This window comes from Bombus terrestris, chromosome 7 (genome assembly GCF_910591885.1).
Source record: "Bombus terrestris chromosome 7, iyBomTerr1.2, whole genome shotgun sequence".
NCBI classification, from domain to species: domain Eukaryota; kingdom Metazoa; phylum Arthropoda; class Insecta; order Hymenoptera; family Apidae; genus Bombus; species Bombus terrestris.
Window position 1 is genome coordinate 7,581,386 of NC_063275.1, and position 72,089 is coordinate 7,653,474.

Below are 72,089 nucleotides of genomic sequence, written 5' to 3' on the forward strand. Positions count from 1 at the left end.
CACTAGAAAACAAGGAATACTGCACAGCCCTCTTTATAGACATAGAGAAAGCATTCGATAAAATTAACCATGAAAGTCTACTACAAATAATTAGGAAACAATTCCCGGAGCAAATACACCACTTAATAAAATCCTACCTAAGCTGCAGAACCTTCGTAATAATAATCAAGGACACACATTCTCAAGTTAAAGACATCAAGGCCGGGGTACCACAAGGAAGCGTCCTAGGCCCAATACTATACACATTATACACGGCGAACATTCCAACAACTACCAACAGCACAGTATTGACATTCGCGGACGACACAGCTATACTAGTCAGGCATACTAACCCAGAAACGGCAGTCAAAATACTACAAGAACATATCGTAAAAATAGAAAATTGGCTACAAGAAAAACAAATAAAAGCAAACCCCAATAAATGCAACCATATTACATTCACGCTACGGAAAAAGATACCACCAAACATCCTATTGAACGGCACGCATATAACGCAAACAAAGCATGTCAAATACCTAGGACTCCACTTAGATCAAAAACTCACCTGGAAACTACACATCAAATCAATAGTAGAAAAAATACAGAAAACAAGAAGACAAATGCATTGGCTAACAAGCCGAAAATCCAAACTAAGCACAGAAAACAAGTTAAAAATATATAAAACGATCATAAAACCAATCTGAACGTATGGAATACCACTATGGGGGACGGCAGCAATGAGCCATATAAACAAAATAGAGGTAATACAGGCTAAAATCCTCAGGACAATAGTAAACGGACCTTGGTACGTCAGAAACGAAGATATACGAAGGGACCTGGGAATGCCAACGGTCAAGGAAGAAATCAACAGATACTCCGAGAAATACAAATTAAGAATAGCAACACACATAAACCGACTAGCTGCGGAAACATACAAAATCACAAATATGGACAGAAGACTAAAAAGGAAGCACCCAGCAGACCTTATAAAGGACATAACCTAAGAAACACGAGGATGGTACCCCGCTGGGGGTAGCCACCAACATGCTAATTTAACCGTTAAAAAATTCCACCAAATGTCCAAATTGGACAAATTTTGAATTTTAATAAATAAATAAATAAATAAATAAAAAAAAAAGCTTAAGCATCGGAGTGGACACGAATGCTCAAATCGAACGACCCATGGGCAGCAATTTACCTTGCACAAGTCGTAAAGAAGAAGATTATGACATTTGAAGACGAAAACCTTCCTGTGTTTTGTAAGAAAAATCGAACATTAAGCATTATACCAGCCTACTTATTAAAATTCATAACAGTAGATCGAAAATCGTCTCAACGAATTTTCGAGTAGGGAGGATTAATGTTTTCTCTAATCCTTTCCTACATAAATAATTAATAAATAAAGGCACCTATTAACAATCTTTATACAAAATTCACGCATCGCGATCTATCATAGAAAAATTATAACAAAAATAGCAATCGTTTTATATTATAATAAATGCTCAATACTGTTTTTTGCAAATAGAGTAGATAATAAGTACGATACATATAATATGCATTGGACATACTGCACACAGTACACATCTAAATCACTAGCGTTGAAACCAAATAAAAAAGATTAAAAAGATAATAAAGAATACAAAAATAAAGGAAACAAAAAGGTTCAAAGAACTAAAAATGGAGAGGCGAAAAAAAAATGTACAACAGAATAAATTACACCTATGCAAAATCTAGAATTAACTCTAATTTTCAATTTGGAGTAACGAAAGAAGATTAGCGCAAAAGCATTTAACAAATGTAATACATAAATTGGGTCACCATATAAAATAACACAATGTCCTTTACCATTTATTGAGATACATTAATACTTTTATAACATAAATAAAAATTTCCTTCGAAACTATATTGATTAACTGTAATCCTTCTGTCATTTGATATCTTGGAATATATTTCACGACCAAGTGTACTAGGAATTAAAAAAACGATACCGATAATTGGCAGGAATTTGGGACCCAAGTTTTGCAATTATGGAGAGGTAGAAGCGATTTTATTCTTCGAAAGTGAGATCTTAGACATGGCAAAAGTAGAAAAGGACAACACGAGTGAAAGAGAAGAAAGGACTGAGAGTCGAGACGTTTGGTAAATATTAAAGGTTCGCGAGGTACTTTTCTGCATAACTCGAAGTGAACTCGGCGCGAAGGGGGCTCGTGATGTCGTGCTTATGATCGGTTTCAGGGCCCCTTCCGCCATGAACACAGTACGGCGCTACGAATCCGGCATTAACCAGCGCCCTCTCGCCGGAGGGCACGGGACGAGTATGAAGGTTTCCTCAACGAAAAGAAAAGTACTTTTTTGGTACTTTTACAAAGTACCATTAAGGTACTATGAGGTATTATTTTATATAAACAATTAGGACGACTTGTTATTATTGCATGCAAGGTACTACAATATTAAAGACAATTTATGAAAATCAAATTGAAAATTCTAACTTTTTTTTACGTGGAGGAAATCCGCACGGTCACCAGGCCACTTCTGGGAGGGGGGGGGGGGTTAGTGGTGTGGTAGTGCCGGACTCCAACCGACTAAAATCTCCACGATGACTGACACGGCTGCGATCGAAAGAGGCCCGGGAACCGGTGCAAACGACACACCGGGCCCCTCCCGCGCATAAAAATGCATCATCTCTGGAGCCGCCGTACAAAGCAGTCTGGTTCCCCTACCGAACTGCCTGGCGATTCTAAGGCGATGATTTATCAGCACATAACTTTGACCCCCACCGGGGGGAGCGGCGGCCCTGAAGCGCCTTGTCCAAGCGTGCCCGCGGCGTTTGACGCGCCCCCACCGGTCGATCCTCTCGGGGTGGGAGCTCCGCACTCTTTCCGCTGCCTCCTTCCGAAGCATAACCTGCTCACAGAAGGAGGTCACGGCCCTCCTCCCTCTCTCGCTCCCCAACAGTGCCGCGAGAATCGCCTGTGGCGAGAGATCCCACCCGATTTCCACGACGAGATCGCGGCGCAGCCGCGCCCACGCCGGACAGAACTCTAACGTGTGCTGCGCCGAATCCACGCTCGCATCGCAGTGGTGGCAACGGGCGGTCGCTTCCTTCCTGATTCGGTGCAAGTATTTGCCAAAGCATCTGTGCCCGGTGAGCACCTGCGTCACCCTGTAAGTCAGAGGGGCCCGGGCCCATCCAACCAAACATCCCAGTTTGGAAGGACGGCCGTGAGAACCCTTAGCCGTGGCGCGCCCGCCCATGTGTCGAGGTTGACACGCCATCTGTCGAGCAGGGCCCGTCGAGTCCGACCCTCAACGTCGTCGCCCACAGTCCCGTCCCCGTCCGACAGACCCCGCGTGTGGAGGTAAATTTCGAGACACCTCAGTGCCCAGTTCGAGCGGGGGGAACCCTGCGAGCACCGCCGCTGCTGCAGCCGAAATGGTGTGGAAGCCCCTCACTACCCTGACGGCCACCGTCCTGTGCAACCTCCTGACCTTTAGGAGATTGCGGCGGCTGGCCATCAAGTCCTCTGCCCAGATCGGAGTGCCATAGAGGAGCCTCGATCGCACCACGCCGGCGTACAGCCGGCGCACTCCGATGCCGGGCCTACCCAGCCGAGGCAGCAAACGTACTAAGGCGTTCATCGTCGCATCTACACTTTTTCCGGGGACCGGCAGCCATGCGGATTCCGAATCCCCTGCGGATGTGTCCCCCCGCCGCGTACGGCGTCCCGTATCACCGTTGCGACCGTTGGCGGCGAAGGCGGTAAAGGCGGGACCCTCTGCGGTCTCTGTGGTCCTCCGGTAAGGCCGCATGCCGAGCGCCCCCGCAACGACCGGAGAGGGAGAACACAACGGAGTTTCGTCGTCTGCGGATCCAACCCCCCGCCGCCGCCGCGCCGCAGCCGCGACCCAAGCCCGTAAGGCTCCCTTGTCTTCCTCGCCAGACGCAAGAACGCGACCGGGGGTCTGGCGGCCCACCCCCGGACGGCCACAGTTGCTCGATGACGACGCAGCGCTGCCCGCTTTACAAACCGCGGCTGCGCCGGTACTGGGGTATTCATCCCCTCCACCGTAAAAGATTTTTTATTTTGTCCTGTTATTCATATTCATATTTTTTTCCCCTTCCATAACGCCGAAGTCGTCATCTAGAGTCCCCGTCCTGGTGCCACTTACTCTTTCGCACCCTACTCCGGTCAAGGCCGGAGCAGGGTGACGGGGAACCTCACAAGAAAGTGAGGTGAGTGGTCTTGGCAGGTACAGGCCCACCAACTTCTCCGAAGTTCTCCTCACCGAATCGGCCATTAGCGGGTGCCCAAGGCGCTGATCCGCCACCGCCCGGCTATAGGAGAACATCAGATTCATGAGGGTTTCCCAGGGCGTGGTCCTACGCCATGAGAGCCCGCACCCGCCTCGTGCTCCCCATGTATCAATTCTACCTACAAATAGGTAGGTTCAGAAAAATTATGAGTAATATAACAAATAATAGTTTGTTCCTAATACTTCATGACAGCAAAATTTCGAGATTTGACACTCAGAATTTTTCATTTTTGTCCACTGACCAACACAGTATGCATTGGTGAGATTTTTTGAATTAAAATGACATCAAATATAATACTTTTATAAAATTGTATAATGTGACTCTTCGAAATCATATTTAAAAATTTACTATTGGAAATAGTATTGATATATATACTTTTATATAAAATTTACTATAAAATTTCATAAAAATTTGTGTTTGGTATCATTTTAATCAGGAAAATGTCATTGATATGTTAATGAAATTTATATTAACTACGCATTTAAAATAAATTGTGACACTTGTGTTGGATTACCGATGCGAAGGCCAAAATAACCATATTTCGAGTGTCCAGAATCTAAACAATGTTTAAGGCCTGTCATGTTTGCCCTGAGGGAAGATAGAGGGGGCCCTGGAGTTCCACCGGGTGCCTCTCTACTTCCAGGGCGTAGTTCGGATATATCTCCGGGACAGGAGTAATATCTACACTAACCGGGGCGGAGAAGTGGTTAGCAAGGTCCCGCAGGCGTCTGTATTAGGCCCACTTCTCTGGGACCTCGCGTATGACGGGGTGCTACAGACACTGATGCCTCCGGACTCGGCACTGACGTGCTACCCAGAAGTGGCATGCGTGGCTTCCATCAGAGGATTGGGGCTGGAGCTCTCTCTTGAGAAAATCAATTACGGGGCTTCTCCAACAGAATACCGCCTGATTCTAGGCTGGGGTTTTTAACTGAAAAGAAACAATGGATATTTATAATCTGGTTAATCCAGATGTAAGACGGCATATTGTACCGGTAATGAAAGTATTATTTACTTAACAGGATTACCTTATCTAGTTAATACTGCCTGTCAATTTTCCAGATAAGATTATCAAAAATAATTTCTCCTTTGTATATGTCGCGCAGAACAATCCAAATATCCACTGAAATCTTTTCCACTTTTCAGTAACTTACGACTTAAGTATAACTTTACTAATTTCTAAGACTTCTATTATTTCATTTAAATCGATACGTATAAATATCTCTGAGATTATTCATGAGACTGAAAAATGTTTCAAAAAAAAGCTAAATTAGCTATTATGGGTAGAAACATAGAGGACATATGAAGGACACCTTTATTGTTTTGAATGAAATTATTTTTTAATACATTAATCGTTCCGTCTTGACATTACCTATGAAAAGTTATCAATTTATCTATGTCGGAAAATTAATAATTTAGCAGATATGTTATCTTCTATTTTACAAAATTTAGTCTACGAAGGATAAAGGAACGCAAGTGTAGAAATAGTGCCTTAGATTTTTCATTGTCTTTCTCTTCTGAAGACAAGAAGAATTAGTTCACTTTTCGTGATTTACTTCTATCTATAATAGTATTAACTTCATGAATATAAACTAGATGATTTATTACTATTTTACGCAAAATGGCTCTAATTTACTTTATGCTCTATCGTATTCTTACATTGTGTGAATACATATATTCTATTATATCTATAGGGAATGTATCATAATATATGAGACCGACTTCAGGAGTGAAGAAAAGGCATAATGAAAAAGGTTCATATGAGCATGGCTCTATCTGACCTTGTTTTAAAATTATAGTCACTATGAACAAAAAATATATGAAACTTACGTACAAAAGTGCGTTTCTAGAGCAGCTATTTTAAAAAATGTACCAAAAAAGTGATAATTACTGATATACTGAATTTCCACGAATTTAGCATGCACTTTTCAGGCGGCGCAACACGAAATATTTATTTTCTAGAATATTTGACAGCGATTTACCCAAGAAAGTTCCGTTAAATCAGGTCAAATTCATCCCAATAGCTCGAGTGAGTAGACTATATTATTTATGGCCACTGTATATTGTTGCACTAGAAAGTCTTTCAATTTCTTCTGTAGGATGTTGGACTTGCTGCACCATTTTCTCATAAGATGTAGTAGGATGGAATTTGGTCCATGTCGCCGATGCTATATTTTTAAAAACATATCTGCAAATGTCTCCGTAATCAGAGACAGTTGCAGTTCTCCTTTTTATTCTTTTTAAGTTAACGATGAAATTAAAAAGCTGTTGCTCTAATAAGATTAGTTATTGGGAGTTTAAACACCTTTGCTTGTACTTCCGTTATTACTTTCTGACACTTGTTTGTAAACACGTTTTATCTGTCCGAGGGTTCGACGAAGAGTCCTACAATTCCCATATTCTATTAAAGATACATTATACACATATCTTTTGTTATAGGTATTTCTTAATTATAACAAATTTAATCAATTTCACTTGCAGAACGAAAAAGATGTATATACTAAGGGATTACCCGTCAAAGGTAAGTATCACTTTCACCCTTCGCTTTATCCATTTCTCCCGCAAATTATAATTATAAATTATTAAAAAATATCAAATTTTTTATTCTCGTTTTTATAATTCTCTTTTTTTAATTTATTTCTAAGTTAAGTTATTCTCATTTAAATATCTTGCTGTAATTATTATCATACAGGTTAGGGCGGAAATCGTAGCACAACGGGGCAAGGGGTGATTCTACGTAAAAAACTAAGAAAAAATTTCGGCATAACGCTTTTTCATCCGAGGCTCCGTTTTTAAGAAAATCGAGTTTGAAAATTTGACAAGTATATCTAAATTTGGAATAATTCCCGAATTAAAGAAGAATAAATAGTCGATAGGAGTTTAAACTGCATGTGAAAATAAGTAAAAAATGTAGAATAAAATTTTCTCATTTGATGCTTTGTTTCTTCAAGAAAGATAAATTTGAAAATATGTCATGCGTGTGTGTCAGATCAGTGCGCAATTAAACAAATTCAAAGTTTATTTTCTTGAAAATGAGATTTTAAGCGGAAAAATATTCTTTAATATTTTAAACTGATTTTTACATGTATGATAATCTCGTATTAATTAGTTCAGTTGAAGTATTCTTGACAAATTTTCAAACTCAATTGTCTCTGGAAGCGTCATATGAAAAATTTGTATTCTATATGTTTAACTTACTTTTTCATACAGATCCATCCCGTGCCCGGTTATTTTTATGATTTCCGATCCACTCTGTATAAGAGATCGTTACATTAGCAATTATACCATAACCATTGTTGCGAGATATCTCGGGAATCACGGGAAAAGACGTAGTACACGGACAAGTTGAAGAGTTAAAAAGTTGGAACCAGTTAGGGTTAACAAGGCTGATGAAGTCAGAAGGTTAAAATTATACATGTATATTGTCTTATTTCGAGTGAAAATATAAAGTTATAATAGTCACTCAATATTTTATTTATTTCTAAGTCTCTTTATCATATATCTATATCTATACAGTTACAATATTATTTGTAATATTATAAAATATTAAGTTATTAAACACTAACTGGTGTTTCAAGTAAACGACATAATACCTATATACACACATGATTGCACCAATGCATGAAACATTTACTATATAAATTATGCATCTTAATTAATATGTATCATATTTCTAAACAGCTTCATGCGATTAAAATTACTATTTATTTTTCATGTTATAATGATACTCTTTTTCTTTGTTAATATTATTGTAAATAGATTAAATTGTACGAATTAAATAAGTAAATCCAGAACGACATTATGATTTCACTCTTTATTATACATTTTTTAACATAGTATAAAAATATATTTGGACCAAACATCATTCCCTACAATCATTATTACACATTAAATTATAAAAATATTCCAAATCTTCACGGATTGTATATTATACCTCTCTATCGAATCATTGATTCCATGATCGTGTTAATGCATTCTATACATATGATCATTCTCGATTTGTTCTAATACTTGGTTGTATTTTTATGCGCCTCGGTTGCTCGGTGAACCAATTAAATACATTCTAACTACAGTTCAATTGAATAGGTTTTTAGTAGAATCTAAAATAAATATTGAGAATACAATGAGAAGCGTTTCAAACGTCAGCGAACTGGAGGAGTTGAAATAGTCCCTGTGAGTGTACAACCAGTTCTCAATGGTTTCTTGATGGACGTTAAGCCATGCCAAATTTCCGATTGCCTTCAATAAGGTCGTCTGAACAATATGTGGTTCAAATCTCTCCTTCGCCAAAAACATAAATAACTGTCAAGAAAAAAATTATTGCATACTATTAATTATTAATAACTGGAGAAACTTACTCAAAATGATGATAGATATATTTACTAGTATGAAGTTTAAGTTACTACTATATAATGGAGAACCACAAGGAAGGAATATAATCAGCAATTATTAATCTCAATAACCAGTTATTGAATATATAAAAAATGTAGAATACTATAATTTTGAATATATCCTTGATTAGAATCATTTATAATATTTCATAAATCTATTACCTATTTTGAGGACCTTTATATCTTTTGATATATAAACTCGTCATATCTTTTGCATGTGCTTTTACATTATAATTATGAAACTTTCTAATACTACGACAATTGTGAATAGCACGTCTAAACATTTGTTCGTATAAGTTTTCTTCGGATTCATTCTGTATCTCTTTTCACTGTTGGCTATTGTACTAACGATTCTTTGTAAGAACATAACAACCAAAGTATACGTCAAATATATTGATTAGCCATGATGTCCTTTTCAATTCTACTCTTGTCATATAAAAATCATTGAAAACATTTATAAGTTAAATCAGACCAAGTGTAAAACCGGCCAATCGCGGGGAGACGCAATCGCGAGGAAGCACGTCAACGGGAGTCGTAAATTCCCGTTACGATTATAATGATCGACGCCGCGAGTAGATCGATCCCCTGATTTCTGTTAAGACAATAGGGGTGGTTGAATTAATATAACTCCGTGATTTGCAGTGTTATGATTATATTTTTCTCCAACAACTTCGTTTAATCACACACAATAGTAACGTCGCTGAGTATGAAGATTGCCTGGATCTTGCTCAGATTCTGACTGCCAATCTGATAGAGGAAGGCTCTCGTGTCGTGGTAGATGTGACGATTGATCAGATCCGACTTTGACTGAATCGAATCAACAGAATCAACCGAATGACCGAATGAGGAGATGTCGACTGTTTGACTCCGACTGTGTGACTTGAGTGACTTGAATTGACTCGTACTGACTCGAACTACTGACTCGTACTGAATCGAACGACTGACTCGTACTGACTCGAAAGACTGACTCGTACTGACTTCCTTGTGTGTCTACCTGTGGGACTTACGGTGGACGTCTCGGGATGAGAGAGGTTTTGAACGATGTAAGCTGATTCGTTGTTCGTACTTTCCGTTATGAACAGGAGGACACAGATCCCTGTTACCATTGGCTAAGACGTTAACGGTTGAAGTTGGGATATGGAATCATCCTACCGGCATGACTCGTGGGAAAACCCAGACATTTCTAGTCTCTAAATGCCTGGTTTTCCCTATCATATAATTAACAGTTTTCCCGTCATAACTACCAGCTTACTCCGTAATTTTTAAGAACGTTCAATAAACCTAAGGATCTTTTTAAGTACCAGCTATAAACCGAAAATACTTGGAGGATTCAAGGTTTCTGCAAGCTAATGAGAATCGGTTTATGGTGGGCCTTAGTTTTATTGAGGGTTCTCTAACGACGTTTGAGTTTTGACGGTCAGACATTAAAGTACGTCGCGCGGACTTTTTCACGCGACGTAACACCAAGGAAATGCATGAGTGCATGAAGAACGACAATAAGAGCATATTTTCATAAGGAAAAAGAAAAATTACATTAGAGACTTTGTTAAAATTCACTCTGTGATAAATATCAACCAATGCATTTTATTAAAGTAAAAAGAATTAAAGTAAAGTTTTAAAGTTAATATATTTTAAGTAAACGTTATCGTACCTGCGTAAATTGATCCTTATTTGTAATAGCGCTTGCAATTATGTCAGCACTAGATTTGATGATGTCTTCGGCTTTGCTCCTGAAATCAAGAAGTTCTATAGATTATACCGAATCAATCACACCTCTATATTATTTGATCGGATTCTCGACGATGAAAACAATTCCAATTGTTAATTACAATTTTTTTATCTCCTCAACTTCGCTGGTGAGCACTTCCAGAGCAATGCTGACACCCTTTGCGTTCTGAGACACTACATCTAGAACTGCATTATCAAATGTCACAATTGCGTTTTCCTGAATGGACATGTGCAAGTATTCCTTCAGAAGATCTACTGACTGGGAACAAGCCAAGAGAGAAAATAAACTCTTTTTTTCGACTTCGTCCTTCGTTTTCAGGAATTCGGTCAGAGTGTAGTTCCACGCTTCTTTATTTGCAGATCTTATTCCGTCGCAGAGAATATTGTCTTTCAAGTCAATGTCGAATCTGTAAATAAAGTAATTACTTTTTTGTTAAAAAAATTCATCTTGCACTATACATATTGACTATCTCAATATCGGCAATATCATTTAATTCTGCTTCGATCCACCATGTTTTGTGACTCATCGTCTTGCTTTCGTTTCAATCGAAAAAATGGGTTTCTAGTGATTTAAAGAAACTTTTAGCATGCAATTGAAAACAGGAATAACGCATACTAATTAACGATTATTTCTCTCAATCATAAGAAATATTCTAGTGATGGGAAATGATATAGAAAACGGATACAGTCAGGAATTTATATTATATACATATTATATATGTAGTATCGTGGACAAAAGGCCTAAGATATCGGCCGAACCGTAAACAAAGTCGTGAGAGCCGCGGCATCGCCGGGTACATCAATGTGTCGTCGGTCCTTTCAAGTGGATAGTTTCGTGGAAAGGGCCTGCGTGACCCTGGCCACGGGTGTTTCGGCACACCTGTTCGTTAGGACGGGAAAAGACAAAGAGACGCTAAAGGCAGTGTTAGCTGAGAAGCCGTAGAGAACGGATGCAAAAGGCGTGCAGTGTGAGTTGAGAAGCGAGAACGAGCGAGTGTAGAAGCAGGAGAGTGTGAATCGGGAAATCGAAAGCCGAGTATGAGAATAAGACGTACGACAGTGTAACGTAAATCACGTCAGAGACCAGGACACACACACACCGCGGACAGGATGGTATCACGGTCGGCATACTTCGATGGACTGACAATGGAGATAAAGATGTTGCGGCTTTGGCGACAATGTATATCGCCGAAGTGCCTAATGAGTCATCGATATTCCAACTGCCCTTCCATCGAATGCTCTAGAAGCGTGGCAACGGTCCCGTACGCCTACAGGCTAGTGGGGATATTGAGGGTCGATAAACAAAGAAGAAGCAGATCCCCCGAAAGTCAAATTGTAAGAGTTTCAGTCTTGAACAGTCACTCCTCGAGCTCAGAAGTGTATTATTAAGTGTATAAACGACAAAAAAATAAAGTTTCTTTTTTTTTAATTTCTTTTTTTTATTTTACGCGACATTTTGGCGATCCGTGTCAGGATCCATCAACTTCAAGAAAACGAAATTACGTATTTCGGGCTACGGTCAACCTTGATGATTGAGGATCAGTGGACCACTGCAACAGAGCAGACACTTTTGACGTTTCGACAAAGGAACACCGCAACGGAACCTTCCCTACGGGGTAAACGATCAAGGTGAGCAAGCCCTGGATTCTTTCGCCAAATACAGAACGAGAAGAACAGCACAATTAGTATAATAATGGTAACGCCACGAGAAAATAAAACTGAAACTGTTAGCGCCTCTTCAACTAATAGCGGAATATACCCAACACTTAAGGCTTTGTTTGATGCAATGCAGAAGCAGAATGAGAGTCTGACTCAACAAATGAGTATGCTTACACTACGTATGGATGAAGTTCTAACAAAAACACAAACGGGAAATGTATCAGAGGCCAGTTCCCTAATAACCGTAGACGAAGTAACGGTTATTAAAGGTTATAAAACGCTAAAGATCAATCGGTCCTTCGAGAACCTCGCCCATTATATCAAACACCACCTCAACCATCCTGGGAAAGGACTTTTCCTGAACAATTTACGCAACCAGAGCTAAAAGCTGAGAGTGCATTCAAATGCATTCCGATATTAAACGGAGAGGATGATATAAGTGTGGAGGATTTTATTCATGAAATACAAGAAGTAAGAATAATGTGTAGCGAACAAACGCTATTACTAAAAATGATTAAAATAGAGAAAATTGTAGGAAAAGCCGCAATGGCAATCCGCAATATTCGTATTACCGAATTCGAATCTCTGTACGAAGCGTTGAGACGTAATGTAGCTACGCAAGTATCAATGAGAGAACAGCAGAACGAATTAGGAGGAATGAGGCGAGGATTAACCGAAAGCGTGCAAAACTATAACATCAGATTTCGAAGCGTTTTTAACAAACTCCAACACAGCATTACCAACGAGTATAGAGACGAACTAACTCGACGGGTGATGAACGAGCAACTATACATGGACTCTGTGACCGACTATGTAAGAGGCCTTCGTCCAGAAATAGGGCAGGCGCTAATGACTAATCTTCCCCCAAACCTCATCGAAGCAGAAAGGAAAGCAATGAATATGGAAAGATACTTTCGCGAGCACAGCTCTCGCAGACAGATGACACGACAAACAACCGCCCCACCATTTTATCGTAACCAGGCGTCTCATCCAGTAGACAATCGCCTCGCTATTACAGGTAATACGAATAATAAAACTCCACGCACACAAAACATTCGACCAAGAATGAACAATTTTACGAAGTTTGAGAACATATCATTAAGCGAAAGGACGCAAACGAAATGTCGCAAATGCGATCAATTGGGACACCTTCCCAATCAATGCCAAAATTTTCGTATACCGTCTCAAAGAAAAGCCCCTCCAGGAATAAACCACATTCAAGAACAATCAGAATTAACAATGCTACCTCAGGAAGATTACCCACAATACGACTACAATTACCAGGACCAGGATTGTGATTTCTCGTTGACTCCGGAGCAGGAATCAACTTGCTTAAACAAAGATGCTACCCAGAAAGGACAACAATACCAGACACAAAGAAATTCTCCATGGGACATTCCGAATACGAATCTAATTCCAAAATCAAATTGTATTTGTTCGACAAAAAGATAGACTTCTCTTTAATAGATGATGATTTCCCAATTATAGAAGATTGCGTATTAGGCTTACCCGGTTTGAATCAATATCGATTCGAACTCTCCAATGAAACACTGAAATTAGATAACAATACCCTTCTGTTGCAGCAGGAACCAACCCTTGAAACCGTTTAAAAAATTGTATACCTCGAAGGGAAATCAACGCCAGTGTGCTTTATCAATGGTGGTAAGTCCTCAGTTCAAGTCTCTAACATTATCGAAAATACAAATACTATAGATCAAATCCAAAAATTCAAATCTTCGATTCGACTATCGCACATAGAAAAACCTCTCAGAGAACCTATGGAAAAGATTCTTCTCTATTACATGGATGTATTTAATTTAGACAGCGAAACATTACCGTGTACATCTCTTGCTAAACATTCCATTACGTTGAAAGAAGATAAGATCATCAACGTAAAATCTTACCGTCCTGAACACCATAAAATCGAAATAAATAAACAAATGACAGATTAGACAAAAGAAATTATAGAACCCTCCGACTCTCCCTATAATTCTCCCGTCTGGATCGTTCCAAAGAAAATCGACGCGTCGGGGAAACAAAAGTGGCGAATAGTGATTGACTTTAGGAAGTTAAACGAATTAACGGACCAAGACGCATATCCATTACCTGACATTGACGATATACTATCACAACTAGGGAACGCAAAATATTTCTCCGCTTTAGACTTATCCTCGGGATTCCATCAAATACACTGCATTTAACACACCACAAGGACACTTCCACTATAACAGAATGCCATTCGGGCTCAAGAACGCACCCGCTACCTTTCAAAGAATGATGGATACCGCGTTAAGAGGCTTAATTAACAATCATTGTTTCGTCTATCTCGATGATATCATTATGTAGTATCGTGAGGAAAAAACCTGGTTAGAAACTAAGCAAAACAAGGTTGCCTGTCCTTCGGTTATTAGTTTACATAGAAAAAACCGGTGTGACCAAAGTCACCTAGTTCTTGCGAAGCGTTAACAGGATGAAATTAGAGAAACGGAAAAATAGCGCTAATGGAGGGGAATGATTCGAATCCAAGGAGCGGTTAATCGAAAAGTGAGAGTGGGTCGAGAGGTCAGAATTAATCGAGGAGTCGAAGAGTAGAGTTGTTAGAGTTAGCGTTGTCGAGTTGCGTTGTTGAGAGTAGAGTTGTTAGCGTTGCGGAGTTGCGTGAGTAGCCAAATTAGAATAAGATCGTTACTATTAGTTCCATATTAAACAACCATCGTTGTCTGTCTCATTAATATCTGTATAACTAATTTAAAATAAAATAAATAGTATCAAAGAAATTGTATACCTAATATTTCCGCGATACTACAATTATATTCGGGCAATCGATAGAGGAATATAATAAAAACTTAGCCATTGTACTCCAAAAACTCAGGGAAGTAGGTCTAAAAATACAACCGGATAAATGTGAATTCTTAAAACCCGAATTGGAATATTTAGGACACGTAGTGACAGCAGATGGAGTAAAATCTAACCCTAAAAAGATAGAAGCAGTAAAGAACTTCAAACTATCCAAAAATCCTACGGATGTAAAATCGTTCCTTGGGCTAGCCGGATACTATAGGAAATTTATTAGGAATATCTAAAAAATTGCCAAACCGTTAACGGAACTAACTAAGAAAGACATACAATTGCACTGGACTGACAAAACACAACTTAGCTCCGATACATTAAAAGAGAGACTATGCCAAGCGCCAGTACTAAAATATCCCGACTTTGCGAAAACATTTACGTTAACAACGGACGCCAGTAATGAAGGTTTAGGAGCCATCCTTTCACAAGACGGACACCCTTGTTGCTTTATTTCAAGGATATTAAACCCCCCTGAACGAAATTATACCACGATGGAAAAGGAATTATTAGCCATCGTTTGGGCAGTTAAAAGATTTAGGCAATATTTATTAGGCCGCAAATTCAAAATTCAAACAGACCACCAAGCCCTTAAATGGCTACACAACTGCAAGGACCCCTCTAGCCGATTGATTCGATGGAGATTGAGATTAGAGGAATACGAATACGATATAGAGTACGTAAAGGGAAAGAAAAATGTAGCCGCTGACACCCTACCCAGAGTACATGCGATAACACAAACTGACGTTTTATTAAGACAATTCAGAGACTGGGAAAAATCAGAAGAAATACCAAAATTATTGACACTAACATCTAACAAAAATAACTTTTTCCAATTAACAAAAACATATCTGGGCCCATATGACGAAACCGTATGGTTACAGAAAATATCAAACATACTTAAAACAAATAGAAAGATAGGAATAGGAGACAACAACTTAAACGCACAAAACAAAGCAGCATAAAAAGATTTCTTCTATTTTTCAATGACCAACGCGACGACATAGAATTTGCTTACGAACCAATACAGAGTTTAAGTGAAGAAGAAATAGAACAAGTACTAAAAGAAAGTCATGACTTGGTAGGACATACCGGAATACAAAAGACGTACGACAGAATCAGAGACAAATATAATATCCCACACCTAATGGACAGAATAAAAAGCAGAATAGGAACTTGCGCGACATGTCAGACATCAAAGATTACTCGGATAAGAGGAAAGGAGGAACCACAGATAACCGACACCCCGTTAGAACCTAACGACAAAATTGCTATGGATGTGATAGGTCCGTTGAAAAAGACCAAGATAGGAAACCAATACATTCTCTGTATAAACGATGAACTAACCAAATATTTAATACTTGTGCCCCTAAAAACACAACAGACCCAGTCAATTTGGAATGCTTTACTGAATCATTACATTTATATATTCTCCGCGCCTAAACGTATATTAACTGACAGAGGACAAAGTTTCATTAGTGAGCTAATGCAACGATGCGAAGAAGCATTTAGAATCAAACACATAAAAACCACCTCATTCCATCCACAATCCAACGGAAGCCTAGAACGAACACATGCTGTAATATCCGACATGTTAAAAGCTATACAAAACGACAATGAAACAGAATGGGATCAAAACCTAAATTTTGTGTGTCTAGCATATAACACTATGGTTCATGATGCCACTGGATATACCCCTTTCGAACTAACATTTGGACATAAAGCCAATCTCCCCTCTACCATATCCCAAAATCCCCAAAGAACATACGCTGATGAGGTTAGCTTCAGGAAACGAGAATGGGATGCCAAGCTACTTACAGCCGGAGAAACTCTAATGAAGAGTAAACAAAGATACCAAAGAGATCAAAGAAAAAAAATTATTAAACATCGATCCATTTTTAGAGAAGGAGATTTAGTATTAGTTCATAATGATCATAAAGAACATAAGTTAGATACTGAATGGCTAGGGCCATACACCATTGAAAAAGTAAAAACCCCTTATTACGAAATAATGGTGAATGACTCGATTAGGAAAATACATGGTAATCGTATTAAACCTTACTTTCCAGGACGGTCTTCACCTTCTTCATAAGTAGCTGTTATGCTTTTTTTTTTTGTTTTTGTTTTGTTGATTAAGACAAAGAAGAAAACACACTTTTAACCAATTAGCGTCCATAAAACAATCCTGAAGAAACACTAAGATTTTGGAGGACCAAAATCAATCTAAGGAGGGGGGTATGTAACGTAAATCACGTCAGAGACCAGGACACACACACACACCGCAGGCAGGATGGTGTCACGATCGGCATACTTCGAATCCGATGGACCGACAATGGAGATAAAGATGTGGCGGCTTTAGCGACAATGTATATCGCCGAAGTGCCTAATGAGTCATCAATATCTCAACGGTCCTTCCATCGAATGCTCTAGAAGCGTAGCAACGGTCCCGTACGCCTACAGGATAGTGGGGATATTGAGGGGCGATAAAGAAGAGGGAAATCCCCCCGAAAGTCAAATTGTAAGAGTTTCAGTCTTGAACAGTCACGCTTAGAGCTCAGAAGTGTATTATTAAGTGTATAAAAGACAAAAAAAATAAAGTTTCTTTTTTTTTAATTTCTTTTTTTTTATTTTACGCGACAACAGCATTGTAATCATTTCGTTGTTTTGAATATTATTTATAAAATCAAAATATCATTACTTGTCCTTTTCTCTAAGACCCATTTAGATACTACATATATTATATATTTATATGTCGGAGATGGAAGAGCACCGGAGCCTTCCCCTCGGAACTTTGGGAAGACACCTAGTACTGTAATTTTGATTCCACCATAGCCGTATTAAGAAAACCGTTGTCATTCGATCCGACTGTACTTATTCGAGATTTATGATAGTGAGCTCGGGCTCGAGACGACAACCAGTCGCCGAACGTAGTCGCGGTCAAGGGGATGAACGTTTTGTTTAACCAAGGCATGAAGTAACTCTATAGCTCTCCTTAAAAGAAATACTTGGGACAGGGCACGATGGTAAACGTTTCAATGGTTTCTGCCCCGTGGCTCACCACACGCAGACTATGCTTCGAGTAAGACGATTACCAGATGTTGATGCATCTCCACAGTACATGTTCGGCTAGCCCGAGGACCCGCTATAAATCTTAAGATTTATTTAACGAAAGTCCTTCGAACCGACAAACAGCCTTTGTTCCAACTACGGGAAAATTGGAGAAGTCTATTTTTCTCACGAACGACGCGGCCCGATGGCGACTTTCTCTTAAGGGCGGCTAGTACCCTTCCCCAACCACCAACATGGAAATTGACCAATTAACAGTAACTTCAATTTCCCTCACTTTCCGAATGAAGACTTCTCCCCACGAATCCGATGATCTCGTGCCCTTAGACACACCCATCATAGTTTTCCTCGACAGCGTCACTGTGATGGAGAGACACTCTTCCGTACGATTTTAACGACGATACAAGTAATTCTCTGGTACGTAGTGCTTGTTCTGTGGCAACCCGAATATAACTTAGACTTTCACGAAGTATACACGTTCGACATCCCGTTGACCGCCGATTCGTTACCGGACCCGAGGCCATTGCCATAGCGCCGCGAGTATCTAACATTGTGATTGATTACCAACGCTGTAATACCACTCACTTGTGCCAATAAACTCTACCATTGTTACACCGCATCGATGGCCAATATCAACGAAGATTCATCGAACACCTCCACCCCCAATCCTAACGTGAAGCCGACATATATATTTTATATATATGTGTGCAGTATCGTGAACAAAAAGGCCTAAGATATCGATCGAACCATAAACAATGTCGCGAGAGCCGAGGCGTCGTCGGGTCCATCAATGTGTCGTCGGTCCTTGAATAGAATAATTTCATAGAAAAGGCCTACGTGACCCTGGCCACCGGTGTTTGCGGAACACGTGCGTGGTGGGGTGAAAAAAAGGCAAAGGGATGCGAGAAGTCAGAGTGTCAGTTGAGAAGTCAGAGAGAGTGAGTGCAGAAGCCGGAGAGTGTGAATCGGGAAGTTAAGAGCCGAGTATGATAATAAGACGTACGACGATATTGTAATCAGTTCGTTGTATTGAGTATTACTTGTTAAACTAAACTTAACTCCAAATAAAGCATCATTACTTATCCTTCCTCTCAGGCCCATTAAAATACTACATATATTCTCTAATTAACTTTTACTATCGCGTGATACATAAGTTTTCGTATAATTGTAGCAATCGTCATGATTCAATAAAATGCATTTACGTTTAACAATTGGAAAGCAATATAATCGCAAGATTTGAAAATGATATACACCATCGATAAATCTTCATTTATTGTGAATAAGACAACGATCAAAGGTAGGGAAGATTAAAAAAGAAACAAGTGAGAGCAAAAATAGCAACTTACGATCTACTGGAATTACTTAACCATGCGTTGAACTCTCTGTTGGTATAACTTTTGCATTCGTGAACACCAGATCTGCAGGCCCATCCCATTGCGTCTACCCTAAGAAGATTCACGATATCGAGCTCTTCGCCTTTCTGATACGGCTCATACCTCACTTGACTCGTCACGGATTTCATTATTTTCCGAATATAACTCTGCAACGATTTTGAACTTTTATTTAAACAGAAATAGAAAAATTGGTTGCATTAGAGTAAAAAGATCTTCCGGAAGGAATACAATATGTGCATCCTTCTTATTACGTAAATTCGATTTTTTCTGCCTACTACCTTTTGTGTGAAATTGTCTATTGTCTGTTTTAAAATAGAAAATGTGCAAGACAGTAAATATTATGAATGAACATGATATGTAAAAATCTATAAAATATCCAAAGTACAGTTTAGTATTTAATAGGTAAATTAAATTTCTGTCTGGGTCTTAATCCTTTAGTTGTGTTCATAAAAATATGAATTTGCATAAATATTCGGAGGCTGCTTATCATAGAATGATTGGATAAAAATTACATTAGAAAAGATCGCTTATAGCCATTTTTCATCGTGTGTATAATGATATATGACTACTATATTGTTTAGTCAATTAAAAACTTAATTCTTAAAATATACTAAGTTAAAAATTCTATAAATTAGAAATAATTAAAAACAATTTCTCTATCACCAATAGAATAGCCGTTATTAATATAACTATTATAGGAAAATAGTTCATACGTGCTCGACTTATATTACCAATTCGACTATATAATTATCAAAATGAATAAAATATATCAAAAATTATGAATTAAAATATTTAGCTTCTTTAAGTCATATCATGTTATAAATATATGTATACCATGAAATTATTATATTGCTCGGAAGTACGTAACATGTTGTGCAAGAATTGCATATTGTTGAAAGTCGTACGCCAAGGCACGTAATCTGTTTCTCTCTCAAGGTAAAGTGTGAGTGTCAATGCAACCGTATAGTTCAATCGGTTAGTACGAGCCATGTTTAAGGCATCATCGATTAACTGAGCACGGTTTACGACGTGGATATTCTTGTAGTTATCCGAATCTAGATGCATCGACAACAGTTTCCACATTTCTGGCTCATAATTCACGCGATAATAACCTAGAACAATCCGAGCAACTAATAATTAAAAAATGAAAGTATGTGTGTGTTATTCATTTTGCAAAAGATTAGACCAATTCAGATATATTTATAATAACGGTTGGCTTAATTATCTTACACGCTTTTTAAAAAATTTAGTTAACTATTAATATAATACATAGACATATTTTTATAAAGTTAAGATATACTTTTACAGTATAATAAATATTTGAAATCTTTTACAAAATAGTTAAACCATTAAAAATTGTTGATTTTTCAGATAACACAATTATAAATTAAGAATATGTAGTAATTGTCTGATTTATATATTAAAATATTAATATAGGATCAAAGGATATATTAGGATCAAAACCCTACAATGAAAATGTATTGATTTCATTGTTATATTTTAATCTTACAAGGAATCACCCCAAAATCTCCCATTAATTGATGATGATAATCATATTCTACTATACTAGACATTTTTAAATATAGTCAATATTACACACCTGCTTGCTGCGTATTCACAATAATCCACCTCTCTGTCTTATTAAACTTTATCGTTTCATTACGGCCTGGTTTTAACCACATAATTGGAGATGTATTATTAAAGTCCATGCTAGACGGCTTGACGTAAGTTATAGGCACCCACCAGTTTGCGTCATTTTTAGTTTCATAAAATGAAAATCGTTCTTGACTTAACTGCAGTTCATCGTCATGGTTTCGCTTCACATTCACAACCGGATATCCTGCGTTGTTCACCCATCCGTCAATGATTTTCCCGAACGAAGCTCCATCCCATTTTTTATTCTTTCCAAGATGCTCGAAAAGATTCGTCGAATTTGCAACATTCTCTGCACTGCAAAAATTATCTCTCGTTAATATGATTTGTCGGCAAAACAAAAGACAAAAACTTGAAAAACCAATAACAAACATATGCAAATAACTTTTAAATGAAAAATGTTTACAAATATTTAATTTTTATTTGGGAAGTGTATATGACTGTAGAGTCGCAGTCTTATTGTAGAGTCTGACTGTAGAGTCAAAATCTTATTTTTTATGAGTAATTGAACGATACTCTAAAAATTGTTGTCGTATTCTTTCAGTTCATAGCGTAAATTACCTATTGTGTTTAAATATTATTAAATCATTTTTTTATTGATCTCATTGAGCGTAGAAAATACGTGTGCTTCTTCTGGATACATATATCCAGGTTTTTCATTTCTATTCCTATGTCAAAGTTGTAATTGTATATTTTAATCTCGAAAAAGGTACCAAAAGAGGAGCAGTAGCGGAAGACTTGCGGAAAATGCTAAATATACGTGTAAACTCCCTAGAGTTCATATGGGATAGGGATTCCCTTTGTTTTACGGGTAGCACGGCAGGCTTTGTTTCACGACAGAGCGATCTTCTTTTGTTTTACGGACAACCATTTTTGAGAGGCACGCATTTTCCCAAACGGACGGACAGGGAGTTACATTAGAGACAGACAAGGTTACATAATAGTTATTTAAAATTTTAAAGACTGAAGAAGAAAGATCGGTAGCTCAGGACGTTGAAAATCGATTCTCGATTTTTAGGTAAACATTGTACAAAACTTGTTATTTCTCATTCATATAATTATTGTTATTTATTGTTATTGACGGATATTAATTGTTGTTTATTTTTGTATTTTATCTAATTACTTAACAATAACAAAAAACTCGATTTTTAGACTACAGAATCGATCCCTGAATTATCCCATGATTTACGATCTGTACAAAATATTATGTATAATAAGAAATGATAGGTTTGTAAATATGTATATCTATTTGACCGCAATTACCCGATAGAATTACATACCGACGCTAGTTCCGAAGGGTTTGGGTTATATCGATACACAAGGTGGAAGGTAAAAATCGAGTAGTGGAGTACTATAGTAAAAGAACCAGCCCCGCGGAATCCAGATATCACTCCTATGAACTCGAAACATTTCCGCCACTACCTGCATGGACGGGAATTTCTTGTTGTCACGGATTGCAACTCCTTAAAGGCGTCTAGTAGTAAAGTACATTTGAATGACAGGGTACACAGGTGGTGGGCTTACTTACAAACGTTTACCTTCGACATTGTGTATCGGAAGGGCAAGCGAATGGCTCACGTAGATTTCTTTTCGCGAAACCCCACAGGCGTTGACCCTATTAAATTCGACAAAATCAAAGAGAAAATAGTTGATCTGGCCGAAATTTCGGAAGACTGGCTATTAGCGGAACAACTTCGTGATCTTCAAATCTTGGAAATTGTCAAGAAATTGCAAAACGACGAGCTCGCGGAAGATATCGCGAATACTTATGAGTTGCATACAGGTACCCTTTACCGCAAAGTGTAGCGGAGGGGCAGAACCCTCTGCTTGCCCATTGTTCCGAGAGGCTTTAGATGGTCCGTTATTAACCATGTGCATCAGTCAATTATGCACTTGGGTTGGGATAAGACGCTCGAGAAACTGTACGAGTATTAGTGGTTCGAAGGAATGGCGAAGTACGTTCGTAAGTTCGTAAGGAACTGCCATGCTTGTAGAGTTTCGAAGGCTAGTTCAGGTAAGATACAAGATACAAACCAAACCAAGCTAGAGCGAAAATTCAAGGGTCCATTCGTAATAGCAGAGATTTTGGAAGGAGATAGATATATTTTAAAAACGTTAGACGGCAAACGATCGTATAAAGACAGTTATGACAGATTAAGAAAAATGCCGGACAGTCGCGTTCCTGCTGAGTTGGACGTCGCTAGTGACAGCAATGACAGTGACCACGACGATATGAGCACCTCGATCTCGGAAGATCATTAGCACAAAGACCGTAACACCTTACGGAGTATGTTATGAAGCTCGGCTAAGGGGCAAGTGATGTGTTCACGCGCACCATGAGCTATAGTGTTATGAAGTTTGGTGTGGTCGTGCGATCTATAAAAATGGGATCCATTGGGGTACGAAATTGGGACTGGTCCATTTCGCCGTTAGGACCCGACTGATAATCCACAGGATGCAACTAGTACTTCCAATACTAATTACAACGTTACTAATTCATTTTCTCCTCTATTCCTTTTGTTGTCAAACATCCGGACAAAATTTTGTTGTTACACTGGACCTTCAGCTTATTTAGACATTAAGTTAAAATGTAAACAATGTTAATTGTACCGAGACTAACGTTAGAAAACTCAATATTGTAGTTATACCCGAGGACGTCCGATAGTCAGAATGGCCGTGTCGGAGATGAAAGAACACCGGAACCCCTCCTTGGATTCGCGGGAATACCGTAACTTTCTAACTTAGCATAAACAAATTTCGCTCCGTTTGTTCGAGATTTATGATCATGAGCTTTGGGCTCGAGGCGACAACCAGTCGCCGAACGTAGTCGCTGTCAAGGGATGAACGTTTTATCTAACAAAGGCACAGAGTAACTCTATACCTCTCCTTAAAAGAATTAGTCGTAGCGACACGCGGCAGTAAATATTTCAATGGTTTCTGTCCCGCGGCTCGCCACACGCAGATTTTGTCCTCCGGGTAAGATGATCGCCGGATATCGGCATGTCTTTGCAGTGTATGCTTAGCTAACGTGAGGACCGGCTATAAATCTTAAGATTTAGTCGGAGTTCTTCAAATAGACCTTGTTGCAACTACGGGAAATAGGAGAAACCTATCTTCCACGAACGATGCCACCGTCAACAACCTCCCCTCAAGGGCGGCCAGCATCTCTTTCAAAACGCCGATATGGAGATCGACCAATTAGCAACAGCGCTAATTTCCCTCACCTTTGGGACGAAAGCTTTCTTTGACGAATCCGAGGATCTCATGTCCTTAGACACACCCATTATAGTTTTCCTCGACGGCATCGTCGAGACGGAGAGTCATTCTTTCGTGCGATCTCACTGGCGAGTGACAGTACTATCTTTACAACCAGTGAATATCTCACGTCTAGTTAACAAAGAGTTAGACTTGAACTGTGCGAGAACATACGTTCATCATCACGTGACCGGGAATTCGTTTCGAACCTAAGGTCATTATCAGTAGTGCTACGAGTGCCTAATCTTGTTAATAAGCCTGTGTTAATAAACTCTTCATTGTATCACGGCAATGGCTATTTCTAATGAGAATTCATTAAACGCCCCTTACCATAATCCTGACTTCAATTCGACATATATATGTATATGTCGGAGATGAAAGAATACTGGAACCTTCCCTTCGGAACTTTGGGAAGACCCCTAGTGTTGTAATTTAGATTTCACCATAGCCGAATTAAGAAACTGTTGTCATTCGATTCGACTGTACTTATTTGAGATTTATGATAGTGAGCTCGGGCTCGAGGCGACAACCAGTCGCCGAACGTAGTCGCGGTCAAGGGATGAACGTTTTGTCTAACAAAGGCATGAAGTAACTCTATAGCTCTCCTTAAAAGAAATACTTAGGACGGGGCACGACGGTAAGCATTTCAACGATTTCTGTCCCGTGGCTCGCCACACGCAGACTCTATTCTTTGAGTAAGATGATTACCAGATGTCGACGCGCCTCCACAGTACATGTTCAGCTAGCCCGAGGACCTGCTATAAATCTTAAGATCTGTTTAACTAAAGTCCTTCAAACCGACAAACAGTCCTCGTCCCAACTACGAGAAAATAGGAGAAATCTATTTTTCTCACCAACGACGCTTCCTCTTCTCGAACTTTCTCTTAAGGGCGGCTAGCACCCCTCCCTAACCACCAACATGGAAATTGACCAATTAACAGTAACGCCAATTTCCCTCACTTTCCGAATGAAGGCTTTTCTCCACGAATCCGATGATTTCGTGCCCTTGGGCACACCCGTCATAGTTTTCCTCGACAGCGTTACCGTGATGGAGAACCACTCTCCGGTACGATCTCAAAGACGATTCAAGTAACTCTCAGATACGTAGTGATTGCCTCGTGCATTAACATTGAGTACAACTTAGACGCTGAAGAAAAGTAGAGTTCGTCATCCCCTTGACCGCGGATTCGTTAGTGAGCCTAGAATCATTGTCATTAGCTTCTCGAGTATCTAATTATCGCGATTACTTGTCCAATTCCATCATAGTCATATTTGCACTAGTAAATATCTCCTCTATTGCATAATGATCACGTCTAGCGCCAATAGGGATTCGTTTCACGCCCTCAACCCTAACTCGAATCTTAACGCCAACCCGACATATATATATATATATATATCAGAAATCAAAAGACATCGGGGCCTTTCTGGAATTTTTTTGAAGATCCCCAATACTTTAGTCTAGACTATTTATTATAGCTGTACTTAGGTGTACTTAATAATAAAACTTAGAAGTAGTTTTTTATGATTCAATCCGATTATATTTGCCCGAGATTTGTGACGGTGGGTTTGGGCTCGAGGTGACACAACTAGTCGCTAAATGTACGGAATGACAGAGGTATGGAACAGTGGTATGGCATAGTTGTATAGCTCTCCTGAAAGATATAATTGTCGTGAGGGGTACAGAGAGGCACAGAGAAGAGTATATATGTGTAGTTCCATTTGGGCTGAGGGCAGTAAGTTAAGTTCTACTTGCACTGTGGACAAGTAAGTTTAGTTACACTTGAATTGCGGACATGTAAATTCAGTTCGACTTAGACTTTGGAAGAAAGCGCATTTGCTACCCCATCCACCGTGGATTCGTTATTGAACCTAAAGATCATTGCCATTAGCATCTCGAGTATCTAATCGCCACGGTTACTTGTCAAACTCTGTAATAATCGTATTTGTACCACTAAATATCTTTTATATTGTATAACAATAATTTTGTTGATATTCCCGATCAATATGTAATTGACAAATGTGACCGCATCTCTCTTTTATTTTGCAATCACCTTGGAGAGTTCACTCCTGCTCGGACAGCCGAGGAGGACGGACGTGTCTAGACGGTCGTCCTCTCCAGGTATAAGTGAATAGTGAAAAAGTGCTCCAAAGTAATAGTGCTGCAAAGTGATAGTGAGGAGGAAATAAAATAACAATGCAGATACCAACTATAAACATAGCAACAAAAGGAGAAACATATTATATAAAAACCAAACAAACCAACATGGAGACAGAAGAAACAAAAGAGCATCGGGGACAGGAAGATAGCAATTCAGAACATGAAGGATACTACCAGGATGAAAGCTGGAAGCCAGTGAAGGCTAGCAAAAAACGTAAAACAACCACAGACACAAGTGCCATAGGAAACCCAGTCACAGAAAAGCAGCGATGGCTGCAAGAATTACCACTAAGTAACTCCTTCAACTCACTAACTGAAGAAATAGACTCTGACCCCGTAAGTAAAACCATTACGCAAACAAACCATATTACAAAACCACCACCAATCTTTGTCGAGGCCCAAATAATAGACCCGCTCATTGATCTACTAAATAATCTAGAAGAGACAAACAATTACACAATAAAGCAAACAAAATTGGATCAAGTAAAAATTCAAACAAACACACCAGAATCATTTAGGAAAGTTATAAAAGCATTAAAAGAAAAAAATGCCATCTACCACACTTATCAGCTTAAAACTGAAAGGAGCTATAAAATTGTCATAAGAGGATTGCATCCTAAAACCAACGTACATAAACTAAGCGATGAGTTAGCTAAAATTGGACATCAAACTAGAACAATAAACAATATAACAAGATTCGACACTAAGCAACCACTACCACTATTCTTAATAGAACTTGAACCCAGAATCAATAACAAGGAAATATATGATATCAAACAAATACTAAACACAATAGTAACAGTCGAACCACCACGACACAAAAAAGATATACCTCAATGCATGCGGTGTCAACAATACGGACACACTAAAAACTACTGCAACAGAAGCCCAGCCTGCGTCAAGTGCGCAAAAAATCACTTAACTGCACACTGTCCATATTCAGGAAAAATAGAAAAAGTTAAATGCTTCAACTGTAACGGAAACCACCCAGCCAGCTATAAAGGCTGTGAAGTAAGAAAACAACTACAACGAAAACTGTTCCCGCCCCTACGAAGCAGGACAAGCACTAACACACAAGCCCATCATGACAGCACAAAACCTGAAATATTACCAAATACAGAGCAAGCAATAAACACCAAACCTATCAGCACCAACACCATTGGTGGTCTAAGCTATGCTCAAGTAACCAGCCAACCAACACACACACATAATCAATACCACAGCAATAGTAACAACGACACTGCAGAAATCAAAGAACTGCTCAAACAATCCATAAAGAACACCGAAATGCTAACCAGAATGATAAGCGAACAAAACGCAGTACTCAAACAGCAAACCCAACAAATCACAGTCATGCTACAACTAATTACAAACGTGCTAAGCAAAAAATAAAAACGGACACTCTAAAAATAGCAGCCTGGAACTCAAACGGCCTACAACAACGGGCCCTCGAAACTAAAACATTCATATACAATAATAATATAGACATACTACTTGTCTCAGAAACACACTTCACTACAAAAAGCTATTTGAAAATACCATACTACACCATATATGATACCAAACACCCCTCAGGAAAAGCTCACGGAGAGACAGCAGTGATAGTCAGAAACGATATCAAACATTATCTACACAGCCAAGTTAACAAAGAATATTTACAAGCAACCACTGTTACAGTTCAAACTAGCAGCAACTACTTCCAGTTGTCAGCAGTATACGTGCCTCCGCGACACAAAATAACAACACAAATGTGGGAAGAATACTTCCAGGACCTAGGGGACAAGTACATCGCAGCGGGAGACTACAACCCAAAGCACACGCTTTGGGGGTCAAGAAACATTACACCTCGAGGTAGAACACTGGAAAAATACATTAGAAATAATAACCTCAATATATTATCCACAGGAACACCGACACATTGGCCGACTGACCTGAACAAAAAACCAGATCTTCTGGACTTTGCAGTTACAAGGGGACTAAACACAAATAAACTAAAAATAACACCCAACCTCGAGCTCAGCTCCGATCATACACCCATAATAATTGAATACAGAAACAAACCAATTCACTATAGCAAACCAGAAACACTATGCAATAAAACCACCAAATGGCAAACTTTCAAAGAAATAATAGAAAGCAAAATAAACTGCAACATCCCGTTAGAAACTCCTGAACACATAGAACAGGCAGTAGCAACATTGACAGCAACTATTCAGGAAGCAGCAAGGACAACCACTACTCCCGAACCAACCAGCAGACAAACAATAACAATCCCGCAAGAAATACTCGACAAAATCAAAGAAAAAAGAAAAGCAAAAGCAAAATGGCAAAAATACAGAACCCGAGAAAACAAAAAACACTTAAACAAACTTGCAAAGGAAATAAAAAACAAAATAAAGGAGCACAACGATAATGAATTCGCAAAGTTCATAGGGACACTCTCCACACACGAGAACACCAACTATTCACTATGGAAAGCCACGAAAAAAATAAGGAAGCCAATAATACCCGTCCCGGCAATCAGAAAAGCAGATAACACATGGGCAAGAAGCAACGAAGAACAAGCTGAAGAATTCTCCAACCACCTCTGCAACACATTCACACCACACATCATCAACAACAGCAACCTCAAAAGTCATACGGAGGAGGATCCACAAACCACTGCTACCACAGCCGACAAGGAATACACCATACCTAAAACATCAGCACAAGAAATTGGAAACATAATTGATAAAACAATAAACAACAAAGCGCCAGGAATCGACCTAATTAATGGTAAAATCTTAAAAAACCTTCCGCCAAAAGCAATAAGACTGATAACAGTAATATTCAACGCAATTCTAAGAATTCAATACTTCCCCAAACCATGGAAATTAGCACAGATCAAAATGTTACATAAACCAGGCAAAGACCCGCACCAAACTGCATCTTACAGACCAATATCACTGCTTCCAGTATTTTCCAAAATACTGGAAAAGATAATATACGATCGCATAAAACCAATAATAGAGACAAAAAAACTAATACCGGATCACCAATTTGGTTTCAGAAACAAACACTCCACGATAGAGCAAATGCACAGGCTTATAAACGAAATAATAGTAGCACTAGAAAACAAGGAATACTGCACAGCCCTCTTTATAGACATAGAGAAAGCATTCGATAAAATTAACCATGAAAGTCTACTACAAATAATTAGGAAACAATTCCCGGAGCAAATACACCACTTAATAAAATCCTACCTAAGCTGCAGAACCTTCGTAATAATAATCAAGGACACACATTCTCAAGTTAAAGACATCAAGGCCGGGGTACCACAAGGAAGCGTCCTAGGCCCAATACTATACACATTATACACGGCGAACATTCCAACAACTACCAACAGCACAGTATTGACATTCGCGGACGACACAGCTATACTAGTCAGGCATACTAACCCAGAAACGGCAGTCAAAATACTACAAGAACATATCGTAAAAATAGAAAATTGGCTACAAGAAAAACAAATAAAAGCAAACCCCAATAAATGCAACCATATTACATTCACGCTACGGAAAAAGATACCACCAAACATCCTATTGAACGGCACGCATATATCGCAAACAAAGCATGTCAAATACCTAGGACTCCACTTAGATCAAAAACTCACCTGGAAACTACACATCAAATCAATAGTAGAAAAAATACAGAAAACAAGAAGACAAATGCATTGGCTAACAAGCCGAAAATCCAAACTAAGCACAGAAAACAAGTTAAAAATATATAAAACGATCATAAAACCAATCTGAACGTATGGAATACCACTATGGGGGACGGCAGCAATGAGCCATATAAACAAAATAGAGGTAATACAGGCTAAAATCCTCAGGACAATAGTAAACGGACCTTGGTACGTCAGAAACGAAGATATACGAAGGGACCTGGGAATGCCAACGGTCAAGGAAGAAATCAACAGATACTCCGAGAAATACAAATTAAGAATAGCAACACACATAAACCGACTAGCTGCGGAAACATACAAAATCACAAATATGGACAGAAGACTAAAAAGGAAGCACCCAGCAGACCTTATAAAGGACATAACCTAAGAAACACGAGGATGGTACCCCGCTGGGGGTAGCCACCAACATGCTAATTTAACCGTTAAAAAATTCCACCAAATGTCCAAATTGGACAAATTTTGAATTTTAATAAATAAAAAAAAAAAACAAAAAAAAAAAAACCTTGGAGAGTTTACTGATATTGTCACGACCGGCATACTTCAAATCCGATGGACCGGTGATGGAGATAAAGATGTGGCGGCCTTGGCGACAATGTATATCGACGAAGTGCCTAATGAGTCATCTATATCCTAACGGTCCTTCCACCGAATGTTCTAGAAGCGTGGCAACGGTCACGTACGCCTACAGGGTAGTGGGAATATTGAGAGATGACAAACAAAGAAGAAACAGATCCCACCGAAAGCCAAATTGTAGGAGCTTCAGTCTTGGAAAGTCACGGCTAGAGCTCAGAACTAAATCGCAGTCAGTGTAAATTCAGAATACATGAAATAAATTCTCCTGTTTTTTTTGTTACCCAATTTTTTTTTCTTTTGGTTCGAGCTACCCCTTTTTTATTTTACGTGACAATATCGTCTAGGCAGTCAGTCTAAAAGTAACCCAGCGTGTGAGTCAACGTGTCTACGTGCTACAAAATGTATTGTATTAGACAAAGAGTTTTCCCGTTGACCGTGGATTCGTTATTGAACCCAAGAACATTGTCAATAGCTTTCGTTAAACTTATTAATTATTACGGGCCCAAAATTTCTAACGAAAATCCGACATATATATCATATAAATGACTTAAATATACGTACTTCTGCTTGAGGTATTCCTTTAAACCTTCGTGGAAAACGTTTTCTGTCAAGATGTGTGACATCATTCGAATAACTGACGCCGCTGCAAAGATATGGATTCACATTAGAGATTGGTTTTTAATAATTCATGTGTGTGCAACGTCAACAAATATCTACAACCGACTCGAGAAACCTGAATCAACTTGCACACGACTCCTGCTCGGACAGCCGAGGAGGACGGACGTGTCTAGACGGTCGTCCTCTCCAGGTATAAGTGAATAGTGAAAAAGTGCTCCAAAGTAATAGTGCTGCAAAGTGATAGTGAGGAGGAAATAAAATAACAATGCAGATACCAACTATAAACATAGCAACAAAAGGAGAAACATATTATATAAAAACCAAACAAACCAACATGGAGACAGAAGAAACAAAAGAGCATCGGGGACAGGAAGATAGCAATTCAGAACATGAAAGATACTACCAGGATGAAAGCTGGAAGCCAGTGAAGGCTAGCAAAAAACGTAAAACAACCACAGACACAAGTGCCATAGGAAACCCAGTCACAGAAAAGCAGCGATGGCTGCAAGAATTACCACTAAGTAACTCCTTCAACTCACTAACTGAAGAAATAGACTCTGACCCCGTAAGTAAAACCATTACCCAAACAAACCATATTACAAAACCACCACCAATCTTTGTCGAGGCCCAAATAATAGACCCGCTCATTGATCTACTAAATAATCTAGAAGAGAAAAACAATTACACAATAAAGCAAACAAAATTGGATCAAGTAAAAATTCAAACAAACACACCAGAATCATTTAGGAAAGTTATAAAAGCATTAAAAGAAAAAAATGCCATCTACCACACTTATCAGCTTAAAACTGAAAGGAGCTATAAAATTGTCATAAGAGGACTGCATCCTAAAACCAACGTACATAAACTAAGCGATGAGTTAGCTAAAATTGGACATCAAACTAGAACAATAAACAATATAACAAGATTCGACACTAAGCAACCCCTACCACTATTCTTAATAGAACTTGAACCCAGAATCAATAACAAGGAAATATATGATATCAAACAAATACTAAACACAATAGTAACAGTCGAACCACCACGACACAAAAAAGATATACCCCAATGCATGCGGTGTCAACAATACGGACACACTAAAAACTACTGCAACAGAAGCCCAGCCTGCGTCAAGTGCGCAAAAAATCACTTAACTGCACACTGCCCATATTCAGGAAAAATAGAAAAAGTTAAATGCTTCAACTGTAACGGTAACCACCCAGCCAGCTATAAAGGCTGTGAAGTAAGAAAACAACTACAACGAAAACTGTTCCCGCCCCTACGAAGCAGGACAAGCACTAACACACAAGCCCATCATGACAGCACAAAACATGAAACATTACCAAATACAGAGCAAGCAATAAACACCAAACCTATCAGCACCAACACCATTGGTGGTCTAAGCTATGCTCAAGTAACCAGCCAACCAACACACACACATAACCAATACCACAGCAATAGTAACAACGACACTGCAGAAATCAAAGAACTGCTCAAACAATCCATAAAGAACACCGAAATGCTAACCAGAATGATAAGCGAACAAAATGCAGTACTCAAACAGCAAACCCAACAAATCACAGTCATGCTACAACTAATTACAAACGTGCTAAGCAAAAAATAAAAACGGACACTCTAAAAATAGCAGCCTGGAACTCAAACGGCCTACAACAACGGGCCCTCGAAACTAAAACATTCATATACAATAATAATATAGACATATTACTTGTCTCAGAAACACACTTCACTACAAAAAGCTATTTGAAAATACCATACTACACCATATATGATACCAAACACCCCTCAGGAAAAGCTCACGGAGGGACAGCAGTGATAGTCAGAAACGATATCAAACATTATCTTCACAGCCAAGTGAACAAAGAATATTTACAAGCAACCACTGTTACAGTTCAAACTAGCAGCAACCACTTCCAGTTGTCAGCAGTATACGTGCCTCCGCGACACAAAATAACAACACAAATGTGGGAAGAATACTTCCAGGACCTAGGGGACAAGTACATCGCAGCGGGAGACTACAACTCAAAGCACACGATCTGGGGATCAAGAAACATTACACCTCGAGGTAGAACACTGGAAAAATACATTAGAAATAATAACCTCAATATATTATCCACAGGAACACCGACACATTGGCCGACTGACCTGAACAAAAAACCAGATCTTCTGGACTTTGCAGTTACAAGGGGACTAAACACAAATAAACTAAAAATAACACCCAACCTCGAGCTCAGCTCCGATCATACACCCATAATAATTGAATACAGAAACAAACCAATTCACTATAGCAAACCAGAAACACTATGCAATAAAACCACCAATTGGCAAACTTTCAAAGAAATAATAGAAAGCAAAATAAACTGCAACATCCCGTTAAAAACTCCTGAACACATAGAACAGGCAGTAGCAACATTGACAGCAACTATTCAGGAAGCAGCAAGGACAACCACTACTCCCGAACCAACCAGCAGACAAACAATAACAATACCGCAAGAAATACTTGACAAAATCAAAGAAAAAAGAAAAGCAAAAGCAAAATGGCAAAAATACAGAACCCGATAAAACAAAAAACACTTAAACAAACTTGCAAAGGAAATAAAAAACAAAATAAAGGAGCACAACGATAACGAATTCTCAAAGTTCATAGGGACACTCTCCACACACGAGAACACCAACTATTCACTATGGAAAGCCACGAAAAGAATAAGGAAGCCAATAATACCCGTCCCGGCAATCAGAAAAGCAGATAACACATGGGCAAGAAGCAACGAAGAACAAGCTGAAGAATTCTCCAACCACCTCTACAACACATTCACACCACACATTACCAACAACAGCAACCTCAAAAGTCATACGGAGGAGGATCCACAAACCACTGCTACCACAGCCGACAAGGAATACACCATACCTAAAACATCGGCACAAGAAATTAGAAACATAATTGATAAAACAAAAAACAACAAAGCGCCAGGAATCGACCTAATTAATGGTAAAATCTTAAAAAACCTTCCGCCAAAAGCAATAAGACTAATAACAGTAATATTCAACGCAATTCTAAGAATTCAATACTTCCCCAAACCATGGAAATTAGCACAGATCAAAATGTTACATAAACCAGGCAAAGACCCGCACCAAACCGCATCTTACAGACCAATATCACTGCTTCCAGTATTTTCCAAAATACTGGAAAAGATAATATACCACCGCATAAAACCAATAATAGAGACAAAAAAACTAATACCGGATCACCAATTTGGTTTCAGAAACAAACACTCCACGATAGAGCAAATGCACAGGCTTATAAACGAAATAATAGTAGCACTAGAAAACAAGGAATACTGCACAGCCCTCTTCATAGACATAGAGAAAGCATTCGATAAAATTAACCATGAAAGTCTACTACAAACAATTAGGAAACAATTCCCGGAGCAAATACACCACTTAATAAAATTCCATCTAAGCTGCAGAACCTTCGTAATAAAAATCAAGGACACACATTCTCAAGTTAAAGACATCAAGGCCGGGGTACCACAAGGAAGCGTCCTAGGCCCAATACTATACACATTATACACGGCGAACATACCAACAACTACCAACAGCACAGTATTGACATTCGCGGACGACACAGCTATACTAGTCAGGCATACTAACCCAGATACGGCAGTCAAAATACTACAAGAACACATCGTAAAAATAGAAAATTGGCTACAAGAAAAACAAATAAAAGCAAACCCCAATAAATGCAACCATATTACATTCACACTGCGAAAACAGATACCACCAAACATCCTACTGAACGACACGCACATAACACAAAAAAGGCACGTCAAATACCCAGGACTCCGTTTAGATACACAACTCACATGGAAACAACATACTAAATCAGTAATAGACAAAATATAGACAACAAGGAGACAAATGCATTGGCTAACAAGTCGAAAATTCAAATTATGTATAGAAAGTAAATAAAAATATCAAAACAATCATAAAACCAATCTGGACGTACGGAATACCACTATGGGGGACGGCAGCAATGAGCCATATAAACAAAATAGAGGTAATACAGGCTAAAATCCTCAGGACAATAGTAAACGGACCTTGGTACGTCAGAAACGAAGATATACGAAGGGACCTGGGAATGCCAACGGTCAAGGAAGAAATCAACAGATTCTCCGAGAAATACAAATTAAGAATAGCAACACACATAAACCGGCTAGCTGCGGAAACATACAAAATCACAAATATGGACAGAAGACTAAAAAGGAAGCACCCAGCAGACCTTATAAAGGACACAACCTAAGAAACACGAGGATGGTACCCCGCTGGGGGTAGCCACCAACATGCTAATTTAACCGTTAAAAAATTCCACCAAATGTCCAAATTGGACAAATTGTGAATTTTAATAAATAAATAAAAAAAAAAAAAAAAAAAAACTTGCACACGACACCAACTCCCAAAACAAAGTAATATGAATTCCGCACGTAGGCATAAGATAAACGAACATCTAGAACGGCTGTGTCTTGATCGAGGCTTCAGTCTTTCGGTAACGGTCTAATCGCAAACTTATAATCTTATTAAACAATAAAGGTATTTCGAATTCTGGTTCAAGAAACCAACATATTTTTATTATTATTTTCCTGTCATGTTTACGTGACACATGCACAAAATTTTTAACTTATAAATACTATTAGGAAATAATGCATTTTCACCATTAATGACTTTTCTCATTTATTTATTTTTTCTAATGCTTTAGAACTGGAAATCCAGCGATTGTGATGTTCATCTTTACATTAACGTCTTGAGCTTAGAAAATTATTTCCATTAGATTAGAGAAAATGTTGTCATAAGAACAGGGAGATATTCAATAAATTAATCTACAATCCTCAAGAAATTCTACGTCTAAAGTCCATTTTTCCATTAAAAGTTTGCTTACTATTTACAATGATACATTATCATATTTGTGTTAGATTGCTAAATATTTTACTAGTATTACATTTTCGTAAAACACTTTTCGACTTTATCATTAAATAATTTATTTAATGCAATATAATGAACTTATTTTTTCCAATTTTGATGTAGACAAGTAAAGTACTTATTTTTAAAATATTTCTCGTAATTTTATTGACAAGATATTAATTTGTTTCAATAATCTGCGCTATGTAGCTTGTTATTATTCTCTGTGAACGTTTGTTATTCATAGAAATTATTAATATTAATAATTAATCAATTAATTGCCATACTAATAAAATATTCAAGAAATATAATCAACGCCATTCTAATGTATCTCCACTAGAACTCAAAAGTATCCTGCAATTTAATTAGAGTATCACAATTAATAATTATGTGTTAATAAATAATGACGATATTCTGTATTAGTATTATATTATTATGATAGCAACATTACTTATAAATAACTAATAGATATGGAATCAACTAATTTGATTTGTGAAGTGAAACCGGTTATGATACAATTTTTTAACAAAATTTTTACCAAGACTTTATGGAGAGCTTATTTATCCTCAAACTGTATACATATGTAAATGTAGTCTGTAGTCTGTAGCTGTTATCGTAAATGAAATAGAAAAGATTTTCCATAAAATATAACTTAATGAATTGAAACTTATAATATAATTTATTCAAGCAATAGTTATTCGAATCTAATACTTCTTATCATATTTCAAATTTTAAGATACTGTACTAGACGAAAGGCCCAAGAGATATCTGGAGAACTATAAACAACGTCGCGAGAAAGCGGAAGTACCGACAGGCCCAACAATGTACCATCGGTCCTTCAATAGAATACAGACGACACCAAATTTACAGCACGCAATGAACATTAATCACAGTAACACCAACACCTTTGGTAGTCGAAGCTACGCGCAAGTAATCAACCAATCTCCACCCTTGGACAACCAAAATCAGAACAATAACAGTAACGACATTGCTGACAATTAAGTAGGCGACTGATTTAAGGGTAGAAACACGGTAAAGAGATGTTAACTGTTCGAAAGATGAAAAATCATTGAAGTTTAGTGACGATGTTGTGGCGGATGAAAGCTAGTGATGGGTTGGTCTATGATCACGAAAACAGCTGATTTGTTAAGGGCAAGTTTTAGTTAGGAATGTTTTTTTCTTCCTTTTGTTTAATTCTTTACTAGATTATATCTCTTGTGAGGTCTGCTGGGTGTTTCCTTTTCAGTCTTCTTTCCAAGTTTGAGGTGTTGATCGTTTTCGCAGCTAGCTGGTTCGAATTTCTTGCTATTCTTGCCTTATATCTTTCCGCATAACTGCTGATTGCTTGCTTAACCGTTGGTATTCCCAGGTCCCTCTGTATATCCTCCTTTCTGACATACCAGGGTGCGTTTATTATTGTTCAAAGAATTCTAGCTTGTATTGTCTCTATTTTGTTTATATGGTTCATTGCTGCTGTCCCCTATAGTGGTATTCCGTACGTCCAGATTGGTTTTATGATTGTTTTGATATTTTTATTTACTTTCTATACATAATTTGAATTTTCGACTTGTTAGCCAATGCATTTGTCTCCTTGTTGTCTATATTTTGTCTATTACTGATTTAGTATGTTGTTTCCATGTGAGTTGTGTATCTAAACGGAGTCCTGGGTATTTGACGTGCCTTTTTTGTGTTATGTGCGTGTCGTTCAGTAGGATGTTTGGTGGTATCTGTTTTCGCAGTGTGAATGTAATATGGTTGCATTTATTGGGTTTTGCCTTTATTTGTTTATCTTGCAGCCATTTTTGTGATATGTTCTTGTAGCAATTTGACCGCTGATTCTGGGTTAGTGTGCCTGACTAGAACAGCTGTATCAGTAGCTATATCAGTATTTTGCTAATGGTAGATGTTGGTATGTTGACCGTGTATAATGTGTATAGTATTGGTCCTAAGATGCTTCCATGCGGAACCCCTGCCTTGATGTCTTTAACTTCATAGTATGTGTCCTTGATTTTTATTACGGAGGTTCTGCTGCTTAAGTAAGATTTTATTAATTGGTATATTTGTTCCGGGAATTTTTTCCGAATTGTTTGTAGTAGGCTTTTGTGGTTTATTTTGTCAAATGCTTTCTCTATGTCCACAAAAAGGGCTGTGCAATATTGTTTGTTTTCCAGTGCTAGTATTATTTCGTTAATGAGCCTGTGCAGTTGGACCGTACCCAGTTCGCTGTTGAGTGCCGAAGCATGCAGACGTGTCTCTAGTGCCTAGTGAAGTTCGAAAGTAACACGTGTCACCCAACCGTCGAAAGTGAACACAACGTGCTCTTATCCTCCCAAGTGTTTCCTATCCGTCAGAGAGAAGAAAAGCCTACGCAACTAACCCCAACCCGAACCTTGTCTCATAGCCTCACGACTAGTTATTCATATTGAAATAGCTAGCTCGATGATGGCCCAGCAATCACGACCAGGCTCGCCTGTGCAAACTCACAACTACCCCGCACTACTCCCCCCGTGGCAGAAGTGCAGCAGATCCCCACGTGCCAACGACGCCAATAAGGCGAAAAAACGCAAAATTGAACCACCAAATACAAACTCGAACCAACAGCCAACAACACAAATTAACACTCACAACAGGTTCGCAATATTGGAATCCTCAAACGAAGCAATAGAAATCGCAGGCACGCCACCAAACCACCACGCACAGAGAAGCCCCCCTCCCGCACCAATATTTGTTAATGATGTCATCGACATCCAGACAATGATCAAGTCCTTAGAGAGAGATATCTCCAAGGAGGACTACAACCTGAAGATAATCAACAACCAAGTCAAAATCCTGCTGACGAATCCAGTAGCCTACAGGAAGCTTACCAAGACACTTAGTGCCCTGAACGCCAATTTCCACACCTATCAACTCAAAGAAGAAAGACCTTTTCGGGTGGTGCTACGAAACATCCACCACTCCGCAGACATCGACGAGCTAAAAACCGAACTATCGAAACCCGGCCACGAAGTCATCAATGTCAGCAGCATATGGCATAGAGTCACGAAGGACCCGTTATCCCTGTTCTTTATCGATTTAAAACAGAAACCCATCAAGAAAGAAATCTACAACATCAGTCGCCTAATGAACGCCATCCTAAAATTCGAACCACCGCAAATCAAAAAGGAGATAGTGCAATACAAAAAGTGCCAAAGATACGGGCACACGCAGAAATACCTCAACCATACCTTCCGCTGCGTCAAATGTGCAGGAACACACCGCACCGACCAATGCAGGAAATCACCGGAAACCTCAGTGAAGTGCATCCACTGTCAAGGTGACCATCCTGCCAACTACAAAGGCTGCTCAGCCTACAAAACTCTGTACTCAAACAAGTACCCCAAACTTAGAGCAAAAGAGGTAACCTACCAAACACCCAGCTCGCCGAAATTCATCTTTACCCCAATCCCCCCAACCAATCAAACATCCAGCCCTACCAAACTCACCACTCCCTCAACCTCCTATGCCGGTACAAGGCACTCGAAATACACCAAATAGCCACAGGGATCCTCCTCAAAGTAGTGCCCCCAACTCACCTAATACAGACAACGTCTCTAGGCTTGAAAAGCTAATAGAGAAACAATCAGAGCAAATAAACAATTTGCTATCGCTATTAACACTCATCATGGATAAATTAATACGCCGCGACACAAAATAAAACCAAGACGCATAGCTCTGTGGAATGCCAACGGTCTAGCGCAACGCAAACTTGAACTAGAACTCTTCCTAAAACACCAGCAAATCGACATAATGATCATATCTGAAACCCACTTCACCGACAGAAACTACCTGAACATAAACGGATACAAGTTCTACCACACCCAACACCCCAGCGGAAAGGCCCACGGCGGCACCGGAATCATAATCAAATCAAACATGAAGCACTACGAACTTCCACCATTCCAGAAAGACTACCTCCAAGCAACAAACGTAGCAATAGAAGACTGTCATGGTACAATCACAACTTCAGTTGTATACTGCCCTCCCAGACACTCCATCGCCAAAGAAGACTTTGACAACTTCCTGGACACCCTGGGCAATAGATCCATAGCAGGAGGAGACTACAACGCCAAACACACCCAATGGGGTAGCAGACTGATTACAGTAAGAGGCAAAAACCTCCTCAACAGCATAATAACCAACAACCTCAACTACCTTACCACATACGAACCCACACACTGGCCCACCGACACAAACAAAATACCCGATCTCCTTGATTTCCTCATAACTAAAAATATCTCGTCAAGACACGTCCAAATCAATTCCTCGGCTGACCTCTCCTCTGATCATTCCCCCGTGATAGTAACAGTCAGTTCAACTATCATCGAGAATACACCTAATGGCTCCATTCATAACCAACACACCAACTGGCAGTTCTTTAAAGAAGTCTTTACCAACACAACTTCAGCCTCAACTTCACTAAAAACCAATGAAGAAATCGAAGCAGCCACGGAATACCTAAACACGAGCATAATAAACGCTATCCGCTTCTCCACACCGGCAAAAACGTCCACCAGCAAACACGAATACCCCCAGTACATACTAAAAAAAATAGCAGAAAAACGTGGACTAAGAAGGATATGGCAGACCCATAGAACACCGGAGGACAAACGCAAACTAAACAACGCAACTAGAAAACTATCCAAAACCATAAAGAACTACAATAATGACCGTTTTCACAAATATCTCGCCAGCCTGTCCCCCACAGCCGACTCAAACTACTCACTATGGAAAGCCTCCAGGAAACTCACGCGCCCCCCCCCCCCCCACAAATAATACCTCCAATCCGCCGCCCGCAGGGTGGATGGGCGCGTAGCCCTATAGAAAAAGCAAACCTATTTTCCAATCACTTAACTGAAGTATTCAAACCTCATTCCTCCATAGCTGCAGCGGACGTTACCGAATACCTGCACACTCCGTTCCAAATGTTCCCTCCTATTGAACCCTTCACTTCCGCAAAGATCATAGAAGCAATCAGTTGCCCAAACGCCAAGAAAGCAGCATGTCACGACCTAATAGGAAATAAAGCAATCAAGGAACTTCCTATAAAAGGAATTGCACTCATCGCATCAATCTTTAACGCTATCCTCCGCCTTCAACACTTTCCTAGGGCTTGGAAAATCTCACTGATCACCCTCATCCCTAAAACCGGTAAACCAATATATGAAACCAGCTCTTATCGCCCAATCAGTCTCTTACCTACCCTGTCTAAACTATTCGAGAGGGTGCTCATGAATCGTCTCCTTCCACTCCTAGAAGAATTCAAAACACTGCCAGACCACCAATTCGGGTTCCGAAAACAACACTCAACAGTAGAGCAAATCCACCGCATAACCCACATGATCAGCCAAACCCTTGAAAAGAAAAAATACTGCTCAGCGGTATTCCTAGGCACCCAACAGGCATTCGACAATGTATGGCATGAAGGGCTACTCTACAAGTTCAAAAAGATCCTACCACATCCATACTACTCCATCTTAAAATCCTACCTAACCAAGAGACAATTCATAGTTAAATGCCTAGGCGACACTTCCGCAACATTCCTAATAGAATCCAGCATACCCCAAGGTAGTGTCCTCGGACCCCTACAGTTCTCCATCTACACTGCCGACTTACCTATATCAAACAAGGTAACAATAGCAACATTTGCCGACGACACAGCACTATTAGCTACCCACGCAAACCCGGCAATTGCCTCATCCACTCTCCAGCGAAGTCTCGACTCCATGGAAAAGTGGTTCCAAAAATGGGGCTTCAAAATAAACGAAAAAGAAATCCTATCATGTAACCTTCACGCTCGGAAAACAAACCTCTCCCCAGGTCACCATTAACAACACAATAATCCCAAGCAAGGACTCCGTAAGGTACCTGGGCATGACCCTGGACAGGAGGCTAACTTGGAGAAGACATATCTCAGAAAAAACAAAGCAATTAAAGGAAAAACTAAGAAAATTTTATTGGCTCACGGGCCGACGCTCCAAACTAAACATACAGAACAAAATAACCCTCTACAAGGCCGTAATAAAACCAGTCTGGACCTACGGAATCCAACTATGGGGAACAGCAAGTAACTCCAACATTGAAATACTCCAACGCTTCCAATCGAAAACGCTAGGATCCCCATTAAATGCACCCTGGTATGTTACCAACGAAACAATCCACCGAGACCTCAAGATACCTACAGTCAAAGATGAAATACACAAGTCCAGAAGCAGATATAACACAAGAGTCAACAACCACCACAACCCACTAGTCACCCAACTACTGGACACGACGGACCAGATCCGCAGACTAAAAAGAAAATACCTACTAGATTAAATCCTTAGTCCTACTAGAATCAACAATATAAAGCTATTATAATCCATGTCATTGTATCACGCCAAATTAAGTTACTGAAAATTCTCAACGAGAATTGATTGTAAATATTCTAATAAATAAAAAAAAAGAAAAACGTTGGACCGTACCGCGTGGTGAAAGTCCTGCAGAATATCCGCTACATAGTGCAACGAGAAGGTGAACACGGGGGGCCGCGTAGAACTTCCACTGCAGCCGTCCACATGAAGTGGTGTATCGTTGATATTAGTGATGTAAGTGAGAGCAGTGAAGATGAGCACTTCTGAGGGCAGATGTGATGGTCAGGAATGGCTGAATGTTGTGTCGTAAGAAAAAAAACCTGATTAGAGATCGATCAAAACAGTGTCGTCTGTCCTTCGGTTGTTATTACACAGAGAAAAAGCCTATGTGACTAAAGTCACCTAGTTCTTGCGGAGTGCTAACAGGATGGGATTAAAATAACGCTGATAGAGGGAGACGATTTGAATTCAAAGAGTTGTTGATCGAGAAACGTTGAGCCGTTGATCGGAAAGCGTTGAGCGGTTAATCAAGAAGTGAGAGTGTGTCGAGAGGTCAGAGTTAATCGAGGAGTCGAAGAGTAGAATTATTAGCATTGCCGTGTTGCGAGAGTTGTTAGCGTTGTTGAAAGATTGAGTGCTTAGCGTTGTGAAGTTGCGTGACTTACTAGCGTAGCTGAGAGATTGAGTTGTTAGCTTGTCGAGTTGCGAGAGCGGTCGAATTAAGGTAAGAGTGTTACATTTAGTTCAACTTAAACATCCATCGTTTTCTGTCTAATTAATATCTGTATAACTAATTTATTGTAAATAAATTACAAATTATAAATAGTGTGAGGAAAAATCTATACCTAAATTTCCTCGATACTACAGGTGGATGCCTGTGGAGTGTTTGTTTCGGAATCCAAATTCATGATCTGGTACTAATTTTTTCTTTTCTATTATCGATTTTTTGCGATCATATATTATTTTTACCAGTATTTTGGAAAACACTGGAAGTAGTGATATTGGTCTGTAAGATGCAGTTTGGTGTGGGTCTTTGCCTGGTTTAGGTAACATTATGATCTGTGCTAGTTTCCATAGTTTAGGAAAGTATTGGATTTTTAATATTGCATTGAGTATTATGGTCACTAGTCTTATCGCTCATGGCCGAAGGTTCTTCAAGATTTTGCCATTGATCAGGTCGATTGCTGGTACTTTGTTGTTTTTTGTTTTCTCGATTATGTTTCTGATTTCTTGTGCTGCTGTTTTAGGTATGGTACTAGTTTCCCTGCGGTGTTGTTTAGTAGTTCAAGGGGGGGAGGGTCTATTATTTCAGCATCCATGTAGATTGGTGGTGGTTTAGCGATGCCGGTTATTGGTTTTTCAACTGAATCTGTTACTCTCTCTTCTGGCAGCGCGCTAAATGAGTTTCGGAGATTGATTTCTTGTAGCCATTGTTGCTTATCTGCTACTATTGCTTTCCTACAGCTTATGCATGGTGTTACTTTTCGTTTTTTGCTGGAAGTTACCACCTTCCAGCTATCCTCATGGTGGGTTAGTTCGTAGTTCTCATCATTGTTTTGTGTTGTTTCCATGTCTATTTCGTTTATAACTGCACACCTTTGTTCTTCGTTTATTGATTGCCTTGGGATGGTAGAGCTTGTGTCTCTATTTATGTAGAATTTTTCGCCTTTACTTGTAATTTTTATTGGTGGAATTTGCATTTTCCACCATTTGGCGATGGCTGATTACGTTACCGCTTTCTCTTCCATTTGCCGCACTTTCACTGAAGCACTGTTTCGCACATCCGTTTAGCTCGGCTGCTCGGGCAGAACTAGAATGCTTAAAGAGCTTCATGAAAGTATGTGAACACTTGCCGTAGAAAATTTTTGAAAATTATGGATAGATATATTGTGTCCGTTATTCGAACCTTTTTGAAATTTCATTGATGAAACATAACTACCTGATTATGTTGGTAAAATTTGTAATCAACTCAAAAGTATAATTAGAGGTAATTTATTGCAAGAAATATACTTATTGCAAGTAAAAAATAACGAACAGCGTAAATAGTGCAATGAATAATTGACTGTTGGAATACTTGGTTAATCTTTGCAAAGTCTATACTTGTAATAAATATTTTGTAACTTCCTATTTAAATATTTTATCAAAAGATCTTTTTATAAATCGTACCTGTTACGTCGCCTAACACATCTGCATTCCAGCCCTCGCGACCCGACAGCCAGCGGCCTGCGTTACGTCACTCCGACCCTCAATAAACCTAAGGACCCAATATAGTCTTTCACTGTCACTGTATTGTATCAACAGGCGTCTTCAGTCAATCCCTTTGTCCTGAAGAATTTCTTAAGCCTAAAAATATTTTCGAAGCACATCTGGTTTTTAGAGACCTCCTTGGGTTTATTAGGCGCGCTTAAAATATGCGGAGAAAGCGGACACGCACCCATGAGGCAAAATTGAATAGCTAGCTAATAAAACAATCAGGTTTTTCCCATGAACAAGGTCACCTATCAACCACGATGGTAGGAGGCCTCCTTCATGCATCAGCGTAGGGCATAACCAATCGACATCGCGGATGGTTAGCCTCACTTTTCTTAACGAAAAGTGCGAACAACGAATCCGCGTTCGTCATGCAAAAGGGCACACCCACACCGAACTTTCTTCCGTCAGAACGCAAGAGCGACCAATGAGTCAAAATTATAACGCCTAACGTCTAATTCTGAATAGAACGCCAACGGAGCGTAATTCAAGTCGGTCCGCAACATTGCCAAACATTCGCTTATTCTATTAAGTATCATACCGTGCTACGTCCACTAAGAGACTAAATTCAATTGTAAGAGCCTTGCTCTATATTGTACACATCTATATTATTTGCGTGCGATAAAGTTGTTAATTGTTTATATCTATTCAACCGTGTAGACGAACTGTTGGAAATATACATTATTATAACTCTGTGACTCCCAGTGTTATACCGCAACAACTACCCCAATTATCCTAACCGAAATACGGGGATCGAACTATTCGTGGTGTCGATTATCCTAATCGTAACGGGAATTTACGACTCCCGTTGACGCGTATTCTAACGACCGCGTCGCCCCGCGATAGCTCGAACATACAGTACCAATATAATCATGACAGTCATATCCCATTACAATGCCTAAGGAAAATTCAAATGAATAATATATTGTTTTGTGTAATATATTCGTACGAGTTCATATATTTTCGTGAATTATAGCGTATGTATTGTACTTCATGAGCAACAATGTGTGTATTTTATTTGGATGATTCCGCATGAAGAATTTAAATTTGGTAAAAATTACTAACAGATCCGTTATAGGACGTCTCCCAACTATTTATTGTCGAAAGTCTCACCTTTTATTTTTGCCTGATAATGTTTTGGCTTAAGGTTTAATATATTAATTAATTGATAAAATACATAGGTGCCTATTATCTCTTGCCCTTGACATTTGCCAATAAATAGAAATTATTAATGGTCACATCGTATTCGTTTATATCTTTTATCTGATGTTAAAAATGTTGCGTCGAACTTTGCTCTGAATATTCTCGAACATATGTATTGGGAATTACTTCTAATAACAATGAGAAAACCTCTTACCTTTCTGATACGCAATATCGTCGAACAAGCTACTAATTTCATCAGGCGTGTTCGCGTCCATGTTCATGGGACGCGAATTTTCACCTGCGTCTATAATGAAAGCGTTTCCTTGTATGTTGTCAACGACAAACACTTCGTCTAATCGCCATTCGGGTAGTACCTATATATATATATTACAAATGTACTAAATATGATACAAGAATACATTTAAGGAATTGGGCGAGAATTTAATGGTGAAAAATATATTAGTTGTTAATTGATGTAGAGGTCAGAAACATACGTAGAATGCACAGCTATGTTAATAGTCATATAAAATATAAGCAACTGATAATTGAAATTTTGAATCCAACAGAAATTTACTATCGAATTTATAACAATTCTATTATAACAAATTAATAGATTATAAGTAGAAGACACATTTATTACACTTACTTTATGAGTAATAATGTATTGGAAGTAGTCTGCAAATCCTTCATTCAACCAAATCCACGTCCACCATTCTGGACTAACAAGATTTCCAAACCACTGATGCGCAAATTCGTGAGCTATAATCGCAGTTATACTTTGCTTCGTATAAGTTGTGGTAACACCGTCTTGATAAAGAAGAGCGGACTCCCTGAAATGAAGAGTTTCGATCGAAGTCTGCCATCAAAAATATAATATTTTTTAACTAGATTTTAATATTGTATTAGTTGCAAATATATACATGAGATATGACTATTTTTAAAATTTATTTACTGTCACTGAGATTTGCACTTAGAATTTTCTTAATCTGGAATTTAGGGCAAGGCTCTTTATATTTGGGACAATTTAAATGAATGTGTTTAACGGTAGCTTAGCAATTGTAAACGTTATTCGTTGATGAATTAGATTTCTCAACTAGATATACATATGTATAAACCTTATGTAGACAAAAAGCCATGACATTTGGTTTTCTTAAAAACAAATTTCTAGTTTTCAGAAAGCGCATCATTAAAACTCTACTGGTATGTTATTTGTTTGATTCATCATCCATTCCTGAAAACTCTCATACGCTATGGTCGAAAATTCGATGAGTTCGCCCTTGAAATTTGAACTTTGACCTGCTAAATCGAATTGTGATTTTGATCAACTTTGATTACGTGCTGCAACAATTACATGTAAGTGACGAGGCCCCAATTCTCCATAGCGCCTGGCGGAAAGTCCTCCAGCGATACCTGATCCATTTTTGGTATATAATGTGTGAAATTGATGGCGGTATATTCATTTAAAGCGTCTAGCAATTCTTTACTCTTCTCGAAGGCGTAATGTGTCTGATTCACTGCCTGTGGCTTAGTACACACCCTGAACATACCATCTTCGTTGCATTCATACTTGGAGACTATGAATGCCACTAAATAAGTGGATATCCGAGGAGTTGTTTTGAACTTAGTTGTCGCCATGTCGTTTTCCACTTTTGGTTCTTCAACTGGCAACGGAGGCATGTTTGAAATCGCATGGTAAGATTTCGGATGGGTTATAGAAATGTTGAAGCGTGCCTTGAAAGCAGGCTCATCCCAACAAGGGAATGCTAACCGTGCACCTGTTGGCTCGAAAAATGTCGCAGCCACATATCTGCAACATGAAAATGAAGTTCTCGAAAATATTGATCGTTTCGAGCAAAAAATAAGCGAAAAAATGCAACAGTTAGTCGTAATTTTTCTTTACGCTTTATTAAGAGAAATGATGGTGTGCAAAAGACTCTGGCCAATTAGGTTCAAAATGAACTATTCAACTAATTTTAAATAATATTACATAATTACCTAACAGCGTTTATTTCTTGTATTGGTTTCTTTTATTTATCATGTTCTTATACTCAATATTATCAAAATGCTTTTGAATACCAATAAAAAATTACATGAATGAAATTACAAAATGAATATAAATGAAGATATATCAAATGAAAAATTTATCTAAGAGATGACTTGCGAACTATATAAGAAGGTATCCTTACATTAGATTGCCATTTTTGTCGGTAGATCTGCTTCTGTAAAATCCTGTTACTTCATTGTTCACGACTCCAGAATAGCTCACAGTAAGCAAGTATTGGTTTCCCTTCATAAGCTTGTCATCAAGCTTAATAATTAAAAATTCATGTACTTCGTCAGATGTAAAACTATTCACCTTAATAGCGGTTTTATTTAAATCGTGCAGGGTAATATTCTTTACAGTGAGGTTCTTCATGTTCAGTGTTATTGACTGAGCATCTTGAATTTCAGCTACCATGTAGATCTTCACTTCACCGGTAAATTTGAAGTCTGTTTCTGATAAATTTGAATTCAAATTCACAGTCAAATCTAGCTCATAAAAATTTGGTTTGGCTCCTACAGGCAGTTTATAGCTTGGTTCGTCGACTTGAGAGCTGATCACATCTCCAAGTAGAAGATTCGTGAAAATCAAATTGATAAGGAACAGTATCAATATTCTTGCCATTTTGGATCGATTCGGCAAACAAGCGCATCCATTGGAAGACCCACAATTCGTTTATTTTCTATTTTGTAAAATATATTATTTATTTATGTATTATTATTTCGGCTCGTGAATGTTGATGAAATTTCTTTACTCGATTTTACTTGTATATCACGCGAAATGTTAATTTGGGCGTATGTAATTAAATACCACACCAGAATCGTCTGCAACCTGCGATAGATTTTCAATGTACATTTGTATCTAACGTTTCAGCTCGCTTGTTAATATTTATGAGATACGAATGAGAAGATAATAACGTAAGTAATATAGATGGAATCGTATACGCGTAATCCATCGAATGATTTAGTGATAAGAAGAAAACTTAATAGTTTCCTTAATAGTTTCGATCATTATGACCTTCATATTTCGATCGATATCGAAATTAATATTTTGGTAACAATTTTTCGAAATCGTCGGAAAATAAGGAATTCATTAATTTAAATGGATTAAAAAGTGTATAAATTAAATCGTACGTAAACGCCCAATTTTGGTCTTTAATGCGTAAAATAATGTAAAACACGATGAATGAAAAATAAATACTGGCATTTGATCGATATCTCAAATTTTCTAATGCTGAAGAACTCTAAAATTTAAGAAGACCTCTTTTATTACATCAGAAATATATTTTTTTATTTTAAATCGTTTTTCTTCACATAATTTTGTAGTGGAACATGAGTCAAAGGACATTACGAATCATGTTCTGGTTTTGCCTCATATTGTCGAGACCGTTATATTATGAGTAATGTAAAAGCAAATAAACTCCGGGCAAAACAATGTCACCGCTACGCGCAACCGTCGAACAACGACAAATTTAAATGTTCCGGCTCTCCTCCAATCGGTATAAATATACGGACGCAATCGCGAGCGATGATATAAGAATATAAGTGTATAAGGCGATTAGCTGCGAATTATCGAACGGTCTGTATTGACTTTAACGAGTATCTTATCACGTAAAAAAGAAATTCTCTTGATGATACAAAAAACTTTATTTCTCAAGAGTCCAAGACCCTTGGGTACCACTTACAATGTTCAAGTATCGGCTCACAGTTTAGACTAACTTGCTCGTTAATATTAGGGTTTATATACTATGCAAGGACAACGGAATAGATGGTGGGGGTATTGTTTTTGGAAATTCTTTACCAGGGTGGCGATGTGTCGCCTAAAGTGACGTCATTGTAGAAGATTTTGGGGTTACAATCTCCGCCACGAACGATAATGAGATTTATATTGTATCAAGGACTCTGTACACGTATATTTATTCATTTTAAATATACTTGACAAACGGCTACGATTTTATTTTGGCTTTCCTTACTAGTCAATACTTAACACGACCAATCCACAACAATTTTATACGCAAATTATGAATTATGGTCGTTTCTTCATGCCGATTAATTTCCTTGTAGATTGTGGATTTTTATACAAATTCATATTATTTTGAACACAAGTGAATGAATAAAATCCAAATAGAAATATGTTTCATCTATTAAAAATTACTGTAATAGCGCGGAAAATTGAGGTATACATTTTTCCTCATACTACTTATAATTTATAATTTATTTACAATAAAGAAACTAAACAGATATTAATTAGGCTGAAAACAATGATGGTTTAACTGGAACTGAACGTAACAACCTTATTTTACTTCAAGCACTCTCGCAACTCGACAACGCTAACAACTCTACTCTTCGGCTTCCCGACTAGCTTTGACCTCTCGGTCAACACTCTTTGAACCCAAATCGACCCCCTCCATTAGCGTTATTTTTTCTTTTCTTTAATCTTATCATGCCAACGCCCCGCAAGAACTAGGTGACCTTAGTCACTTAGGCTTTTTTCCCTATGTAAACTAACACTGTTTGGAGGACAGACGACATTGTTTTGATCGATCTCTAATCAGGCTTTTTTTACGATACTACATTACAACCAGTGCTGCGTTTTAGATATTTTATATTTTTTGTATTCATATACGTCGGAGATGAAAGGACACCGAAGCCTTCCCTTTGGAACTTTGGGAAAATCCCCTAACATTGTAATCTAGATTTTAATCATAGCCGCAATTAAGCAATTGTCGTTATTCAATCCGATTGTATTTTTTTCTTATTTATTTCTTTTTATTCACAATTGGTTCAATTTGGACATTTGGAAGAATTTCCAAACTGTTTGTTTATCATGTGGGTGACTACCCCAGCGGGGTACCATCCGCGTGTTTACTAGATTATATCCTTTGTGAGGTCTTCTGGGTGTTTCCTTTTCAGTCTTCTTTCCATGTTTGAGGTGTTAATCGTTTCCGCAGCTAGCCGGTTCGGGTTTCTTGCTATTCTTTCTTTGTATCTATCCGCATCTGTTAATTTCTTCCTTGACTATTGGTATTCCCAGGTCCTTCCATATGTCCTCGTTTCTAACGTACCATGAGGCGTTTACTATCGTCCTAAGAATTTTAGCTTGTATTGTCTCTACTTTGTTTATATGGCTCATTCCTGCTGTCCCCCATAGTGGTATTCCGTACGTCCAGATTGGCTTTATGATTGTTTTGATATTTTTAATTTATTTTCTACGCTTAATTTTAATTTTCGACTTGTTAGCCAGTGCATTTGTCTCTGGCTGTCGTGCAGTCCGGGAACACTCCGGGACATGTGCGTCTCTAGACGGGCCGCCACCACTCTTTCCAGTAGTTTACCAGCCCCGTCCAAAAGATACACCGGCCGATAGGCAGAAAGCGAGTCCGGAGATCGTCCCGGCTTCAGCAGCAAGACTATTCGTGCCTCTTTCCACCAGATGGGGAATTCGCCCCGAGACAGGCATCTGTCTTATATTCGCATTAATTTCGGTGCCAAACCCCGGCGACGTCCTTCCACAGGCGGGTCGGGACTCTGTCGGGGCCCGGAGCTTTCCGTGCTCCGATCCTCCCGACAGCCTCGGACAATTCTTCCTCGGTGACCCTCGATTCCGGGTTCTAACTTCCCGCGAGGTCCCGTGACTCTTCTTCCGACGGTTGAGGTTCCTGCTACTCCTCATTGGGGCACCTGCTATTCTCCTCGTCCGTCGCTCCCGGGAACAGGGTGCCGACAACCTCCTCTAGGAACCGGGGATCCATGCTCTTCGTTGTGGGAGGCGCTCATAGACGAAGTTTATTTAGTATCATCTTATAAGGCCGCCCTCAGAGGTCGGCGTCGAGGCTGGCCAGAAGCTCGCCCACTCCCGTCTTTTCGCCTCCTTGATTGCTCGCTGCAGGGGCCTCCGCGCTTCGCGGTAGTTCTCATACAGTCGAGCCACCGTGGCTTCGTCCTCCCGCCGCCTACGGCAGGATCTGGTGTATCGGTGCCGAGCACGGATGCACGTCTCACGGAGACGAGCGATCCCCTCGGACCACCAGTACACCGCGCCGGCACGGCGCGGAGCTCCGGAACGCGGCATACACGAATCGCAGATGGCATGCAAGTCGCGCCTCAGCCGGGTCTCGCCGCTGTCAGCGGGCAGCGTAGCCACACCGACCCGAGGTCCCGAGGAGCGTAGTGTATGGGTCCCACACTGACCTCGGCGGCGCGGCAGCCCCCGGCCTCGGCAACGGCGGCCGCTACCTCCTCCGGGGTGACCGAGTCCTCCAGTCCGGTCATTCTTAACTCGGCTGTCCTACGCGGCACGGTTACCTTGGCGGGTAATTCCTTCAGCGTGGCCGCCATCCGCTCGGGATGCTTTATTCCCAGCATCCTGGCCTGAGATCTCGAACAGCATCGCCGCCGTGACTGCCTTCCTGAGTCTCAGCTCCTTGATGTCAAGTTCGGAGAGCTTAATTTCCCTCTTCACTATTGACATCGCCTCTCTGTACTTGAAACCCGAGCCGTCTCTCACGGTGAGCAATACCGCGGAACATCGTGGGGGTCGGGAAAGGCCGGGTACTTTCTCGCCGCGCGTGTCCCGTCAACTAGCGGTACGTCTCTTCCATTTCGCGATAGTTCCTGCTCCGTCGCCGCCCCCCCGCTCCCCGCGTGGATTCACACCCCATGCGGGAACGCACCGGAGGCCGAGTGGCCACCTCCGCGAAAGTCCTTATCCCTGATCTGCCACTGCCGGCTGTCGCCTCGCGTTCCGAGACCCCTGTTACCAGCGTCGATGACGGCAGAGACGACGATACCCGTCCCTCGGATCTCGCGCCCACGGTCGGCGCATGGACCGTTGGAAGAGGTTGCGCTGCTGGCTTTCTGTTCTTCCGCCTTGCTCTCTCTCTTCCTCCCCCTGTGACGGTGGTAAATCCTACTTCGTCAGCCGACAACTCCACGGTCTACCGCGAGGTGTCTCTGGCAGCCCGCGACCGTGCTTGCACGGTTCTTGCGGCGGCGGCAGTATCTGTAGTTGGGGGATCGCTCCCCCTGACTTCATTTCTCGCCACCACTCCGCCAACTTGCGGAAGAACAGTATCTTGAGATCCTCTAGCGGATCTCGAGATCCTGGGCCACCGAATCTCACTTTGTCCGCTTCCTTGTTGTTTGCGCTACCCCCCAGCCCGCCGGAACAGCGGGTGCGGCGCGACGCTGGCCGGGGGTGTGGGGGAGGTGGGGGAGGCGGACCCATAATCGCTCCCGTTCGGACCCGGGGGAATTTCCTTTCGTCCCCCTTTTGCCCTTCGCTGTCGTTATTAGGGCCTTCGGCTGCCCTCTCCGGGCGTTCCTTGGTCAACCATTCTACCGTTTCCCGGAGACGGCTGACCCCTCTCCCCAAAAGGCGCACCTTCCTCCGCAGGTATGCGCCGAAACGCCGGAAGTAACTAATAACTCTCTTAATTAATGGGTATCATCGAAATTCGTCGTTACGCACGACGCGCGTACGTAGCGAAACATATATTTTTCAACAGAAACATTCTTTCGATTCATGATAAAATGAAAATAAAGGCAATATAAAGAATTTGTACAGCATGGAACTTGAAAATAAAGAAAATATGTGTAAGGAAATATAAAGTATATGCAGAGCATGGAAGTTGAAAATGAAGAAAATATATGCAAGGAAATGTAAAGTATATGTATAGCATGGAAGTCGAAAATAAAGAAAACATACGTACGGAAATATAAAGTATATGTATAGCATGGAAGTTGAAAATAAAGAAAATACACGCAAGGAAATGTAAAGAATACGTATAGCATGGAAATTGTAATCATTGCTTGCTCGCTCCGCTCACTCGTAAAAATCTAGTCCAACCTAACAACCGATCTGGCACATTCGCAAATTTGAAAAAAATTGCCTCCTTATCGAAAAACAAACGAAAGAGGGATTGGTTTTACGTTGGGCTATAGTTTTTCGAGCAAGCGCAGCTTGCGAGCAACGCGTAGACGGGTGTCACAAACCAATGGTTTGGCACATAGGTACATTGAAATATTCACACCAGCCCAAGGACACGAAAGATTTTATTTAGCTTCTATTTATTATAGGATTATTTATATTATTCAATGCCGCATAAAATGTCGAAGGGAGTCCCTGATGGCAGAAATAGACTTTCGTATAACATGTATCCATTTAATCACGGGTTACCCCTGAGAAAATAGGAAATCCTAATGACGCGTACGTTCACTTCTACGCGTTAAATATGTTAAAGGACGGTTTGAGGTTCAATGAAGAAATAATGAAAATATACAAGAAATGAAACATTATCGATCATAAGATACACGAATAGCAACTTGTTTTTATTAGAATTACTTGATATTAGAACAATCCCAAGGAACAATTGTATCTTTTAGCAATAAAAGTGTTAAATGCTTTCTAATTTTGCTTAATGACATTTTGCGAAATTCTTTTGAATCATTTGATATTGCAGGTATCATCAATTAATTATTATCAATTGAGACTTGTTTGAAATATAACATATTGTCGCCTAGTTTGTTTCGCCATTGTTAGCAGTTCATTATAGAACAACGTAGAAGTATCAGTCCATTAGTTTAGTCATAATAAATTAACAAACAGATACGAAATTAAAATTCATTTCAAATCAGTTTGCAATTATTTTCAAAAGTACTTTGACATTTTAATGGCAACGTTTTGTTTTCATCAAATGATTTTTATGCGCTATGAATATTTAACAAATGTAGATGAACCTACATAGTACCTATTGCAATTATGTTGAACCAACTAACCTTTCAGTATGTGCTACGTTTTTGAATTAAAATGTCCTATTTATTATTTTCTTCTTTTTCGAAGTGAATGTTATATTTTGAATGAGGGAAACCAAAGATGGAACAAATAAAATAGGAACAAAGAGAATATTAAAATTTCAGCTTTTTCTGTTTAAAAACAATAGGATATTTTAATCACGGAGAGTAATCTTCATCTCATATAAAATGTGACGGTTGAATCAGACTATCAAAGAAGCACTAAATTGATCACACTTTTTATTCACGCATGGTAACAGTCCGAAATATATAACAAAAATGGGTAAAAGTTTTGATATTAGCCATTCGGAATAAACAATCGCGTTTCAATTTTGCATTTGCACTTTGCACATGCAATTTGGGCTGACGTTTCATAGACACTGTAGTCTGTTTCTTCAGGGCAAACCTGAAGCGGAGGATTCAGATCCCACTATCATCTTTATGTTACGCGATGTTTCGGTTAGTCGATCAAACTGATGACTCAAATCGAAAGTTATAACCGAATACTCAATCCGGAATATCTTATCGAAAGTCCCTTAACTTAATTGGTTAATCGAATTAAAAAGCTGGCAGGATAAGTTACCAAATCGGATTGATATTATACCCTCTGTCCCTGTCCAAATTGTTTGAATATTTCAATATTTCGATTGCTTTGCGATGCTTCTTGAGAAAATATGCAGATGTTTTTGAACACGGACGTTATCGAACTTCTGATAAGATCTTCTTTTTCAACTTGATTGCTCAATCAAATTAAACGTCTTTCTGTAAGATTCTTCCGAGTTGAACCTCCAGTTGGATCAGCCAACTGAAACATCGCGCAATGTAAAGGAGACAGTGGGGCCTAAAACACTAAATTTCAAATCTATCCTGAAGGACTAGACTGCAATGTCTACGAAACGTCAAGTCAATATGGATGTGCAAAGCATATTTATGATCGTCGATGTATAATAGGTAGTTGTATAAGTAGTTGTATAGGTAATTGTGCCTTTGTGTTCAGAACGGATTTCACAATGCTTAAGATAAACTAATATTTTATGTGAGTGAATGAGGCCTGACTTCTGGCCAAAAAACTTTTTTCTTAAAAATTCCTGAATCGCCCGCTTCGTTCATAGGTACAATTGGTATTGAATTAGCTAGGCTTTTACAAGAGAACAACGCCTGCGGTGTATGAAATTTTCGAAGACATGTGCCGTCTCTTTATTTGAATCCGTTTATTTAAATTCATTGATGACATAATTTCGATAACCGAATAACTATTTCAACATAATCCAAAAATATTTCCAGTCATATAGCATTAATCAGTTACACATCAGTTTGCTGGTGAGTGCCGAAGCGTGCAGACGTGTCTCCAGCGCCCTGTGAAGTTCACAAAACTACACGTGACGCCCATCTGTCGAAAGCGAATCCAACAAACCTAGCTAAGTGTTCACACAGCCTCTCGACTAGTTCTTTCATACCAAATTAACTAGCTCGATGATGGCCCTAACATTCCAAACAGGCTCTCCGGAGCTAAATTATAACACCGCCGTTCTTCCTCCACCGTGGCAAAGGGGCAACACATCTCTCTTTGCAAACGACCAGCACACGAAAAAACGCAAACTGGAACCAATCAAGACAAATGTGAACAAGAGTCAAGCTAAACTACAAGCTAGCCAAGTGACCACCTACAACAGATTCTCAATACTGGAGACTACGAAAGACTCCATGAATACAACCGAAACGGTAAATAATCTCCATACCCAAAGAATTCCCCATCCCCCGCCAATATTCATTGACGACGTAATCGACATCCAAACAATGATAAGGACCATTGAAAAAGATATCAGCAAAAAGGACTACAAGTTAAAAATTAACAACAACCACGTGAAAATTCTGCCGACCCACCCAGACGCCTATAGAAAACTAAGTTGCTAAAAACTTTGAATGCAAAATTCCACACATATCAGCTCAAGCAAGAAAGACCACTTCGTCTGGTGCTACGCAATATCCACCACTCAGTCGACCTAGACGAACTAAAGTTCGAACTTCAAACTCTTGGCCAAGAGGTAACCAACGTCAGCAACATTAGACATAGAGTCACAAAAAAAGAAAATAACAAAGAAATCTACAACGTCAACTGGCTGATGAACTCCACAGTTAAGTTCGAACCACCTCTTGTAAAGAAAGAGATAGTACAATGCAAAAGGTGCCAAAGGTACGGCTACACGCAGAAATACTGCAATCATAACTTCCGGTGCGTAAAATGTGCAGGTAATCACCCCACTGACCAATGCACTAAATTCCCTGAAACCCCCGCTAAGTGCATCCACTGTCAAGGAGAGCATCCTGCGAACTACAAAGGATGCTCAGCCTATAAAACGCTACATAATATCAAGTGTCCAAAACAGAGAACCAAGGAGATTACCATACAGGAACCAAGACCCCAAAAACTCACCACACCATCAGTATCCTATGCGCAGGCAACACAAGGAAACGTGAACAACTCGAAAACCCACAGTGAACGCACAGAAAATAGTGCTTCCACCCCACAAAACACAGATAACTTCACCAGACTCGAAAAACTTATCGAGAAGCAATCTGAGCAAATTAACAACTTGCTGTCACTACTCACCCTCCTCATGGACAAATTCATACGCATAGAAGCAAAATCAAACCAATGCGAATAGCTCAGTGGAACGCCAACGGTCTAGCTCAGCATAAATTTGAACTAGAACTATTCTTAAAACAACAGCAAATCGACGTAATGCTCATATCCGACATCCACTTCACCGACAAAAACTAACTCAAAATACACGGCTAGAACTTCTACCACACCCAACACCCTAGTGGAAAGGCACACGGCGGCACCGGAATCATCATCAAATCCAGCATTAAGCACTACGAGCTTCCATCATTCCAGAAAGAATACCTTCAAGCCACAAGCCACAATACCTTCAAGGCCACTTAATGGCCTTATTCACAACCAACTCACCAACTGGTAGCTCTTTAGAGAAATCTTTAACCGCTCAACCGCTGCCTCAATCTCACTAAAAACAAAGACAGATATCGAAACTGCCACAGAATACCTAAACACGAGCATAATAAACGCCATCCGCTCCTCAACACCTACTAAGACTTCTATCAGTAAACACGAATATCCCCATTACATATTAAACAAAATTACAGAAAAACGAAGACTAAGAAGAGTATGGCAAACCCATAGAACACCGGACAATAAACGCAAGCTAAACAACGCAACCAGGAACTTAACCAAAACCATTAAAAAATACAAAAATGACTGTTTCCAAAAGTACCTCGTCAATTTGTCCCCCTCTGCCGACTCCAACTACTCACTATGGAAGGCTTCCAGGAAGGCTTCCCCCCCAAATAATCCCACCAATTCGCTGTCCCCAAGGCGGATGGGCACGAAGCCCTATAGAAAAAGCCAACCTCTTCGCCAATTACCTATCCAACATTTTCAAACCCCATTCCTCCCCCATTCGCTCCTGAAATAACAGAATACCTGCATTCTCCCTTCCAAATGTCTTTCCCCATTAAACCTTTCACTTCTCTAGAGGTTACTGAATTAATCCATCGTCTGAACCTCAGGAAAGCGCCGGGACATGATCAAATAAGCAACAAAGCAATTAAGGAACTACCTATAAAAGGGATTGCACTCACGTCTTCAATCTTCAAAGCAATTCTTCGCTTTGAATACTATCCCAAAACCTGGAAAACGTCATAAATTACGCTCATCCCTAAACCCGGAAAGCCAATACACGAAACCAGCCCGTATCGCCCAATTAGTCTTCTACCCACTTTGTCAAAACTATACGAAAAGTTGCTAACGAATCGACTCCTTCCACTCCTAGAGGATCTGAAAACCCTGCCAGATCATCAATTCGGCTTTCGGAAGCAGCATTCCACAATGGAGCAAATCCACCGAATAACACACAATATCAGCCAAACCCTCGAAAAGAAAAAATACTGCTTAGCGGTATTCCTTGAAATTCAACAGGCATTCGACAAAGTATGGCACGAAGGGCTTCTTTACAAACTTAAAAATGTCCTACCACACACTTACTGCCAAAATGCAATTCATGGTTAAATATGCACACGCCATTACCACAACTTTGGCATACCCCAAGGTAGTGTCCTGGGACCCCTTCTGTTTTTCATCTACACTGCCGATTTACCAATATCAACAGAAATAACTATAGCAACATTTGCTGACGACACAGCGCTATTAGCGTCCCACGCCAACCCGAGAATTGCCTCATCCACTCTCCAGCGAGGTTTCGCCTCTATGGAAAAGTGTTTCCATAAATGGGGCTTCAAAAGTAACGAAAATAAATCCACACATGTAACCTTTACGCTGCGAAAACAAAGCGGCCCTCAGGTGACCATTAACAATATAACTATTCCTTACAGGGATTCAGTCAGATATCTGGGCATGACTTTGGTCAGGAGATTGACATGGAAACAATACATCATAGACAAATCGAAGCAACTCAAGGCTAAACGTAAAAAATTCCACTGGCTCATTGGCGACGTTCCAACTTAAGCACGCAGAGCAATATTACGCTCTATAAGACCATAGTAAAACCTGTCTGGACCTACGGAACCCAACTATGGGGAACAGCAAGTAATTTCAACATTGAAATACTTCAACGCTTCCAATCGAAAACTCTAAGATCCCTTATTGATACAACCTGGTATGTTACCAACGAAGCAACACATCACAACTTCAAGATACCCACAGTCAAAGAAGAAATAACAAAATGTAGTAATAGATATATCATAAGAGTTAACAAACATCAAAACCTCCTAATTACTAAATTACTTAATACATCGAACCAGATCCGCAGGCTAAGAAATCACTATCCGTTAGACCTAAGTACTATATTCAACTAGAAATAAGCTTATTATAAATAATTAGCCATGTCACTGCGCCACGCCATAGAAACTTACTCAAAATTCTCAATGCGAGAATTGATTGTAAAGTACTTGTAAATGAAAAAAAATATTTCTCGAGTATACATAAACATGTATACCCGAAATATTATATAAATATATGTAATATAGTGTCGTATCGTGGACGGATTGTCTGGGAGATATCGAGTGCATGTTATCAGTGTTGTCAAGGAGTGTTGCCATCGTTGTCAAGAAGAGTTATCAGCGTATTAAAAAAGAACCGTTGTAACGGAACCGTTGTAGTGAGTGACGAATAGCGACTGCATACACATAGACTGACGGAGTATCAAAAGATATTGTAACAAATCATACCGTTACCCAAACCTAACGTTTGTGTGTGTTTTAACTTTTGTGTTTCAACCGTTCGCGGAGAGACGCGATCGCGAGATAACGCGTCAACGAGAGTCGTAAATTCTCGATACGATTAAACAATCGACGCCACGAACTGATTGATCCCCTATTTCTATTACGAGAATAGAAGTGGTTGGAATGAGTGCATACGGAAAACTACACTGGATTTGTTAATAAAAGTTTAATAAAAAATAAAGAAGCAACAATTTCAGTCAACGATCAACAATTAAGAATGAAAATATAATAGTCAAGGTTTGGTTAATGGTTTGCTTATAACGAGACCTGTCGTACTTCGCAGCTTGAGATAGACGTTAGGCGTTAGATTTTTGACTCAATGCGTAACGTTCGACTCGTCAGAAGGAACTGTTCGTCTTTCGATGATTCCTTTGTCTCATTTTGAAAACGACCCCGCTATGCTAGGGTCGCACCACCGTTCGCGCCTATGATCACGTATGTCCGTTCTTGTGTGGAAAACGTAACGGACAAAATTCGACGTTTTGAGAGCTCGCTGCTTGGCGACAACTATGCGCTTGTCACGACCGGCATACTTCAAATCCGATGGACCGATGATGGAGATAGAGATGTGGCAGCCTTGGCGACAATGTATATCGCCGAAGTGCCTAATGAGTCATCTGTATCCCAACGGTCCTTCCACCGAATGCCCTAGAAGTGTGACAACGGTCACGTACGCCTACGGGTAGTGGGGATATTGAGGGATGACAAACAAAGAAGAAACAGATGTTACCGAAAGTCAAATTGTAAGAGCTTCAGTCTTGGAAAGTCACGGCTGTAGCTCAGAACAAAATCGCAGTCAGTGTAAATTCAGAATACAAGAAATAAATTCTCTTGTTTTTTTTGTTACCTTAATTTTTTTCTTTTCGTTCGAGCCTCCTGTTTTTTATTTTGCGTGACATTTTTGGCGATTACTGCCAGGATAGTGAAAAGTGTTTGTTCGGAAACCAAAAGACATTCATCATCTACGGAAGATAGAATTATTTGGGACTACGGTCATCCGCAACAACGAAGTAACTATCACGAACCGAGTGAAGTGACAAAGGAAGTTAAACTGGATTCCTTCGTACGTTACCGTGAAAGAAAATCTAGCTTCAGTAGCCAAGACTCATCTTCGTCCGAAAGCAGGAAGATGTCTAAGACAAACGAATCTCAAACTTCTACCTCAACGGATCCAACGTTGCGAACAATATTGGATAGCATTCAAAAACAGCAAGAGAGTATTGCCCGTTTACAAGAGGATATGTTACGTTTGTCTATGCAAAGTGACGAAAAAAATAGATGCTGGGTAGCAGAAATCGGAAGTCTTAGGAGAACCGTCGCAGAGCTACGGACTGGGTTCGGATCCCTTGCGACCGATGATTCTGGTTCCATCATTACCGAAAGCAACGAAAGTAAGTCGACGGCGATTAATCGCACCGGGAGTACGGTTAGGGCACGCGAACCGACCGGGTTAACGATTCCAGGCATCCCACATGCGCACATCGACACCGAACAATCCGAGGTTGAAGAAAGAGGCTATTTTCCACCCGCTCTTTCCACTCTACGAGTTAAGGATGCAATACGTTGTATTCCAATGCTCAACGGAGACGATGACGTAGGTGTGGAAGAATTCATCAAAGAAGTAAGCAGTATGAAAGACCGTTGCATGGAGCAAGATTTATTGCTAAAAGCAATAAAGGTAGAAAAAATCGTAGGAAAAGCAGCTCAAAGTATCCGCAACATCCCCATTGAGTGCTACAGTGATCTGTACAACGCACTGAGGAACAATGTGGCAGCTCAAGTGACTTCGGAAGAATATCGGGAACAATTAAAAGAGTTGAGACAGGGACGGGAAGAATCAGTGCAGAGTTTTAATATTCGGTTCAGAAGAATACTCAACCGTTTACTGTACGCAGTAACCAACGAGTACCCACAACCACTTCTACGCAAGCTAATGATCGAAGAAACTACAAAGAAGAATGTCCGTGTGTACCTAAAGGGACTCAGGCGCGACATAGGCCGAACATTATTAATCCTTGAACCCGTGAATCTTGAAGAAGCTGAAAAGAAAGCAGCCGACTTAGAACGCTACTCACGAGAAGAACGGCAAGCCAATTGGTCAAGTAGTCGCTTGCCTTCCGCTAGTAATCGCCTCAACAATCAATCAATGCAGGTAAGACGATCTAATACACTATCTAGATCGCCTAACGCACTAGTAGCTCAGAAACCTACCACATTTGACCGAGTAGAGAATAGGCCACCCGCTGAACGCGCGCAGATGAAGTGTTTCAAATGCGGAAAGCTGGGACACATGGCCAACAAATGCCAAAATTTTCTACAACCGAGCCAGTACGACCGACCACCCGCAAGAATTCAAGCAGTCCAGGAAAGGGACGAAATTTTCCTATAGCAATCTCTCCATCGTAGTATTTCATTATTCGCATCCACTCCCAAATATTTGTAACTCTTTTGTACTTAACGTCACATGAAGGTTACAATGTCACAGATCCTTGGAGTGATTTCGTTATGATTTCGCTATCACGCTGTGATGATTCTTATCATCAAAACAACTCAGATATTCAAAGCGATCAGGTTATGTTATTTATCCTGTATATATGCAGAGCTGTCTTAATGCAAATTAATAACGTTTATTGATTACAAGTACTTTATAATTTGATGTGTATTTATGCTTCGACATTATAAAATGAGTGTAATGAAGATTAGACAGAATTTTTTCGACTTGTAGCAAGAACACTACTTGTAGAAAGACAATTAATGAAAATCAAATTGAAAAGTGCGTTGATTTTTACAATAAATTATATGTGTCAATTCTAATTACAGATAGGTGGATTCAGTAAAAATTATATGTAATATTACATATAATAGTTTGTTCCTAATACTTTATGACAGCAAAATTTCTTTTATAAAATTGTATAATGTGACTCTTCAAAATCATATTTAAAAATTTACTATTGGAAATAGTATTGATATATATACTTTTATATAAAATTTACTATAAAATTTCATAAAAATTTGTGTTTGGTATCATTTTAATCAGGAAAATGTCATTGATATGTTAATGAAATTTATATTAACTACGCATTTAAAATAAATTGTGACACTTGTGTTGGATTACCGATGCGAAGGCCAAAATAACCATATTTCGAGTGTCCAGAATCTAAACAATGTTTAAGGCCTGTCATGTTTGCCCTGAGGGAGGATAGAGGGGGCCCTGGAGTTCCACCGGGTGCCTCTCTACTTCCAGGGCGTAGTTCGGATATATCTCCGGGACAGGAGTAATATCTACACTAACCGGGGCGGAGAAGTGGTTAGCAAGGTCCCGCAGGCGTCTGTATTAGGCCCACTTCTCTGGGACCTCGCGTATGACGGGGTGCTACAGACACTGATGCCTCCGGACTCGGCACTGACGTGCTACCCAGAAGTGGCATGCGTGGCTTCCATCAGAGGATTGGGGCTGGAGCTCTCTCTTGAGAAAATCAATTACGGGGCTTCTCCAACAGAATACCGCCTGATTCTAGGCTGGGGTTTTTAACTGAAAAGAAACAATGGATATTTATAATCTGGTTAATCCAGATGTAAGACGGCATATTGTACCGGTAATGAAAGTATTATTTACTTAACAGGATTACCTTATCTAGTTAATACTGCCTGTCAATTTTCCAGATAAGATTATCAAAAATAATTTCTCCTTTGTATATGTCGCGCAGAACAATCCAAATATCCACTGAAATCTTTTCCACTTTTCAGTAACTTACGACTTAAGTATAACTTTACTAATTTCTAAGACTTCTATTATTTCATTTAAATCGATACGTATAAATATCTCTGAGATTATTCATGAGACTGAAAAATGTTTCAAAAAAAAGCTAAATTAGCTATTATGGGTAGAAACATAGAGGACATATGAAGGACACCTTTATTGTTTTGAATGAAATTATTTTTTAATACATTAATCGTTCCGTCTTGACATTACCTATGAAAAGTTATCAATTTATCTATGTCGGAAAATTAATAATTTAGCAGATATGTTATCTTCTATTTTACAAAATTTAGTCTACGAAGGATAAAGGAACGCAAGTGTAGAAATAGTGCCTTAGATTTTTCATTGTCTTTCTCTTCTGAAGACAAGAAGAATTAGTTCACTTTTCGTGATTTACTTCTATCTATAATAGTATTAACTTCATGAATATAAACTAGATGATTTATTACTATTTTACGCAAAATGGCTCTAATTTACTTTATGCTCTATCGTATTCTTACATTGTGTGAATACATATATTCTATTATATCTATAGGGAATGTATCATAATATATGAGACCGACTTCAGGAGTGAAGAAAAGGCATAATGAAAAAGGTTCATATGAGCATGGCTCTATCTGACCTTGTTTTAAAATTATAGTCACTATGAACAAAAAATATATGAAACTTACGTACAAAAGTGCGTTTCTAGAGCAGCTATTTTAAAAAATGTACCAAAAAAGTGATAATTACTGATATACTGAATTTCCACGAATTTAGCATGCACTTTTCAGGCGGCGCAACACGAAATATTTATTTTCTAGAATATTTGACAGCGATTTACCCAAGAAAGTTCCGTTAAATCAGGTCAAATTCATCCCAATAGCTCGAGTGAGTAGACTATATTATTTATGGCCACTGTATATTGTTGCACTAGAAAGTCTTTCAATTTCTTCTGTAGGATGTTGGACTTGCTGCACCATTTTCTCATAAGATGTAGTAGGATGGAATTTGGTCCATGTCGCCGATGCTATATTTTTAAAAACATATCTGCAAATGTCTCCGTAATCAGAGACAGTTGCAGTTCTCCTTTTTATTCTTTTTAAGTTAACGATGAAATTAAAAAGCTGTTGCTCTAATAAGATTAGTTATTGGGAGTTTAAACACCTTTGCTTGTACTTCCGTTATTACTTTCTGACACTTGTTTGTAAACACGTTTTATCTGTCCGAGGGTTCGACGAAGAGTCCTACAATTCCCATATTCTATTAAAGATACATTATACACATATCTTTTGTTATAGGTATTTCTTAATTATAACAAATTTAATCAATTTCACTTGCAGAACGAAAAAGATGTATATACTAAGGGATTACCCGTCAAAGGTAAGTATCACTTTCACCCTTCGCTTTATCCATTTCTCCCGCAAATTATAATTATAAATTATTAAAAAATATCAAATTTTTTATTCTCGTTTTTATAATTCTCTTTTTTTAATTTATTTCTAAGTTAAGTTATTCTCATTTAAATATCTTGCTGTAATTATTATCATACAGGTTAGGGCGGAAATCGTAGCACAACGGGGCAAGGGGTGATTCTACGTAAAAAACTAAGAAAAAATTTCGGCATAACGCTTTTTCATCCGAGGCTCCGTTTTTAAGAAAATCGAGTTTGAAAATTTGACAAGTATATCTAAATTTGGAATAATTCCCGAATTAAAGAAGAATAAATAGTCGATAGGAGTTTAAACTGCATGTGAAAATAAGTAAAAAATGTAGAATAAAATTTTCTCATTTGATGCTTTGTTTCTTCAAGAAAGATAAATTTGAAAATATGTCATGCGTGTGTGTCAGATCAGTGCGCAATTAAACAAATTCAAAGTTTATTTTCTTGAAAATGAGATTTTAAGCGGAAAAATATTCTTTAATATTTTAAACTGATTTTTACATGTATGATAATCTCGTATTAATTAGTTCAGTTGAAGTATTCTTGACAAATTTTCAAACTCAATTGTCTCTGGAAGCGTCATATGAAAAATTTGTATTCTATATGTTTAACTTACTTTTTCATACAGATCCATCCCGTGCCCGGTTATTTTTATGATTTCCGATCCACTCTGTATAAGAGATCGTTACATTAGCAATTATACCATAACCATTGTTGCGAGATATCTCGGGAATCACGGGAAAAGACGTAGTACACGGACAAGTTGAAGAGTTAAAAAGTTGGAACCAGTTAGGGTTAACAAGGCTGATGAAGTCAGAAGGTTAAAATTATACATGTATATTGTCTTATTTCGAGTGAAAATATAAAGTTATAAAAGTCACTCAATATTTTATTTATTTCTAAGTCTCTTTATCATATATCTATATCTATACAGTTACAATATTATTTGTAATATTATAAAATATTAAGTTATTAAACACTAACTGGTGTTTCAAGTAAACGACATAATACCTATATACACACATGATTGCACCAATGCATGAAACATTTACTATATAAATTATGCATCTTAATTAATATGTATCATATTTCTAAACAGCTTCATGCGATTAAAATTACTATTTATTTTTCATGTTATAATGATACTCTTTTTCTTTGTTAATATTATTGTAAATAGATTAAATTGTACGAATTAAATAAGTAAATCCAGAACGACATTATGATTTCACTCTTTATTATACATTTTTTAACATAGTATAAAAATATATTTGGACCAAACATCATTCCCTACAATCATTATTACACATTAAATTATAAAAATATTCCAAATCTTCACGGATTGTATATTATACCTCTCTATCGAATCATTGATTCCATGATCGTGTTAATGCATTCTATACATATGATCATTCTCGATTTGTTCTAATACTTGGTTGTATTTTTATGCGCCTCGGTTGCTCGGTGAACCAATTAAATTCATTCTAACTACAGTTCAATTGAATAGGTTTTTAGTAGAATCTAAAATAAATATTGAGAATATAATGAGAAGCGTTTCAAACGTCAGCGAACTGGAGGAGTTCAAATAGTCCCTGTGAGTGTGCAACCAGTTCTCAACGGTTTCTTGATGGACGTTAAGCCATTCAAAATTTCTGATTGCCTTCAATAAGATAGGCTGAATAATGACTGGTTTCCATCTCTCCTTCACCAAAAACGTAACTAACTGTCAAGAAAAAAATGATTGCGTACTATTAATTATTAATAATTGGAGAAACTTACTCAAAATGATGATAGATATATTTACTAGTATGAAGTTTAAGTTACTACTATATAATGGAAAACCACAAGGAAGGAATATAATCAGCAATTATAAATCTCAATAACCAGTTATTGAATATATAAAAAATGTTGAATGCTATTTTGAATATATCCTTGATTATTATCATTTATAATATTTCATATATCTATTACCTATTTTGAGGACCTTTACATCTTTTGATATATCAACTCATCAAATCTTTTGCATGTGCTTTTACATTATAATTATGAAACTTTCTAATACTACGACAATTGTGAATAGCACGTTTAAACATTTGTTCGTACAAGTTTTCTTCGGATTCATTCTGTATCTCTTTTCATTGTTGGCTATTGTACCAACGATTCTTTGTAGGAACATAATAACCCAAGTATACATCAAATATAATGATTAGCCATGATGTTCTTTTCAATTCTACTCTTGTCATATAAAAATGATTGAAAACATTTATAAGTTATATCAGACAAAGGAAACGCATGAGCGCATGAAGAAAGACAATAAGAGCATATTTCCATAAAGAAAAAGAAAAATTACATTAGAGGCATTATTAAAATTCATTTTGTGATAAAGATCGACCAATGCATTTAATTAAAATAAATAGAATTAAAATAAAGTTTTAAAGTTAATATATTTTAATCAGACGTTATCGTACCTGCGTTAATTGATCCTTATCTGTAATTGCGCTTGCAATTATGTCAGCACTAGATTTGATGATGTCTTCGGCTTCGTTCCTGAAATCAAAAAGTTCTGTAGGTTATACCGAATCAATCACACCTCTATATTATTTGATCGGATTCTCAACGATGAAAACAATTCCAATTGTTAATTACAATTTTTTTATCTTCTCAACTTCGCTGATGAGCACTTCCAGAGCAATGCTGACACCCTTTGCGTTCTGAGACACTACATTTAGAACTGCATTATCAAATGTCACAATTGCGTTTTCCTGAATGGACATGTGCAAGTATTTCTTCAGAAGATCTACTGAATGGGAACAAGCCAAGAGAGAAATTAATCTCTTTTTTTCGACTTCGTCCTTCGTTTTCAGGAATTCGGTCAGAGTGTAGTTCCACGCTTCTTTATTTGCAGATCTTATTCCGTCGCAGAGAATACCGTCTTTCAGGTCAACGTCGAATCTGTAAATAAAGTAATTACTTTTTTGTTAAAAAAATTCATCTTGCACTATACATATTGACTATCTCAATATCGGCAATATCATTTAATTCTGCTTCGATCCACCATTTTTTGTGACTCAACGTCTTGCTTTCGTTTCAATCGAAAAAATGGGTTTCTAGTGTTTCAATGAAACTTTTAGCATGTAATTGAAAACAGGAATAACGCATACTAATTAACGATTATTTCTCTCAATTACAAGAAATATTCTAGCAATGGGAAATGATATAGAAAACGGAATTCAGTCAGGAATTTATATTATATATGTCGGAGATGGAGAGACACCGGAGCCTTCCCGTTGAAACCGGGGAAAAACCCCTAATATTGTAATTTGGATTCAACCATAGCCGTAGTTAAGCAATCACCGTCCTTCAGCCAGATTGTAATTGTCTGAAATCTATGAGAATGTGTTTGGGTTCGAGGAGACAACCAGTCACCGAACGTAGCCACGGTCAAGGGACGAACGTTTTGTCTAACACAGTTATGGAGGAAGTCTATAGCCCTCCATAAAAAGAAATAGTTGTAACGGCACTCGACAGTAAGCATACTAACGGTTTCTGACTCGTGACCCATCATACGCAGATCCTATTCTTTGGGTAGGTCGATTGCTGGTTGTCGAGACATATACGCAAAATATTTTCAGCCAGCCTGATGACCTGTCATAAACCTTAAGCCTTAATTAACGAAAATAGGCAAACAGTCTTTTCCGCGAATCACACTTCCGAAGACTGACCAATTAACAATAACGGCAATTTCCCTCATTCTTCGAACGAAGACTTGTTTCCACGAATATAAAAGACCTGGTGCCGCCAGAGAGTATGGCAGTTTTTCCTAAACAGCGTCACCGTGAGGGTTTCGAGTACGATCTCATCGACTGAGGTATCATTTCGACAGAGTGCTTACTCCACGTGCTAACTGAGAGTATCACCTAGAGTATCACCGACGAGTAAAGAGTAAAAGAGTCCCGTTGACCGCGGATTCGTTATTGAGCCTAGGATCATTGTCTTTAGCTTCTCGGGTATCTAATTATCGCGATTATTTGTCAAATTCTATCATAGTCATATTTGCACTAGTAAATATCTTCTCTATTGCGCAATGATCACGTCTAATGCCAATAGGGATTCGTTTCACGCCCTTAACCCTAACTCTAACCTTAACGCAAACCCGACATATATATATGTAGTATCGTGGACAAAAAGGCCTACTATATCGATCGAACCATAAACAATGTAACGAGAGCCGAGGCGTCGTAGGGTCCATCAATGTGTCGTCGGTCCTTCAATGGAATAGTCTCATAGAAAAGGCCTACGTGACTCTGGCTACGAGTGTTTGCGGAACACATGCGTGGTGGGGCGAAAAAAACACAGAGGGATGCGAGAAGTCAGAGTGTTAGTTGAGAAGTCAGAGAGAGTGAGTGCAGAAGTCGGAGAGTGTGAGTGAAGGAGCCGGAAAATATGAATCGGGAAGTTGAGAACCGAGTATGATAATAAAACGTACGACGATATTGTAATCAGTTCGTTGTATTGAGTATTGCTTGTTAAACTAAAACTTAACTCCAAATAAAACATCATTACTTGTCCTTCCACTAAGGTCCATTAAGAAACTACATATATTCTCTAATTAACTTTTACTATCGCGTGATACATAAGTTTTCGTATAATTATAGCAATCGTCATGATTCAATAATATGCATTTACGTTTAACAATTGGAAAACAATATAATCGTAAGATTTGAAAATGATATACACCATCGCTAAATCTTCATTTATTGTGAATAAGTCAACGATAAATGGTAGGGTAGATTAAAAAAGAAACTAGTGAGATCAAAAATAGCAACTTACGATCTACTGGAATTACTTAACCATGCGTTGAACTCTCTGTTGGTATAACTTTTGCATTCGTGAACACCAGCGTAGCAGGCCCATTGTATTGCATCTACCCTAAGAAGTTTCACGATATCGGGCTCTTCGCCTTTCTGATACGGCTCATACCTCACTTGACTCGTCACGGATTTCATTATTTTCCGAATATAACTCTGCAACGATTTTGAACTTTTATTTAAACAGAAATAGAAAAATTCGTTGCATTAGAGTAAAAAGATCTTCCGGAAGGAATACAATATGTGTATTCTTCTTATTACGTAAATTCGATTTTTTCTGCCTACTACCTTTTGTGTGAAATTGCCTATTGTCTGTTTTAAAATAGAAAACTTGCAAGACCGTAAATATTATGAATGAACATGATATGTAAAAATCTATAAAATATACAAAGTATAGTACTCGGTTTAGTATTTAATAGGTAAATTAAATTTCTATCTGGGTCTTAATCCTTTAGTTGTGTTCATAAAAATATGAATTTGCATAAATATTCGGAGGCTGCTTATCATAGAACGATTGGACAAACATTACATTAGAAGAGATCGCTTATAGCCATTTTTCAACGTGTGTATAATGATATATGACTACTATATTATTTAGTCAATTAAAAACTTAATTTTTAAAATATACTAAGTTAATAATTCTATAAATTAGAAATAATTAAAAACAATTTCTCTATCACCAATAGAATAGCCGTTATTAATATAACTATTATAGAAAAATAGTTTATACGTGCTCGACTTATATAATAACCTATATAATTACCAAAATGAATAAAATATATCAGAAATTAAATAATGAATTAAAATATTTAGCTTCTTTAAGTCATATGATGTTATAAATATATGTATACCATGAAATTATTATATTGCTTAGAAGAACGTAACATGTTGTGCAAAAATGGCATATTCCCGAAGGTCGTTCGCCAAGGCACGTAATCAGTTTCTCTCTCAAGGTAAAGTGTGAGTGTCAATGCTACCGTATAGTTCAATCGGTTATTACGAGCCATGTTTAAGGCATCATCGATTAACTGAGCACGGTTTACGACGTGGATATTCTCGTAGTTATCCGAATTCAGCTGCATCGACAACAATTTCCACATTTCTGGCTCATAGTTCACGCGATAATAACCTAAAACAAACCGAGTAACCAATAATTAAAAAATGAAAGTATGTATGTGTTATTCATTTTGTAAAAGATTAGACCAATTCAGATATATTTATAGTAACGTTTAGCTTAATTATCTTGCACGCTTTTAAAAAAATTTAGTTAATTATTAATATAATACATACACATATTTTTATAACGTTAAGATATACTTTTACAGTATAATAAATATTTGAAATTCTTTACAAAATAGTTAAACCATTAAAAATTGATGATTTTTCAGATAACACAATTATAAATTAAGAACATGTTGTAATTGTCTGATTTATATATTAAAATATTAAATTATTATGACATTTAAAGCTACGATAATTATTATTGTATTGAAGTATTTATAAGAATACTTTTCCTAGATTTGTAAGCTTCGTAGCTCGAAATTTCAATTTGCAATTCTTACAAAGCTACATAATAATAAACATGTTGTTTCTAATTACTACATAAATATGTTGTTGTTAACTATGTAAATATTTTATAAGTTTTCACAGCAATTATATTTTACGAAATTGAAAATTCATTCAATTTAAGTTTTAATTATTGGTGCGTAATTAAATCACTATAAATTCCTGTATAAAAATGGTTTGTTTCTCTCTACGCAGTAACTTAAGCACCAGTTTATGA

At 38.6% G+C, this 72,089-nt stretch overlaps 2 protein-coding genes across 4 annotated transcripts in view; both read right to left on the minus strand.

Moving 5' to 3' along the window:
* Positions 1–8,093: 8,093 nt before the first annotated feature.
* LOC105666993 (aminopeptidase N-like) lies at positions 8,094–50,496 on the minus strand. Of its 2 annotated transcripts, none has more exons than XM_048407888.1 (12): positions 50,441–50,496; positions 48,294–48,830; positions 47,459–47,914; positions 46,754–46,937; positions 46,322–46,481; positions 31,301–31,382; positions 20,980–21,329; positions 20,214–20,491; positions 19,332–19,525; positions 10,515–10,820; positions 10,337–10,415; positions 8,094–8,596 (listed from the first exon to the last, which is right to left on the minus strand). In XM_048407888.1, the coding sequence occupies exons 2-12, from the start codon at positions 48,770–48,772 to the stop codon at positions 8,369–8,371; spliced, it is 2,796 nt and encodes a 931-aa protein (XP_048263845.1). In that variant the 5' UTR covers positions 48,773–48,830; positions 50,441–50,496; the 3' UTR covers positions 8,094–8,368. The 2 variants fall into 2 exon arrangements, with proteins under 2 accessions (XP_048263845.1, XP_048263844.1); XM_048407887.1 differs by lacking the exon at positions 50,441–50,496 and adding an exon at positions 49,833–49,989.
* A 16,162-nt stretch (positions 50,497–66,658) lies between these two features.
* Positions 66,659–72,089, minus strand: part of LOC100648041 (aminopeptidase N) — a 19,362-nt gene continuing 13,931 nt past the window's right edge. For both annotated transcript variants that reach the window (XM_048407890.1, XM_048407889.1), the window contains 5 exons: positions 71,158–71,435; positions 70,269–70,462; positions 68,085–68,390; positions 67,907–67,985; positions 66,659–67,161 (listed from right to left, as the gene is read on the minus strand). In XM_048407890.1, coding sequence (XP_048263847.1) covers positions 66,934–67,161; positions 67,907–67,985; positions 68,085–68,390; positions 70,269–70,462; positions 71,158–71,435 — 1,085 coding nt within the window. In that variant the 3' untranslated portion in view covers positions 66,659–66,933. The remainder of the gene's footprint in view (positions 67,162–67,906; positions 67,986–68,084; positions 68,391–70,268; positions 70,463–71,157; positions 71,436–72,089) is intronic.

Coding starts and splice junctions, on each gene's coding strand:
- LOC105666993 (XM_048407888.1), bottom strand. CDS start 48,772: ATGGCAAGAATATTGATACTGTTCCTTATCAATTTGATTTTCACGAAT. Junction 47,915..48,293: donor GACAAAAATGGCAATCTAAT/GTAAGGATACCT, acceptor TTCATGTTGCAG/ATATGTGGCTGCGACATTTT. Junction 10,416..10,514: donor GTTGAGGAGATAAAAAAATT/GTAATTAACAAT, acceptor TCTTGATTTCAG/GAGCAAAGCCGAAGACATCA.